General features: G+C 40.7%; 1 non-coding gene across 1 annotated transcript; it reads right to left on the bottom strand.

The window, feature by feature from the left end:
• Window positions 1-27829: 27829 nt before the first annotated feature.
• LOC148547759 (small nucleolar RNA R71) lies at window positions 27830-27936 on the bottom strand. Its single transcript, XR_015897679.1, has one exon. It is a non-coding gene; the product is annotated as a small nucleolar RNA R71 (small nucleolar RNA).
• Between the last annotated feature and the right edge of the window lie 44153 nt (window positions 27937-72089).

Genomic DNA, 72089 nt, shown 5'->3' with positions numbered 1-72089 from the left:
CTCATTAAAAAACCTTTTCAGGAAAAAGAGTGCATCCGAGATCTGTTACCTTCTCTAGCTATAATACCTTCTTAGGTTGCAGGCGTGCCATGATCTGGGAAGCTCTTGTCTATCGAGTTCGGAGAGTCTGTAATAGGCTTTTCCAAGTACTTCTATGACTCGGTAGGGTCCTTTCCAGTTTACTGCCAGCTTTCCTTCTCCGGGTCGAGTTGTCCCAATATCATTTCGGATTAAGATGAGATCATTCTCAACGAAACCTCTTGGTACTACCTTTTGATTATATCTTGAAGCCATTCGTAGCTTTAGCGCTTCTTCCCTGATCCCGGCACTTTCTTGGATTTTCGGAAGTAGGTCGAGCTCTTCTCTTTGAAGTTGAGAGTTGGCTTCTTCATTGTAGTGGACTACTCTAGGCGACCCTTCCTCGATCTCTACTGGGATCATTGCCTCCACTCCATATGCTAGTCGAAATGGTGATTCGTTTGTGGTGGAATGTGGCGTTGTTCGATATGCCCATAGGACTTGTGAAAGTTCTTCGGCCCAAGCTCCCTTTGCATCTTGCAGTCTCCGTTTCAACCCAGCCAATATAACTTTGTTGGCAGCTTCGGCCTATCCATTGGCTTGAGGATGTTCGACGGAGGTGAACTGGTGCTTTATGCTCAAGTCGGCTACTAATCTCCTGAAGCCTGCATCTGTGAATTGAGTGCCATTGTCTGTGGTGATGGAGTATGGAACCCCGAACCTCGTGACAATGTTCCTATATAGGAATTTCCGGCTTCTTTGAGCAGTGACGTTGCCTAGGGGCTCTGCCTCAATCCACTTTGTAAAATATTCTACTCCAACTATGAGGAATTTGACTTGTCCTGATCACTGGGGAAAGGGTCCGAGAAGATCAAGTCCCCATTTTGCAAATGGCCAAGGTGAGATTACGCTGATGAGCTCTTCTGGCAGGGCGATGTGAAAGTTTGCATGTTTCTGGCATGGTGGGCATGTCCTTACAAACTCTGTAGCTTCTTTTTGTAGAGTTGGCCAGTAGAATCCCGCTCGAAGTACCTTTTTGGTGAGAGCTTGTGCTCCGAGATGATTGCCACAAATGTCACTGTGTACTTCCTCTAAAACTTCCCTTGTGTTGGAGGTCGGCACACATTTTAGTAGTGGTATTGAGATCCCTCTTTTATATAGGGTGTTGTTTATGATGGTGTAGTACTGAGCCTCCCGTTTTAACCTCTTTGCCTCCTTCTCATTTGTGGGGAGTGTTTCTGTTTTGAGGTAATTAATTTTGGGGGTCATCCATCCTTGATCCTGACTTGTTATGGCTAGGACTTTTTCCTCTTCCGAGATTGATGGATTCTGCAGTATTTCCTGGATGAGGCTTCTATTGTTGCCCCCTGGTTTGGTGCTGGCTAGTTTTGAGAGTGCGTCAGCTCGGGCATTTTGTTCGCGGGGTATGTGGCAGATCCTATATTCCCTGAATTGTCCGAGCTGTTCCTTGGTTTTATCCAAATACTTTTTCATGGTGGGATCTTTGGCTTGATAGTTCCCTGTTATTTGTGAGGTGACTACTTGTGAATCACTGAAGATGTTGAGTTTTTGAGCTCCAACCTCCTTAGCCAGCTTCAAACCAGCTAGTAACGCTTCATATTCCGCCTGGTTACTTGAGGCTGGGAACCCAAATTTGAGGGAAAGCTCAACTTGGGTTCCTTGGTTGCTTTCTATTATCACATATGCGCCGCTTCCAGTTTTATTTGAAGACCCGTCTACGTAGAGATTCCATTCTGTGGGGGTTTCCATGGTATCTGTGAATTCTGCGATGAAGTCGGCCAAGTAACGTGATGTAATGGCTATCCGAGCTTCATATTAGAGGTCGAACTCAGATAACTCGACTGCCCATTGTAAAATTCTGCCTGCTAGATCTGTTTTCTACAGTATCCCCTTTATGAGCTGGTCGGTCCGAACCCTAATGGTGTGGGCCTGGAAGTACGGGCGAAGTCGTCGAGATGTCAGTATGAGAGTGTAGGCGAACTTTTCTATTTTTTGGTAATTCAGCTCGGATCCCTGCAGCGCTTTACTGATGAAATATACAGGCTGTTGCCCTTTGTCGTCCTCTCGAACCAGTGCTGAGGCTACTGCCTGACTTCCTACTGCAAGGTATAATATGAGTGGTTCTTCCTCTCGTGGTCGAGTTAGGATAGGTGGTCGTCCCAGAAAATTTTTGAAATCCTGGAAGGCTCGCTCGCATTCTATTATCCATTTGAACTTCTTTCCTTTCCTTAAAGTGGCATAGAAGGGGAGAGATCTTATAGCTGATCCTATTAAGAATCTGGATAAGGCTGCTAATCTCCCGTTGAGTTGTTGTACCTCTCTGACATAAGTTGGGCTCTTCATGTTGAGTATAGCTTGGCATTTGTCTGGATTTGCTTCAATTCCTCTTTGTGTGAGCATGAAACCTAAGAATTTGCCTGCTTCTACTGCAAATGTGCATTTTGTGGGATTGAGTCGCATGTTATGCTTCCTTATAGTGTCAAACAATTGGGCCAGGTCGGACAATAATGTCTCTTCGCTTTGTGTCTTTATTAACATGTCATCCACGTAGACTTCCATGATTTTTCCGATATGATCTGAAAAGACTTTATTCATTAGCCTTTGATAAGTAGCTCCCGCATTTTTGAGACCGAAAAGCATCACAATGTAGCAGTAATTTTCTTTTGGCGTTGAAAACGAGGTCTTTTCTTGATCTGGTGGATACATGAGGATTTGATTGTATCCGGAATATGCATCCATAAAGGAGAGGTATCTATATCCGGAGGAAGCATCTACCAGAGTGTCGATACTTGGGAGTGGGTAAGGATCTTTTGGGCAGGCTTTGTTGAGGTCGGTGTAGTCGGTGCACATTCGCCACTTCCCATTTGATTTTTTCACCAAGATGACGTTAGCTAGCCATAGTGGGTACTTGATTTTTCTTATGAATCCTGCCTCCAGTAGTGCTTGTACCTGTTCTTCCACAGCTTGGGATCGTTCTGGCCCAAGTTTTCTTCGTCTCTGCTATACCGGCCGAGATCCTGGATAAACCGCCAACTTGTGACACATTAGCTTGGGGTCTATGCCTGGCATGTCTGCGACTTTCCATGCGAAGAGATCGACATTATCTCGTAAGAACTGTACTAGTAATTCTTTTGTGTTTCCTTTCAGGATCGTGCCAATATTAGTTGTTTTGTCTGAGGTATCTCCGATCTGAACTTTCTCTACTTCACCTTCAGACTGTGGACGGAGTTCTTCTCGCCTCTGAACTCCGCCAAGCTCAATTGTATGGAACTCTTCTCCTCTGCCTCTGAGGTTTAGACTTTTGTTATAATAGCGGCGTGCCATCCTTTGATCTGCTTTTATCGTAGCTATCCCTTCTGTAGTTGGGAATTTCATGCATAGATGTGGAGTTGAGACTATTGCGCCGAGTTGATTTAGTGTTGTCCGACCTATTAAGGCATTGTAGGCTGAACTCACGTCGACCACGATGTAGTCTATCTTGAGTGTTCTGGATTGGTTCCCTTTTTCGAAGGTTGTATGTAGTGATACGTATCCCAGTGGTTGTACTGGTGTATCGCCCAGTCCGAACAGGTTGTTCGGGTATGCTCTAAGCTTCTTTTCTTCTAAGCCGAGCTTGTCGAAGGCAGTTTTGAATAAGATGTCGGCGGAGCTCCCTTGGTCTATTAATGTGCGGTGGAGATTGGCGTTCGCCAGTATGATGGTGATGACCATGGGATCGTTGTGTCCTGTGATGACACCTGATGCGTCTTCTTTGGTGAATGTGATTGCAGGGATGTCGGGTGCTTCCTCCTTCCCTTCGACATGATAAACTTCTTTGAGATATCTTTTGTGGGATGACTTGGAGATTCCTCCTCCTGCAAATCCTCCGTGTATCATATGGACATGTCTTTCTGGCGTACGAGGTGATCGCTCAGCTCGTCCGACATCTTCATCTCTTCGTCTTTTTCTTTGCTCATCATCTCGAGTGGCCAAGTACCGATTTAGTTTTCCTTCTCTTACTAATTTTTCTATAATTTTTTTAAATCGAAACATTCGTTGGTGGAATGTCCTCGGACCCGATGATATTCACAGTATTCGTTCCGATTTCCTCCTCCTCTTTTGCCTTTGAGTGGTCGAGCTGGGGGTATCTTTTCTGTGTTACAGACTTCTTTGTAAATATCCACCAGGGACACCCGAAGAGGGCTGTAATTATGATAATTTTTTTTATTTTTTCCCCCGTTCGATCTTCCTTCTTCTTGGATTCTTTATCTTTATCTCGGTAGGTGAAACCGGATTTCGAGGCCTCCCCAAGTCGGGAATTTTCTTCCATGTTGATGTACTTCTCTGCCCGCTCTTGCACCTCATCCAGAGATGTAGGGTATTTCTTTGATATAGATTGGCTGAAAGGTCCCTCTCGTAAGCCGTTGATGAGGCCCATGACGGCGGCCTCTGTTGGCAAGCTTTGTATATCCAGGCATGTTTTGTTGAATCTTTCCATGTAGTTGCGAAGACTTTTCCGATCTCCTTGCCTGATTCCTAGTAGACTGGGGGCATGCTTGGCTTTGTCTTTTTGGATGGAGAATCTGGCCAAGAACTTTTTGGCTAGGTCTTCAAAGCTTGAGATGGACTTAGGAGGCAAGTTTTCGAACCATCTAATTGCTGTCTTCGTGAGAGTCGTTGGAAAAGCTTTGCAGCGAACGGCGTCTGAGGCGTCAGTGGGGTACATTCTGCTTCTGAAGTTGCTGAGATGATGGTTGGGATCTGTAGTGCCATCATACAAAGTCATATCCGGAAGTTTGAAGTCTTTAGAGATTTTGATCTTCATGATTTCCCTAGTGAATGGATCTTGATCCTTGCGAGAGTTGTCCTCAGGGGTGGTCCAGGTAGCCTTTGCTTTGAGATCGGCTTCAAGTTGTAGGAGTTTATCTTCTAATTCTCGACGTCGCCTTACCTCTCTTTGTAGATCCTTGCCAACTTCTTGCTGATACTGGCTTTCTTTTTCGAGTTGCTTTAGGCGATCTTGAAGTGCTTCTATTACTCCTGGATGTGAGGAGTTTTTGTCTCCGTTAAATTCTGGAGTATCCTTTGGTGTGGCATCCGTATTTTTGTACGGCGTTCTTTCCTCTAGATCTGAGTTGTGGTCGTTATCCTGTTCATCCGCCATGGTAATGGGATGACTTCCAGGTCCCCGGCAACGGCCCCAATGTTCCGAGAGTTACCTGAAACTGTAGGCCGATCTCGGATGAGATCTTCTGTACTGGTCGGAGAAGACGTGTCCGGCTGGCTGGTTGCGGCCGGAACCGTTGTGTCCGACTTGTTGGAATGGCTGCACCTCTAATCCTTGGTCACCGGAGGGTGGGGGGTACCTGCAAGAGACTCCGATGCTTAAGTTAGCATGGGTATTAAATAGGTTTTTAGTAGAATCAGAGTATAAGTTATACCTGGGGGCTCCAGTGTATTTATAATGGTGTGGAGTGACCTTTTTAGATAAGATAAGTTAGTTATCTTATCTTATCTTATCTTACCTTTGGGTGAGCTTATCTTCAACGGAACCGCCCTTCTCTCTGTAGGCCTGGGAGGCCTTTGGATTTGGGTCGTATTCCTTGAGTTGGGCCCTTTTTGGGCTTTTCTGTCGATTTGGCCGACCTCCTTTGTAAAGAGGTCGGATAGTCTGACCTGAAGAGGTCGGTCGCTTTGTCTCCAATCATCCCAGGTCGGATAGCTCGACCCAGTGTATGAACTAAAACAGAATAATGCAAGAAGTTATCGAAAGTGATCCGGAGAAAGGACCTGACGAAGTCCTGATGGATTACTAAATAATAACTTAAAAGACTGGCCGACGTTAAGAAGTCGGACCAAGTCAAACCAAGTTATAAATAAACCCTGGAAAAAGGTCTGGCCAACCCTATAAAAGAGGATTACTTTAACTTAGAAGGGCTCGACATGACGAAGTCGGCCCAAAACATAAAGTTATAGAAGTAATCCCTGAAAGAGACCTGAACAAGGTCCAAGAAAGAGGATTACAAAAATAACTTAGAAGGGCCCGACATGACGAAGTCGGCCCAAAACATAAAAGTTATAAACGTAATCCCTGAAAGAGACCTGAACAAGGTCCAAGAAAGAGGATTACAAAAATAACTTAGAAGGGCCCGACATGACGAAGTCGGCCCAAAACATAAAGTTATAGAAGTAATCCCTGAAAGAGACCTGAACAAGGTCAAAGAAAGAGGATTACAAAAATAACTTAGAAGGGCCCGACATGACGAAGTCGGCCCAAAACATAAAAGTTATAAACGTAATCCCTGAAAGAGACCTGAACAAGGTCCAAGAAAGAGGATTACAAAAGTAACTTAGAAGGGCCCGACATGACGAAGTCGGCCCAAAACATAAAGTTATAGAAGTAATCCCTGAAAGAGACCTGAACAAGGTCCAAGAAAGAGGATTACAAAAGTAACTTAGAAGGGCCCAACATGACGAAGTCGGCCCAAAACATAAAGTTATAGAAGTAATCCCTGAAAGAGACTTGAACAAAGTCCAAGAAAGAGGATTACAAAATAACTTGATCCGACATGACGAAGTCGGCCCACATAAGGAAGGACCCGACATGACGAAGTCGACCCACATAAAATGCGAAAGCTACAAAAAGTAATACTTGGCAGAGACCTCACAAAAGGTCCAAACAAAATAGGATTTTTGTTTGTTGCCTCAAAGGAATCAAAGTCACAAGCACAAAAGCAATCCAAAGAGGTCGAACAGCAAGGCTCCAACATTCTCAAAACCCAGAAAGATGCCGAGTCAAGTGCAAATAGGCATGATATAAAAATACAAAGTTATAACAAGCTTGAGAGGCCACCAAAATCTGCCCCAAAAGCTTGTGTTCATATCCTAGGTCGAGTTATCCGACCCGGGATGATTAGCGACAAAGCGACCGACCTCCTCAGGCCAGACTATCAAACCTCTTTTTAAAGAGAGCTCGGCCAAACCGACAGGAAAGCCCAGTAAGGGGCCCAAATAGAGGAACACGACCCAAATCCAAAGGCAATCCAAGCCTATAGAGATAAGGGCGGTTCCCTTGAAGATAAGCTGACCTCAACTCAAAGATAAGATAAGATAAGATAACTAACTTATCTTATCTAAAAAGGTCACTCTACACCATTATAAATACACTGGAACACCCAGGTATAACTCATACTCTGATTCTACAAAAAACCTGTTTAATACCCATGCTAACTTAAGCATCGGAGTCTCTTGCAGGTACCCCCCACCCTCCGGTGACCACGGATCAGCAGTGCAGCAAGTCCAACAAGTCAGACGCGATAGTTCTGGCCGCCATCCTCCGGCCGGACACGTCATCTCCGATCAGTACAGAAGATCTCGCCCGAGATCAACCTACAGTTTCAGATAACCCTCGGAACAGCTTGGAAGCTACTTTTGTTTTTCAAAAAAGGTTGCTAAACAAGCAACTAAGAAGTGTCAACAGTTAGCAAACCATCAATAAAGAGTTTAAAAGCCCACAAGATGCGCAATATACACAAACAGATAGAAAATTCAGCTAAGATCCGAAGCCTTCTCGGCAGCATCAGCACGGGGTGAAGGAGGGCGAGCCTAGAGAGGCACTGCATCCACTGTGCCATCATCCCTATTCAAAATTTGGTAATCAGGATCTAATTCTTGATGAATGACCCCAGCTGGAGGAACTGTAGAAGTCGACACTTTGGCAGCAGGCGCAGGGAGAGGTTCGACATCATCATCATCCAGGTCATCAGGAACAATCTTACCATCCCTCACAACATTATCCAGGCTAAAGAGAGTAAGGTCGACCTCAGGAGCCAGAACTCGAACCTGCTTCTTCAGGTTCTCATAAGCAGCATTTACGCTGCCGACAAGATGACCCTGGAGCTCGGAGTAATCAGCTCGGGCAGACTCCAGCTCCTCTCTTAGATGCATTACCTCCCAATAGGATATGACGTAGCTGTCTTTATGCCTCAATGCCGTGTCCTCGGCCAATCTCACAGAAGCCGCCAAGGCAAGGGAGCTAGCCTTCTCACTCTCCAGCTCCTTCTCCAGTTTAGTCACTTTCACTTCGAGTTCCTCCTTCAAGCCCTTCATCCGATCAAACTCCTGTTTAGCCTCCTCCATGAAGGCTTTGGTGGCATGAAGAGGAAGATTTTGGGCAGTTCGGTACAAGGCAGCTCCCATGTGCGCCAACTTAATGCTACTCCGAGTTATAAAATCTAAATGGCGAAGGAGTGATACATCATCCATAGGGAGGGCACCATAAGGACCGATCTGCTGGTCGACAAACTCCACCGCATCAAAGTCAGGAGCATCAAGGTTGAAAGGCTCAATTGTTTTTTGTTTTTTGTTGAGAGGAGCACCAGAAGTAGCAACGGAAGCTTGAGGAGGATCAACCAAATGAACCCGGGGAGTAGAGATTACCTTCCTCGCCCCCGGTGAGCTCGGTACGGCCGGCTTCGACTGAGCCTGGGATGATCCCTCCCCGGCCGCCTTGGCCAAGATGTTTTGGGCTGCGGTAGCTTTCCTCACCCTTTTGAAGGCCTTCATAGATTCATTATTCTTAATCATCTCTGCAAGCAAAACACAACAGTAAGGAACCAATTCACAAATCAGAAAAGAGCTTGCAAACAATATGGGAGCAGACAATAGAGGAAAATCAAAAAATTTACTACCCAGCTCAGTTCAGAGGAGAGAGGGATCGGTTAAAAATTTCTTTGTGTCGAGATGGGGAGGCTGACCCCAGTTCTCTTCCAGAATAGTCACGAAAGCTTGCTCAGCCACATCCAACATTTCCCATGTATATCTAGATACCCTCACATCCTTTTTCCATTCCAAGGGAAAGGCGGGCTCGTCATTTTCATCTAGAAAAAAGGGCCGAGCTCTTTCAACAGCCCGGACCTCAAAAAAGTAATTTTTAAAATATGGAAAGATTCATCAAACATAGAGAAGACCTTTTTTCCTTGGGAAGCTCGGAAAGAAACCCAAGCGGCTTTCTTCTTAACTACTCCAGGCTTCGTCAAAACAAAGAGATAGAAGAAAAGGGATTGTGAAGCAGGAATACCGAATCCATGACACAACAATTGAAAGATTTTTATGAAACCCCAAGAATTAGGGTGAAGTTGGGAAGGAGCAACATTACAGGACCATAACAGGTTGGTCTCAAAATCAGTAAAAGGAATAGTGATATTCATCTGGCCAAAAAAGAAATTGTATGCATAGAAAAAAGGACGGTCTCCAGCAACTCGAGTAGAGAAACAAACTCTCTCTTCATGAGTGGGGGGTACAAGCTCATAATTCTTTTCATCACCACCACTACCACAGATCTTATGAAATTGCCTAAGCTGTTGACAGAACTCAGAGTTAACCAAAGAAACACACAACAGAACCATAGAATCCACCTAATCAGCCATGCCCTCAGGGACCTAGGAAGACGTCTCAACAACATTTTTGCGAGAAGACATGAGGCCAACTAATCCTAAAACAAGAAAAGAAGATTGGATTACTAAAAAACATCTCGGACGAAACTAGAATAACTCAGCCAACATAATCCAGTACAGTACAAGCAACAAAAAGAAACCCCAGGACTCATACCAAAAAGGTCCAGGGGCATCCTTTGGAGGCAGTTAATAGGACAAGGATTCAGGAAAACCCACAAGCCTACGACTCGCTACAAAAAAAAATAATAAACCCTCTCTGTTCCGAAACAAAAATGACACCTCGAAGGCCACAAGCCACAAATCAAACACAGACATCCAAATGAGCTACCTCCCAGACTCACCGTCCCAGTTCAAAGTAAAAAACGAAGCTATCAAGCAACAAAACGTATCAAAGAAGTAGTCATCGAAAATGCACCCTAAACAAAAGGCAAAAATCAAATTATGGGTATCGTTATCTCCTACAAAGGTACAGCAACAAGGAAATCCACCAAACAGGGCAGAAATCAAGGAGCAATCTTTTGAAATTGTGAGCAAGATACAGTTTTTTCAAAAAACAGCCAGAAGCGACAGTAGAACATGCAAAGCCCTAGGAAGCCTCAATAGAAATACCAGGAGTATGCGTAAAAACGAAAAAGAATGTCAGAAAAAACACATTATAGCGACAAGTAAGCACAAGATCATAGAAAGGTTCAAGCTTTTTCGACATGCAGTCAAATATCAAAGATTTACCAAAAAACCAAAGACAAAGCAACGGAAAAAGTGAAGAAACTGTAAATGGAACCAACCTGAAAAAAATGGAAAGCTTCAGAAGAGTCGAGGATTGAAGATGAAATCCTGAATCGCCCCCGCACAGGCAAAAGCACCAGGCAATGTCGCAGGAAGAAACGCGAAACTGCAAACTCCGAGCGAAAACAGAAAATGAGAAAGAAAAGGGAAGTTACGGTAACAAGAGAAGAGAAACCATTTTTTTGTATGTAAAGATTCAAATTAGAAAGCCAAGGGAAATAGGGCATTAAAAACTAATTAATAAGGGTATTAAAAACCCTCGCCTGTTCCCAAGAACAGAGCGCTAATACAAAAGCGCGCGCTTTTAGAAGAAAACGTTCCTACTTCAAAAACGAAGACTCTACAAGGAAGAAGTCGACGGGTGCCCACTTTTGGCTTCATCAGAGCCGGATCGAAGTCCTAAATATAAGACTCGACCTCCCAAAAAAGACCGAGCTCGAGCAGGGGCACTGTTCATATCCTGGGTCGAGTTGTTCGACACGGGATGATTAGCGACAAAGCGACCGACCTCCTCAGGTCAGACTATCCGACCTCTTTTTAAAGAGAGCTCGGCCAAACCGACAGGAAAGCCCAGTAAGGGGCCCAAATAGAGGAACACGACCCAAATCCAAAGGCAATCCAAGCCTATAGAGATAAGGGCGGTTCCCTTGAAGATAAGCTGACCTCAACTCAAAGATAAGCTAAGATAAGATAACTAACTTATCTTATCTAAAAAGGTCACTCTACACCATTATAAATATACTGGAACACTCAGGTATAACTCATACTCTGATTCTACAAAAAATCTGTTTAATACCCATGCTAACTTAAGCATCGGAGTCTCTTGCAGGTACCACCCACCCTCCGGTGACCAAGGATCAGCAGTGCTGCAAGTCCAACAAGTCAGACGCGACAGTTCTGGCCGCCATCCACCAGCCGGACATGTCATCTCCGATCAGTACAGAAGATCTCGCCCGAGATCAACCTCAGGTAACCCTCGGAACAGGCTTCTTGTTCAACTTTGCGGGTGGAGCTGTGTCTTGGCAATCTAGATTGCAAAAATGTGTTGCTTTGTCTACTACCGAGGCCGAGTTTATTGCCATTACCGAAGCGTGCAAGGAGATGCTTTGGATGAAAAAATTCTTGAAGGAACTCGGGTCTACTCAAGAGAGGTATGTGTTGTTTTGTGATAGTCAAAGTGCTATACATCTTACTAAAAACTCTTCTTTTCATTCTCGATCCAAACATTTTGATGTGAGGTATCATTGGATACGTGATGTTTTGGATGCTGAGTTGTTGAAACTTGAAAAGGTTCATACTGATGAGAATGGTTCTGATATGATGACCAAGGCATTACCAAGATGAAAGTTTGAAGTTTGTTGCTTAATTGCCGGATTGGCGGTTACCTCCACATAGTCGTGAGGGGGAGATTTGTTGGGTTTTTGGGCTCCCTTCCTATGTGGAGAAAAATCCCAAATGCTAGTATCCAAGCCCATGAATAGTTGAAGTGGCTGAGGTGAGTTAGGGTTGAGTGAGAGAGGTCATTTTGAAAGAGAACACCAATCACTAGAGAGAAGAGAAGAGAGAAAGTTATTTTCGCATATACACAAAGTTGTCTTTGTAAATTGGTTGCTGCAGATTCGTTAACCGTTGGATCAAGCTCAAATTTGGACAGTGTATTCTACACATCTGGTTCTTTGATTCACCATTCGGATCTTCGATTCAATGTCTGTAGTTGGAGATATTGGCCACGCACATCAGCTCTATTTTTGTAGTATTTTTATCTTCTTGTTCTTGTTTTGTAAGCTTTGAAGCTTGGGTTGTTTGGCTTGTTGTATGCACATTTTGTGCAGTAATTTGTGACTCTCTTGTACTCCATTTTTCATCATAGTGAAGCTATATCCTGGTCTTGGTGACTCGTGGTTTTTACTTCTCTCATTGAGGAGGTTTTCCACGTTAAAAATCTTGGTGTGTTAGCTTGTTTCTGATTGCTGGTTTATTATGTGATTTTTCCGATGCTATTGGGTATTATTGTGCTGGTGTTAATACTTGTTGTGAGTGAATATTGTGCTGGTCTTAATGATAATGGCAGGTATTCAGATCACATGTTACTTGAAGTCGAGATAAAGGACTTCAGAAAGGGTGCACACTGCACAGGTATAGCTTGCTAAGAATATGATGGTGTTTTGGTGCAAAATTTAAAGTTTACAAACTAACTGGCAAGTACACCGGGTTGTACAAGTAATACTTCAGGTGAGTGAGGATCGATCCCACAAAGATTGTTGGACCAAGCAACAATAGTTAAATGATTCACTTAGTCAGACAAATAGAAAATGATGTTTTGAGAGTTTAGTTGCATTAAACAGTAAATTCAGAGAATTAGAAGGCAAACAGTAAACTTGGTGTGAAAACTATGAGAGAGACAGTTAAGGTTTCAGAGTTATTTATCTTCCGGATCTCTATTTCTTACCAACTATTTTAATCATGCAAGATTCAATTCATGACAAACTATATTTGACTAAACCCTAATTTCTTAGTAATTTAGTCTCCTCTAACCTAGTTAACCGCTAATTTCTTGGTCATTTAATTTCAATTAAAGGTTTAAGTGAAATTCTAGTTTATCAACCACAAAAACCCTAATTACCCAAATATAAGAGGATTATATGTCACGTATCTCGTTAAGTCCAGATAATTAGTGGTTTAGGAGAAATTATTTTCAAGCTGTTGTTCAAGTAAATTATTTTTCCAAGATTTAGCAAGAACACAATTAGAATAAGGGTTATTCTTCCGATCTACCCAAATTCTTGAGATGAAGAATGAAAATAAATCCTTGAAATTGAAATCAATACATTAATTAAAATAGAAGAGTAATAGTATTAATCCATTGAATAAACAGAGTTCCTAACCTTAACAGTGGAGGTTTAGTTGCTCATAGCTCAAATGAAAAACTAGGGTCCAAAGTGTAAACTGTAGAATGAGGTCCGTAAGATAGAAGAGAGCGCAAATGGTTGAATCTTTTTCCTTTTATATCTAACTTAATTAATATAAAATATATTTTCTAAAACTCAATAACACCTTTTCTTATTGTGAATAAAATAAAGTTCTAATCAAAATTATTGGAGGATCTCGTTGCTGGCTCCTGGAAGCGTGGGGACCACTACTAAATCCTGAAGCTGGGGCCAAGTTTGGCACCACTATGCTAGCATGTGATGGTGGCTCTCTCTTCATCCGAGTTTGGTGCCACCAAGGCAGCACAAATGGGAAGCTTGTAATGATCATGGCGCCAAACTTGGAGAGTGCCAAGTTTGGTGCCACCTCCTGGGGTTGCTACGACTCCATTTCTTCTTTCTAAACTCTGTCAACTCTACCCGAATGCTACCTGAAATAAACCAAATTTCACACAACTCAAAGTAGTATTCATAGTGGCTTAAAAATACTTAAATCTTAATTAAACTCAAAGTAGTATTCAATAGGAAAAGATAAAAAAGATGCTCACACATCATATTTAAATTTTAACATTTTGAACTATTTATTTATTAACTCGAATAAGGTATATAGACTACTACATTTTGTAATAGTCCCTTTTATTGGATGCTTGATGACAAGTCATCTTAGCCTATTTTAACTAGTCTTTTTCTTTTGTTTTCATTAGAATTATGCACTTTCTTGAGCTACAAGCAAGCCAATTAGGTAGATTTTCATGTTTCCTTTGATTTAATCAACCATGTATGAATTCATGCTATTTCATGAGGTTTTATACTATAATTGTCACATATTATGAAAGAATGAATATCTCATGATTTTAAGCATAGCTTTGATGTGTTTGGTTGATTAATGATAGGTGAAGAAAGCTTGGAGAAAGGTTGAAGCAAGAAGGAATAGCTAGGAGTAAAGAGAAGACAATGGAATAAGTGAAATTGAACCAGGAAGCAAAAAGCTGGACCTAAAGTTAGCCTCAAACTTTTGCACAAACTTTTGGGTGAAAAGTTAGCCCCAACGTTAGCCCCTAACTTTTGGGCTAACGTTGGAACTTGAAAATCACTCCCTGGGTACCAAAAGTTTGCGCCAACGTTAGCCCCTAACTTTGAGGCTAACGTTGGCACATGAAAATCACCCCTGGGCACCAAAAGTTTGCGCCAACGTTAGCCCCTAACTTTGAGGCTAACGTTGGCATGATGAAAATCACCCCTGGGCACCAAAAGTTTGCGCCAACGTTAGCCCCTAACTTGGAGGCTAACGTTGGCACATGAAAACTACAAGGGGAGGAGCAAAAGTTTGCGCCAACGTTAGCCCCTAACTTTGAGGCTAACGTTGGCGCCACAAGTGCACCAAGGAAGGCCAACGTTGGTGCAAAAGTTAGACCCCTAACTTTTGCACCAACATGAGTATCAGCAAGATGTGGGAGCTGATATCAAAAGTTGGACCAAAAGTTAGACCCTAACTTTTGCTCCAACTTTTGGTCCAACTTTTGCAAAATTCCAACCCGGTTCAATTGGTTCACTTTGATTCTTCTCCAAACTTCAAGAGCAATCAACCAAGGCCTCTTTCATTTGAAGAAAGTGTATAAATAGGATAGAATTCAAGTTCTTCAGGGAGCTTTTCCTTTTTGAATTTTCATAATAATTTCCGGAGAGCTTTGGATATTGAGTGATCTTTAATTTCTTTGTCTTGGGGAAGGAGAATTCACTTCTCTTCCTCTCAGTTTTATTGCTTTCAATTTCAATTACAATTGTCTTGGATCTTGGGTTGAAGAATTGAAGAAATTCTGTTTCAATCTCATCCTTGGATCTCTCTGCTTTATTTACTGCTTGATTGAATTTCAATTTCTGTTAATTGCTCTTCATCCACTTTCTTTGCAATTTACAATTCCCTTGCAATTGTTCTTGTTGGATCTAGGAAGGCATTGAGATCTAGACTTGGTTTTCTAGTCTCTGGGCCCTGAGATCTGAATTCCTAATTTACATTTTGTTTCTTGCTTTTAATGTTCATTTACTTTACTGCTTCAAGATCCGATTCAATCCAAACCTTCTTTTACTCTTTTGTTTGATGCAAGTTACTTTCCTTTGTTTAATTTCTGCAAATCCAACTCCTAATCCCCTTTACATTTCGAGCCATTTACATTTCTTGCACTTTAAGTTTCCGCAATTTACATTTCTTGCATTCTAAGTTTCTGCCATTTAATTTCTTGTTCTTTAATATTCAGCAATTTAATTTCCTGCTCTCTTTAATTCCATGCAATTTAATTTCTGCAAATCACAAAACACTCAACTAAATCTTGATTCGCTTGACTAAATTAACCACTAAGCTAAAATTGCTCAATCCTTCAATCTCTGTGGGATCGACCTCACTCCCGTGAGTTTTTATTACTTGATACGACCTGGTACACTTGCCGGTTAGATTTGTGTGTTTTGGGAGAAATTCATTATTCCACCAAAATACTCATCAAGTTTTTGGCGCCGTTGCCGGGGATTGATTAGATTGACAATGATTAAGTGAGGTGGTGATCTAGATCAAGCACTTTGTCTTTATTTTTCTCTAATTTCGACTAACCCACTAACTGTTTGAATTTTTGCCTGAGATGACTGAAACTTCGCTTTAGCAACAAAGTGAAGTTTTCCGGGAAATTTCTGGCTCTATGCAATGCTCTTGCTTACACAAGAGAAGCAATTTCTGCCACTAATCTCCCAAGTCCATCAACTATTTGATACTTTGTGCCAGCTAACCTTCTGAATCACATTCTGAGCTTGAAAATATTCAATCATCACTTGAATTTTTGTGACTGTGCAGATCATGGAGGGGAACTCAACAAATTCTAGCAATCATGAGAGTAATATCCCCACCTTGGATGATAATGTAACCCATAGTTCGAAGCAACTATCTATAGCCATGAATGATGTTGCCCAATGGTTTGAAGCTTTTCCACAAGGAAGCATTATCGGATGGGAAGAACTGATGAATGGGCTCCTAGTCAAATTGAACCCATCACAAAGAATTGTTAAGCCAGAGGCAGAAGTGCATCCATTCACACAAGAGAAAGAAATTGAAGGTGCTAGTGCAGTAATAAGCCAAAACAAGCAGATACATCAGCAGACTCTACAACAACTGGAAATGATGGCTAGGAAAATCACTGAGTTGAGACATGCTGTAATACATACATACAACCTGACTCAAAGCTCATATGGGAGTAATCAAGCTGAACACAGTTTTGGGGTCATTAACCATGAGCAACAGAATTATGAGCAACTACAATCTCCAAGCAATCACTCTAGCATGCTCCAACACAGGCCTCAGAATGATGTGTACAATCCACCTTGGAGAACTCATTCTAATGGGAGGGGGGTTGAGAACCAAAACCAAAAACCAAGGGACTTCAACTGCAACAATCCCAGCTTCAAAAACCAACTTAAAACACACCCCCACAACAACAATCACACACACTTCCAACCCCGTCTTACCTCACCATTCGCTCAAAATGACCTTCATCAACCACCACAATTGACACAGCCACAACCACTTCCAACCTTTCAAAGAATCTATATTCTAGAAATGCTGATGGAGAGGTCCATAAAAATTCAAGAAATGATGGTAATAGAGCGGGAAGAAATAAAGAAACATCAAGAGATGATAAGCAAGAACCAGGAGGCTTCACTCAGAAGACTTGAAAGGCAGATGGAACAACTGGTTCAAAACCTTGCTGAATTGAGTGAGAAGGAGGGGACTCTGAACCCAAAGAGCCATGAAAAGGATGCTGTGTTGAAAGAGAAAGGAGTCATGGAGGAAAGTAAGAGGGCTATGGAAAGAGAAACAGAGAGAAGGAAGCCCATAGCAAGAGGAGGAAACCTAAGGCAAAAGAAGCCTCAACTTCCATGAGCACAGAGTGAAGGATGTCAAGCTAGTGACAATAAAAGAGCGCTTGTTGGGAGGCAACCCAACCGGAGGTAACTATCTTTTCATATCTATTTCAATAAAAGGTTAATTAGTTCTATCTATAATGCAAGAAGCTAAGTTTGGTGTTGCACACCAAAACAATCTAAAGGAGAATGCAGGATTCTAAGTTTGGTGTTTCACCAAAATCCCATTATAAAATACATTTTCACTCTCTGCATAATACTGGCTTCAAGCATGTTGGATGAACTAGTTAACTATTCTGCTGTTTCCTAGTTTTCAGTTTTATTACTTTTGAAAAAGAAGAAGAAAAGAAAAAAAGTTATTACACATGGTTAATTTGATGCATGAAACCCATTGGCAAGGTACTAAGTTTGGTGTTCTCACACCAAAGTAAGTTCAAAAGCCCATAAATAAATCAGCCAGACTAACCATTGTTTCCAAGTGCTTGGGGAACAAGCAACTTTCAATATCATTGCAGAGGTCCATACAAGCTTTTGGAAGGATTAAGAATCATCAATCAAAGAAACAAAAGATGAACCTAAAGGCCAGCAATGATGATGATGAGAAGAAGGAAAGCAAGCGAACTCCAAAAGGTTGTATTGTTCAGTGATTATCTTACATCAAACACTTCTATGATTGAGAGTGGTTTAGTTTCCCTGATTATCTGTCTGCATAGCATAGTTTTTTTTGTAATTCAATAAGCAAGATGCTTGATCATTCACAACATTCTTATCTTCAAAACTTGTTTGCACTCAATTTTCAAGAAATGCATCAAATGAAAGTTCTTTAAAAAGAAGGATTGAGGAATCAAACAATTTTGAGGGAAGCAAAAGATTAGGAGAAGTGGTGGTTCTAGTTGTATGATTTTGTATTGAGGTTGCATGCTTGTGAAAACTTGCATGGGAGCTCATAGGCGGGACATGAAGTTCAAAGAAGTATTGTGGAGATTCTCAAAAATTTATTGATCCAAGAAGCAGCAAACATAACAAAAGAAAGAAAAGAAAATACAAAAACAAAAAGAACATGGCCCAAGGCTCTGAGCATCAATTACTAGGCAGAAAAAGAAAGAAAAAAAGAAACAAAACTCAAAGAGTTGTTAGCCTAGTAAATGCTTGTGGTTGAGCTGTGTCAAAGAAAGAGGCTTGAGCAAGTAAATCCTTAGGGGTGCCTTAACACCTAATACCTTAAAACCAACTGGTTTAGGAGTATTGATTGAAAGCTTATCTAAAGAGCCGCTTTGAGACATGACACTTAGAGTCAAGGCCAAAGTACAAAAACTATAAAGCTGCTTCAAGGTGATTACATATAAAGAGATCTCCATGATACCATTTGGATGAAAATCCTAAGACCTAAGACTCCCAATATGTGAGGACTAGTAAGTACTGAAGCCCTTGCAAGAGCACATGATTTAGAGTTCACCCCACTATACCTGATCACTTCACTCACTAGACTTTACAAGTTATCCTTCAATCCATCTTAATTGAAAGAACCTTGGAGCATAAATTTATTTCTTGCTTGAGGACAAGCAAGCTTTAAGTTTGGTGTTGTGATGACAAGTCATCTTAGCCTATTTTAACTAGTCTTTTTCTTTTGTTTTCATTAGAATTATGCACTTTCTTGAGCTACAAGCAAGCCAATTAGGTAGATTTTCATGTTTCCTTTGATTTAATCAACCATGTATGAATTCATGCTATTTCATGAGGTTTTATACTATAATTGTCACATATTATGAAAGAATGAATATCTCATGATTTTAAGCATAGCTTTGATGTGTTTGGTTGATTAATGATAGGTGAAGAAAGCTTGGAGAAAGGTTGAAGCAAGAAAGAATAGCTAGGAGTAAAGAGAAGACAATGGAATAAGTGAAATTGAACCAGGAAGCAAAAAGTTGGACCTAAAGTTAGCCTCAAACTTTTGCACAAACTTTTGGGTGAAAAGTTAGCCCCAACGTTAGCCCCTAACTTTTGGGCTAACATTGGAACTTGAAAATCACTCCCTGGGTACCAAAAGTTTGCGCCAACGTTAGCCCCTAACTTTGAGGCTAACGTTGGCACATGAAAATCACCCCTGGGCACCAAAAGTTTGCGCCAACGTTAGCCCCTAACTTTGAGGCTAACGTTGGCATGATGAAAATCACCCCTGGGCACCAAAAGTTTGCGCCAACGTTAGCCCCTAACTTGGAGGCTAACGTTGGCACATGAAAACTACAAGGGGAGGAGCAAAAGTTTGCGCCAACGTTAGCCCCTAACTTTAAGGCTAACGTTGGCGCCACAAGTGCACCAAGGAAGGCCAACGTTAGTGCAAAAGTTAGACCCCTAACTTTTGTACCAACGTGAGTATCAGCAAGATGTGGGAGCTGATATGAAAAGTTGGACCAAAAGTTAGACCCTAACTTTTGCTCCAACTTTTGGTCCAACTTTTGCAAAACTCCAACCCGGTTCAATTGGTTCACTTTGATTCTTCTCCAAACTTCAAGAGCAATCAACCAAGGCCTCTTTCAACCCAATTCCACCAAGAGCAAAGGCCCAACTCAAGGCTTGAAGATCATTTGAAGAAAGTGTATAAATAGGATAGAATTCAAGTTCTTCAGGGAGCTTTTCCTTTTTGAATTTTCATAATAGTTTCCGGAGAGCTTTGGATATTGAGTGATCTTTAATTTCTTTGTCTTGGGGAAGGAGAATTCACTTCTCTTCCTCTCAGTTTTATTGCTTTCAATTTCAATTACAATTGTCTTGGATCTTGGGTTGAATAATTCAAGAAATTCTGTTTCAATCTCATCCTTGGATCTCTCTGCTTTATTTACTGCTTGATTGAATTTCAATTTCTGTTAATTGCTCTTCATCCACTTTCTTTGCAATTTACAATTCCCTTGCAATTGTTCTTGTTGGATCTAGGAAGGCATTGAGATCTAGACTTGGTTTTCTAGTCTCTGGGCCCTGAGATCTGAATTCCTAATTTACATTTTGTTTCTTGCTTTTAATGTTCATTTACTTTACTGCTTCAAGATCCGATTCAATCCAAACCTTCTTTTACTCTTTTGTTTGATGCAAGTTACTTTCCTTTGTTTAATTTCTGCAAATCCAACTCCTAATCCCCTTTACATTTCGAGCCATTTACATTTTGTTGCACTTTAAGTTTCCGCAATTTACATTTCTTGCATTCTAAGTTTCTGCCATTTAATTTCTTGTTCTTTAAGATTCAGCAATTTAATTTCCTGCTCTCTTTAATTCCATGCAATTTAATTTCTGCAAATCACAAAACACTCAACTAAATCTTGATTCGCTTGACTAAATTAACCACTAAGCTAAAATTGCTCAATCCTTCAATCTCTGTGGGATCGACCTCACTCCCGTGAGTTTTTATTACTTGATACGACCCGGTACACTTGCTGGTTAGATTTGTGTGTTTTGGGAGAAATTCATTATTCCACCAAAATACTCATCAATGCTAACTGGGTAAAACAAAAGCAACCATTATTTTTTTTGTTTATTTATTTTGTTACACTTGAAAACCTTTCATTCTTTTGTCATAAAAACACGTTGATGAATAAATTTTAATAATACTAATTTATTTTTTTATCTTGTGTGAATTCCTTCACTTCTATTTATTTATTTTGATATCTAAATCAGTATTGGATTGCAATTTGATATTGCTTGTGTTGTTGTATACTATAATCTAGGACATGGTGTCTCAAAAATGTTAGATATGTTATTATGTGTAGGTCATGAACATATATTACATACTTAGATGTGTTTTCACCTTATTGTTTAACTTTTCTTGCAATGGTTTTCCATAAAGAGGCATCATGCTATCATAGTAATTTCTTTGAAGGGTGAATTTAGAGACATGAAGGCTAAATAGCAACACCAAGAGGAAGAGATTTATGAATTGACAATGACTTTAATTAGAAGATACTTAGGTAGGATATACAATATTTTAGTTTATTTTTATAGTTTATTAGTAGTAAATTCTAAGTGGTCTCATGCATATTTTAATATGGGTATATTTATTTTAGTGAGATATATGAATATTTAAAATTATGATTATCCCAATACTTTTGGTTTATAAATATATTTTGTTTAAGGATAACTTTTATTATTTAAAGAATATTATATAGTATTATTATGTATTTATTTTTATTTTATAATATTTGACTAATTTAATTAAAAATACAGGATTATATATATAATCATATTATTAAATATTAAGTTTTAGAAAAAAATTATATATATATATATATATATATATATATATATATATATATATATATATATATATTAAAAAAAGTGAAAGACATAAGGCTACGCTTATATAGAGTAGCTATAGGTATACAATGTTGTTATGTTTCTAAAGTGATGCAGTAGCAAACATAAGTGTGACATATTCTTTTGAATTCTCATAAACATGAATGATGAAAAGTGTAGTCTTTAGTTCTCAAGCACTTCACTTGAAAAACATATTCTATTCTAAATGCCAAAAGTGTAGTTTTTCATACAGAAAAGCGTAGCCTTTCAGAATAGAAAATGCCTAAATAGGCATCCCCCACTAAAGCGTCCCCTTATGTCTTTTTCCAGCTTTCTCACTTAACTAAACATTTTAGTGCCAGTAGCTAGAAGTAGTGGGCCTCTTTTCAAGCTCGCCAAATCCGAAAAGTTTTGAACATTTTTTAAGATTCATTTTATGACTTCAAAAATTTTAATTTCAAAACCTCCCTTTGTGAGGGAGTCGTTCCTTTCTTTGATTTTGAGAAGTCAAAATTTATGTATAATATCTACTTGCACAAAGATATTGAAAGTTCTAGATACGACTTTGATGTTATTGATATCACAAACTGACTCATGGTTGAGGTGTTGAAGGAGTGCTTGTAGCAAATATGACTAGCAACTTAGGTGTCTTCCAGCACTTGTAACAGATCAAGAAGAACGTTGCAGCTTGAGTCTCTGGTGCTACAAACTTGGGCACAACTTCCTCTTCTCAACAATGTGATCCGACCCTAGTAGAAAAAGTTTTAAACATCTCCCCTCCTTTTCTTCCTAGAAGAATTCAGAAAGGGTGGTTTGTCCTAGTCTAAAAAAGCAAAAATAATCCAAGCTCCATCCTTGGTATGGTGATATTGCCACTCCTGGAATTCCTATTAAGGAGGTTGTTGATGACTAACTTTGTCTTCTTGGTGGCAACATTACCATGGAGGGAGAAGCCATACTGAAGAATCTTCAGACTGCCTACTATATGGTGCCTATAATTCAGGCTGCTGATAGGAGATTTTACCGGTTTGGCCACCAAGATCCCTATATCGGATCCTAAATAATTCGGAAAAAATGAGTTATACCTCGGCGAAACGAAAATAAACAGCTTACCATAACAAACTCTCCCCATATCTCCAACATCCCTAAGATCTTGGCTCCAAAGAACTTGAAAATAACCAACGGCTAATTCTCCTATGACGACTATAAATAAAAGTTGTCGGCTGAGGATATGGGGCAAAAGAACAAAAGAACAAAACATCCATTCTACTCTTTTTACTTCAAAGATATTAAACTAACTTGAGCGTCGGAGTCCTTTTTGCAGGTTTCACGCTCGAGCTCGAATTAAGAGGATTACTTCCCTGCCGATCAAAAGGTTCTCAAAGACTTGTGAAAAAGTTCGTACCCGACTTATAGCCCGGATGAGTATCCTTGCCAGAACATTTGGTGCCCACCGTAGGGCGGAACTTAACTAAGCCCACGACAAGTTTATCTTGGTTTTTTGCAGCATCATGGCCGACGATGCAAGAAACCCAAAAATTTCTCGATGCAAGTTTCATCCGAGAACTCAGATTCTCATCATGGTTAGAAAATGTTGTTATGGTAAAAAAGATCTCGGAAAAATGGCGTATGTGCATAGATTTTATAGATCTGAAGAAAGCATGCCAAAACGATTCCTATCCACTGCTGAACATTGACAGACTGGTAGATAATACCTTGGGATTTGAAGTACCAGTTTCATGGATGCTTATTCTAGCTATAATCAGATACTAATGCACGCAGATGACAAGGACAAAACAACATTTATAACTGATCACGGTAATTTTTGTTATAAAGTTATGCCTTTCGGATTAAAAAATATAGGGCCTACATATTAGCGATTGATGGACGACGTCTTCAAAGACCAAATTGGACGAAACACTGAAATATATGTCGATGACATGGTAGTCAAATCAAGTTCAGAGGAGAAACATCAAGCCGACTTTATCGAAAATTTCCAACAACTTTGAAAATATAATATGAGACTAAACCCTGAAAAATGCGCATTTGGAGTACATGGAGGCAAGTTCCTCGGATTCTTGCTGATAAATGACAGGCTGTAATAAAATGCAGTCACCTCGGTCAATCAAGGAAGTACAACAACTCACTGGTCACTTAGCAGTCCTGTCACGCTTCTTGCCTGCGGCAGTCGCAAAATCATATCATTTCTTCAATACATTGAGGAAAGCCAAGAAATTCATCTGGACAGATGAATGCGAAAAAGCTTTCACCGAATTCAAAGATCTCCTCAGCTCACCACCTATACTTCAGAAACCTCAACAAGATAAGCCCCTCTACTTATACCTTTCAATTTCAGCTAACATGGTTAGTTCTGTACTTGTGACAGAAATAGGTAAAGAACAACATCCAGTATATTTTGTGAGTAAAGTCTTACAGAATGTAGAAACAAGATACCTGGCAATAGAAAAGCTTGCATTCAGCTTAATAATTACATCTCGACATCTGCGACATTATTTCCAAACTCACCAAAAAATAGTTCAGATCGGCCAACCATTATGCCAGATATTGGCAAGACCGGATCTAGCTGAACGACTCGCAAAGTGGTCTATGATTCCGATTGAGATCGCTTACATGATGCGTGAGCATCTTTCCCTTATTTTTGGTTTATTTTATACATGAATTTATTGAGTTTTATCTAGATTTTAGTGTTTTAAACCTCTTTGGATGCTACTTTGAGTTGTTTTGGTGTTTTAATTATTTCAGGTGAAATTCGGATCAGTTTGTCAGAGTTTATGTGCGAGAAATGAGAAGAATTGAAAACTGCCAAGCTGGCGCTACACGCGGACCTGGGCGTTTAGCGCCAGCAATCCAAAAACACAAAGGAGCTCTTGCCAACTGGGGTGCTAAATGCCAAGCCTGGCATTTAGCGCCAGCAAGCCAACATTGGAAGGAAGCGTTCTGTCCCCTTTGGGTGATAGACGCCAAAGCTGACGTTTAGCGCCAGGCAATGCGGATCCACCTTTACTCATGGAGCATCTTTAGTTGGAATTAGTTTTTAATTGTTATCTTTTATCTTATTTTAGTTATTTTTGTTTACAAACAAAATATTTTAGCTTTAGAATTTATTATTTTATTTTTTTAGTTTCAAATCAAATTAAGTTAGATATAAAAGGGAAAAGATTCACCTTTAAGAGAATCTTCTCACTTCTGGACTTTGACATTTTCTGTACCCTAGTTTTCTCTCTGAAACAAGAGCCACTAAACCTCCTTGGTTAAGGTTAGCAGCTCTGTTTATTTCTATGGATTAAGACTATTACTGTTCTATTTTAATTAATGTATTGATTCCGTTTTAAGGATTACTTTCGTTCTTTGATGACTTGCATCATCTACCCTTTTTCTTGCATAAAAAGGACCATAAAAGAGTATAATCTTAATTAATCATTGCATTTCATGCATTATTTGATGAACATTATAGTACATTACTTTGAAATGAGTTTGTGCTGAATTTCAGGTGAAAAAGACACCAAAAAGGGGAAGAAAACAACAAAACAAGCTGGGTGTGTAAAACTGACGTGCCACTTGGAGCAAATGCCACAAAAATGCATTGGCATAGCATGCCAAAAGCTGGGCGTGGCACGCTAGTACAAATTTTCAGAGAGCAACAATGAAGGCCACTAAAGGGGTGTGGCACACCAGGTTGGGCGTGGCACGCCTAACTCACCACTTGAGCCATAGGCGTGCCACTTGATATCGAAGGCATGGCATGCCAGCTTCAAAAGTCACTTGGGCGTGCCACTTGAGGAGCCAGGTGTGGCACGCCAAGCTTACGAAGGCCACAAATGATGGGCGTGCCACTTGAGCAGCATGGCGTGGCACGCTAGTACAAGATTCCAGAGAAGAGGATGAAGGCTAAAAAGGCCTGGGCGTGCCACTTGAGATCAAAGGCGTGGCATGCCAAGCTTCCACCCTTACTTGGGCGTGCTACTTGAGCATCTGGGCGTGGCACGCCACTGTACAAAAAGGCTAAGACAAAGGCTGGGCGTGCCATTTGAATGTTGGGCGTGGCACGCTAGTACAGTTTTTCAGAGAGAGAGATAGGAGGCCAACCATATGGGTGTGCCACTTGGTATCGAAGGTGTGGCACGCCAGCTACCATTCTCCACCCAGGCGTGGCACGCCTTCATCACTAATCAACCCAGAGAAGACCTGGGCGTGCCACTTGAATGCTAGGCGTGGTACGCCAGTGAAGAAGCCAAGCACACAAATGGGCGTGGCACGCCAGACCTTGGGCGTGCCACGCTAGTTCAATTTTCCAGAAGCAAGAAGAAGAGGGAGAAGGCCTGGGCGTGCCACTTGGGCTCGAAGGCGTGGCATGCCAGGCTACACAAGTGATTAAAAGACCCTGGGCATGCCACTTGGGCTCGAAGGCGTGGCACGCCAGGGATGCTAATGAAGGAGGGCATGCCACTTGAAGAGTTGGACATGGCATGCCAAGCCAGAATCAGAGTGAGGCGTGGCACGCCAAGCCAGAATCAGAGTGAGGCGTGGCACACCACTGAAGCGCCAGCCACACGCCAGCTGGGAGATCACGTTTATTGAGCTTCTTTTCCCTCCAAATTGTAATTTTTTTTCACTTTTGTATTTTCTTTATTTCTAGTGCTAAGAGTAGTATAAATAACCCCTTTAAGTACTGAGAAAGGGGTTAAGCTATTGAGCTATTAGTTGAAGCATAGTTAGATTCACTTTTCCATCTCTTACTTTTCTTTGAGCTATGAGTAGCTAAATTCCCTCTCATTGAGAGAGGGAGCTCTGTTGTACTTGATGGATTAATGATAGTGAATTTCTTCTTCTCTTCATCTTCTCTTTGATTTGCTAGAAGGAATTTCATTTTAATGTTAGTATTCAATCACCTTGGAAAAGGGGTTGAATGCAAAATCAGTTTCATGGGAACCTTGGAAAAGAAAACATGAAACCAAGCTAGAAATCCCTTCTCACACTTGAGTAGGATCTGGGTTTTGGTGTTTGGATATGGTGACATATAATCCTCCCTCTACTTGGACCTATGATGATGTGTGGTATAATCAGGGACCAAGCATATCTCTCTTCATGAGTAATTAGACCAAGGAATTGGCTATTGATCAAGATCTGAGAGATTGAGTCGCCAAGGGATTGGGGCTCAATCAATCATGATTGCCAAGAAGTCAATGAGTTGCATGATTGAAGAGGATATAACTGGATTTAATCCAAAGAGATAATATCTCCTGATCTCAATGAATCCCCCTATTCTTATCTTCCACTTTCTTTATAACTTTCTTTATATTCTGCAAATCCGCATTCCCAATTACTTTGAGCTATTTATGTTTATGCACTTTACTTATTTGCCATTTACTGCTTTCGTTTACTTTTGATGTCATTTATATTTCTGCATATTTACAATTCTGCAATCACAATCTATTCTGTTTAGCTTGACTAATTCACCAATTGATTAAAATTGCTCAAATCTACCAATCTCTATGGATACAATCCCACTCCACTGTGGGTTATTACTTGACGATAATTTTGGTGCGCTTGCCAAAAGAACGGATTCATCATTTTCATATGGGGAGTGAATTCCGGTCATCAAATTTTATGGCGCCGTTGCCAGGGATTGGTTTGAATTTGACAATGATTAAATTGATTGGAGAGCTAGATTAAGCATTTTAATTACATTGTTATTTTTCCTTTAGTTCTTTAATTTTACTGTCCATTCTGTTTCTCTTTTTTTTACTCTGAGTATCTTAGTTATTCATTGTTCATATTTTCATTCTTCTAACTGTTTGATTAATTGCATCAACCAAGCTAACCACTAATCTTAACAAGAGTGATTCCTTCACTTACCCTCTGCTTGCTGCTTGTTGAATGTATGACAGGTAGAAGGGGAGAAACTTCATCTTCCTTCGATAGTGAACCTGAGAGGACCTTCGTTAGAGTAAGGAAGGAAGCAAGAGGCAAAGGCATAGTTGGAGAGGAACTAGTGGAGGAGGATCTGAGAACCACCATGGATGACGAAGTGCAAAACAATATTGGAAAGGATGTTGGCAATCATGTTGGGCAAGAGAGGAAAGTCTTAGGCTCCTACATCAACCCAAATCCAGGAAACTGTGGCAGCAGCATTCTGAAGCCAATGCTAACAACTTTGAGTTGTAACCTCAACTCATCAGACTTGTCCAAAACAACTGGTCATATGGAAGAGGTGCCCAGGAGGACACAAACCAACATCTCACTACATTCTTGAGGATTTGTGACACTGTAAAGTCCAATGGTATACACCCTGACACCTACAAGCTACTTTTGTTCCCTTTCTCACTCAGAGATAAGGCAGCAAAGTAGTTGGAAGCATTTCCCAAGGAGAGCTTAACCACATGGGATGATGTGGTAAACAAGTTTCTAGCAAGATTCTACCCTCCACATAGAGTCAACAGGCTAAGAGCTGAGGTGCATACTTTTAGACAGCAAGATGGTGAAACACTCTATAAGGCCTGGGAGAGGTTCAAAGATTTGACAAGGAAATGCCCACCGGATATGTTCAATGAGTAGGTGCAACTACACATCTGTTCACACCCTGGTTCAAGCTATCCGATCCGGGATGTTCAGTAATAAAGCGACCGACCTCTTCAGGTCAGGCTGTCCGACCTCTTCTCAAAAGAGGTCGGTCAAATCGACAGAAAAGCCCAGTAAAGGGCCCAAATAGAGGAACACGACCCAAATCCAAAGGCAGTCCAAGCCTATAGAGATAAGGGCGGTTCCCTTGAAGATAAGCTGACCTCAACTCAAAGATAAAGATAAGATAAGATAACTAACTTATCTTATCTAAAAAGGTCACTCTACAACCATTATAAATACGCTGGAGCACCCAGGTATAACCCATACTCTGATTCTACTAAAAACCTGTTTAATACCCATGCTAACTTAAGCATCAGACTCTCTTGCAGGTACCCCCCACCCTCCGGTGACCAAGGATCAGCAGTGCAGCCAGTCCAACAAGTCAGACACGACAGCTCCGGCCGCCACCCACCAGCCGGACACGTCATCTCCGACCAGTACAGAAGATCTCGTCCGAGATCGACCTACAGTTTCAGGTAACCCTCGGAACATTGGCACCGTTGCCGGGGACCTGGAAGTCATCCCATCACCATGGCGGACGGCCATGACAATGACCACGATTCAGATCTAGAAGATAGAACACCGCACAAAAACGAGGATACCACACCGAAGGATACTCCGGAATCTAACGGAGATAAAAATTCATCAAATCCGGGAGTGATAGAAGCACTCCAAGATCGTTTAAAGAAACTTGAAAAGGAAAGCCAGCATCAACGAGAAGTTGGCAAGGATCTACAAAGAGAGGTAAGGCGACGTCGAGAATTAGAAGATAAACTCCTACAACTCGAAGCCGATCTCAAAGCAAAAGCTACCCGGACCACCCCTGAGGACAATTCACGCAAAGATTAAGATCCATTCACTAGGGAAATCATGAAAACTAAAATTTCTAAGGACTTCAAACTCCCGGATATGACTCTGTATGATGGCACTGCAGATCCCAATCATCACCTCAGCAACTTCAGAAGCAGAATGTACCTCACCGACGCCTCAGACGCCGTTCGCTGCAAAGCTTTTCCAGCGACTCTCACGAAGACAGCAATCAGATGGTTCGACAACCTACCTCCAAAGTCCATCTCAAGCTTTGACGACCTAGCCAAAAAATTCCTAGCGAGATTCTCCATCCAAAAAGACAAGGCTTAGCACGCCCCCAGTCTACTAGGGATCAAGCAAGGAGATCGGAAAAGTCTTCGCAACTACATGGAAAGATTCAACAAAACATTTCTAGATATACAAAGCTTGCCAACAGAGGCCGCCATCATGGGCCTCATCAATGGCCTACGAGAGGGACCTTTTAGCCAATCTATATCAAAAAAATACCCCACATCTCTAGATGAAGTGCAAGAGCGAGCGGAGAAATACATCAACATGGAAGAAAACTCTCGGTTAGGAGAAACCTCAAAGTCCGGATTCCCCTACCGAGACAAAGATAAAGAGTCCAAAAAGAAGGAAGATCGACAAGGGAAAAAAATTAAAAAATATCATAATTACACCCCCCATTCGGGTGTCTCTTGTGGATGTGTACAAGGAAGTCTGCCACACAGAAAAAATACCCCCAGCTCGACCACTCAAAGGCAAAAGAGGAGGAGGAAACCGAAACGAGTATTGTGAATACCATCGTGTCCGTGGACATTCCACCAACGAATGCTTCGATCTAAAAAATGTCATAGAAAAGTTAGGGAGAGAAGGAAAACTAGATCGGTATTTGGCCACCCGAGACGATGAGCAAAGAAAAAGGAGAAGGGACGAGGAGGTCGGACGAATCGAGCGATCACCTTGTACGCCAGAAAGACATGTTCATATGATACATGGAGGATTTGCAGGAGGAGGAATCTCCAAATCATCCCGCAAAAGATATCTTAAAGAAGTATATCATGTCGAAGGAAAGGAGGAAGCGCCCGACATCCCTACAATTACGTTCACCAAAGAAGACGCATCCGGTATCATCCCAGGACACGACGAACCCATGGTCATCACCATCATACTAGCAAACGCCAATCTCCACCGCACACTAATAGACCAAGGGAGCTCTGCCGACATCTTATTTAAAACTGTCTTCGATAAGCTCGGCTTAGAAGAAAAAGAGCTTAGAGCATACCCGAACAGCCTGTTCGGACTGGGAGATACCCTAGTACAACCACTGGGATACGTGTCACTACATACAACCTTCGAAAAAGGGAATCAATCTAGAATACTCAAGATAGACTACATCATGGTCGACGGGAGTTCAGCCTACAATGCCTTAATCGGTTGGACAACACTAAATCAACTCAGCGTAATAGTCTCAACTCCATATCTATGCATGAAATTCCTAACTACATATGGGATCGCTACGATAAAAGCAGATCAAAAGATGGCACGCCGCTGTTATAACGAAATTCTAAACCTCAGAGGCAGAGGAGAAGAGTTCCATACAATTGAGCTTGGTGGAGTTCAGAGATGAGAAGAACTCCGCCCACAACCCGAAGGTGAAGTAGAGAAAGTTCAGATCGGAGACACCTCGGACAAAACAACCAATATTGGCACGATCCTAAAAGGAAACACAAAAGAATTACTAGTACAGTTCTTACGAGATAATGTCGATCTCTTCGCATGGAAAGCTGCAGACATGCCAGGCATAGACCCCAAGCTAATGTGTCACAAGTTGGCGGTCTATCCAGGATCTCAGCCGGTACAGCAGAGACAAAGAAAACTTAGACCAGAACGATCCCAAGCTGTGGAAGAACAGGTACAAGCACTACTAGAGGCAGGATTCATAAGAGAAGTCAAGTACCCACTATGGCTGGCTAACGTCATCTTGGTGAAAAAATCAAATGAAAAGTGGCGAATGTGCACCGACTACACCGATCTCAACAAAGCCTGCCCAAAAGATCCTTATCCATTCCCAAGTATCGACGCTCTGGTGGATGCCTCATCCAGATATAAATACCTCTCATTTATGGATGCATATTCCGAATACAATCAAATCCCCATGTATCCACTAGATAAAAAAAAGACCTCATTTTTAACACCAAAAGCAAATTACTGCTACATTGTGATGCCTTTTGGTCTCAAGAATGCGGGAGCTACTTATCAAAGGCTAATGAATAAAGTCTTTTCAGATCATATCGGAAAAATCATGGAAGTCTATGTGGACGATATGTTAATAAAGACACAAAGTGAAGAGACATTATTGTCTGACCTGGCCCAAGTGTTCGACACTATAAGGAAGCATGACATGCGACTCAATCCTGCAAAATGCACCTTTGCAGTAGAAGCAGGCAAATTCTTAGGTTTTATGCTCACACAAAGAGGAATTGAGGCAAATCCGGATAAATGCCAGGCCATACTCAACATAAAGAGCCCAACTTGTGTCAGAGAAGTACAACAACTCAACGGGAGATTGGCAGCCTTATCCAGATTCTTAGCAGGATCAGCGATAAGATCTCTCCCCTTCTATGCTACTTTAAGGAAAGGAAAGAAGTTCGAATGGACAATGGAGTGCGAGAAAGCCTTCCAGGATTTCAAAAGTTTCCTGGGATGACCATTTATCCTAACTCGACCACGAGAGGAAGAGCCACTCGTATTATACCTCGCGGTAGGAAGTCAGGCAGTAGCCTCAGCATTGGTTCGAGAGGACGACAAAGGGCACCTGTATACTTCATTAGTAAAGCGCTGCAGGGATCCGAGCTGAATTACCAAAAAATAGAAAAGTTTGCCTATGCTCTCATACTGACATCTCGACGACTTCGCCCTTACTTCTAGGCTCACACCATTAAGGTTCGGACCGACCAACCCATAAAAGGGATATTGCAGAAAACAGATCTAGCAGGCAGAATTTTAAAATGGGCAGTCAAGTTATCCGAGTTCGACCTCCAATGTGAAGCTCGGACAGCCATCAAATCACAGTACTTAGCCAACTTCATTGTAGAATTCACAGATACCCTGGAAACCCCCACAGAATGGAATCTCTATCTGGACGGTTCCTCGAATAAGACTGGAAGCGGCACAGGTGTGATAATAGAAAGCAACCAAGGAACCCAAGTTGAGCTTTCCCTCAAATTTGGGTTCCCGGCCTCAAACAACCAGGCGGAATATGAAGCGTTACTAGCTGGTTTGAAGCTGGCTAAGGAGGTTGGAGCTCAAAAACTCAACATCTTCAGCGATTCACAAGTAGTCACCTCACAAATAACAGGGAGCTACCAAGCCAAAGATCTCACCATGAAAAAGTATTTGGATAAGACCAGGGAACAGCTCGGACAACTCGGGGAATATAAGATCCACCACATACCCCACGAACAAAATGCCCAAGCTGATGCACTCTCAAAGCTAGCCAGCACCAAACCAGGGGGCAACAATAGAAGCCTCATCCAGGAAATGCTACAGAACCCGTCAATCTCGGAAAAGGAAAAAATCCTAGCCATAACAGGTCAAGATCAAGGATGGATGACCCCCATAATTAACTACCTCAAAACAGAAACACTCTCCACAGATGAAAAGGAGGCAAAGAGATTAAAACGGGAGGCACAATACTACACTATCATAAACAACACCCTATACAAAAGAGGGATTTCAATACCATTAATAAAATGTGCGCCGACCTCCAACACAAGGGAAGTTTTAGAGGAAGTACACAGTGGCATTTGTGGCAATCATCTCGGAGAACAAGCTCTCACCAAAAAAGTACTCCGGGCGGGGTTTTATTGGCCAACTCTACAAAAGGAAGCTACAGAGTTTGTAAAGACATGTCCACCATGCCAGAAACATGCCAACTTCCACATCGCCCCGCCAGAAGAGCTCATCAGCGTAACCTCACATTAGCCATTTGCAAAATGGGGACTCGATCTTCTCGGACCCTTTCCCCTGGGATCGGGACAAGTTAAATTCCTCATAGTAGGGTAGACTATTTCACAAAGTGGATCGAGGCAGAGCCCCTAGCCAACGCCACTGCTCAAAGAAGCCGGAAATTCCTATATAGAAACATTGTCACAAGATTCGGGGTTCCATACTCCATCACCACAGACAATGGCACCCAATTCACAGATGCAGGCTTCAGAAAATTAGTTGCCGACTTGAACATAAAACACCAGTTCACCTCCGTCGAACATCCTCAAGCTAATGGACAAGCCAAAGCTGCCAACAAAGTCATATTGGCTGGGCTAAAACGGAGATTACAAGACGCAAAGGGAGCTTGGGCCGAAGAACTTCCACAAGTCCTATGGGCATATCGAACAACGCCATATTCCACCACAAAGGAGTCACCCTTTCGATTAGCATACGGAACGGAGGCAATGATCCCGGTAGAGATCGAGGAAGGGTCGCTTAGAGTAGTCCATTACAATGAAGAAGCCAACTCCCAACTTCGAACAGAAGAGCTCGGCTTACTTCTTGAAATCCAAGAAAGAGCTCGGATCAGGGAAGAAGCACTAAAACGTTGAATGGCTTCCAGATATAATCAAAAGGTAGTGCCAAGAGGTTTCGCTGAGAATGATCTCATTCTAATCCGAAATGATATTGGAACAACTCGACCCGGAGAAGGAAAGCTGGCAGCAAACTGGAAAGGACCCTATCAAGTCATAGAAGTACTTGGGAAGGGCTACTACAGACTATCCGAACTCGACGGGTGAGAGCTTCCCAGATCGTGGCACACCTGCAACCTAAGAAGGTACTATAGGTAGAGAAGGTAAAAGATCTCATTATAGGATGCACTCTTTTTCCTGAAAAGGTTTTTTAATGAGGCATCAAGTTGAGATCCAGAAATTATCCGACTCAAAAAGAGAAAAACTCTATATGTACATATTTTCATTTTCATTTTAAATAAAATATATTAGACGTTCTACAAGTTTTCAAGACGCATTAATCTAAAACATTCATCGTCCGATTATAAAGCGACAGATTGGCGGAAAGTGAAATAAATTCACTGCACAATCACGATAAAGACCAACAGAGATGAAAACCAAATTCATCTAAAGGTCGACTAAACAAGGATATAATCCACCTTCTACAAATCGGCAAAGATGAAAACAGAATAATGCAAGAAGTTATCGAAAGTGATCCGGAGAAAGGACCTGATGAGGTCCTAATGGATTGCTAAATAATAACTTAAAAGACTGGCTGACATTAACAAGTCGGACCAAGTCAAACCAAGTTACAAGTAAACCCTGGAAAGAGGTCTAGCCAACCCTATAAAAGAGGATTACTTTAACTTAGAAGGGCCCGACATGACAAAGTTGGCCCAAAACATAAAGTTATAGAAGTAATCCCTGAAAGAGACCTGAACAAGGTCCAAGAAAGAGAATTACAAAAATAACTTAGAAGGGCCCGACATGACAAAGTCGGCCCAAAACACAAAGTTATAGAAGTAATCCCTGAAAGAGACCTGAACAAGGTCCAAGAAAGAGGATTACAAAAATAACTTAGAAGGGCCCGACATGACAAAGTCGGCCCAAAACGTAAAGTTATAGAAGTAATCCCTAAAAGAGACCTGAACAAGGTCCAAGAAAGAGGATTACAAAAATAACTTAGAAGGGGCCGACATGACAAAGTCGGCCCAAAACATAAATTTATAGAAGTAATCCCTGAAAGAGACCTAAACAAGGTCCAAGAAAGAGGATTACAAAAATAACTTAGAGGGGCCCGACATGACGAAGTCGGCCCGCAAATTATAAGTAATCCCTGAAAGAGACTTGAACAAAGTCCAAGAAAGAGGATTACAAAATAATTTGACCCAACATGGCGAAGTCAGTTAACACGAGGAAGGGCCCGACATGACAAAGACGGCCCAAAACATCAAGTTATAAAGTAATCCTTAAAAGAGACCTGCACAAGGTCCAAAAAAAAGAAGATTACAAAAATAACTTAGAAGACGCCAACATTCTCAAAAACCTAGAAAAGTGCCAAGTCAAGCGCAAACAAGCATAATATTATAACCAGCTTCAGAGGCCATCAAAGTCAGCCCCAAAAGCTTGAAAGCTACTTGTTGTTTTTCAAAATAAAAGTTGCTAAACAAGCAACTAAGAAAAGTATCAACAGTCACCAAAACATCATTTACAAAATAAAGAGTTTAAAAGCCCACAAGCCGGGCTATCTGCACAATCAAAATAAAGAGTTCAGTTAAACATCAGAAGCCTTCTCAGTAGCATTAATACGGGGTGAAGGAGGGTGAGTCTGAATGGGCACAGCATCCACGGTCCCGTCATCTCGATTCAGGATTTGACAATCCGGATCGGATACGGGATGACCGACCTCAACCGAAGGAACTGTAGAAGTTGACACTTTGACAGCAGGCGTAGGGGGAGGTTCGATATCATCATCATCTGGGTCGTCAGGGACAATCTTACCATCTCTCACAATATTGTCCAGGCTAAAGAGAGAAAGGTCGACCTCGGGAGCCAGAATTCGAACCTGCTCCTTCAGGTTCTCATAAGCAGCATTCATGCTGCCGACAAGATGACCTTGGAGTTCGGAGTAATCAGCTCGAGCAGACTCCAATTCCTCCCTCAGACGCATCACCTCCCGATATGATGTAACATAGCTATCTTTGTGCCTCAATGCCGTGTCCTCGGCCAACCTCACAGAAGCCGCTAAAGCAAGGGAGCTAGCTTTCTCATTCTTCAGCTCCTTCTCTAGTTTGGACACTTTCACCTCAAGCTCCTCCTTCAAGCCTTTCATCCGATCAAACTCCTGTTTAGCCTCCTCCATGAAGGCTTTGGTGGCATGAAGAGGAAGATTTTAAGTAGTTCGGTACAGGGCAGCCCCCATATGTGCCATTTTAACACTACTTCGAGTTATAAAGTCCAAATGGCGAAGGAGCGATACATCATCCATAGGGAGGGCACCATAAGGACCAATTTGTTGATCAACAAATTCCACCGCATCAAAGTCAGGAGCATCAAGGTTAAAAGGCTCAATTGTTTTTTGTTTCTTGTTGGGAGGAGCACCAGAAGTAGCAGCAGAAGTCTGTGGAGGGTCGGCCAGACGAACCCGAGGAGTGGGGATCACCTTCCTCGGCCCAGGAGAACTCGGCACGGGCGGCTTCACCAGAACCTGAGAAGATCCCTCTCTTGTCACCTTGGCCGAGATATTTTGAGCAGCAGCAACCTTCCTTGCTTTTTTGAAGGCCTTCATGGAATCATTGTTCTTAGACATCTCTGAAAATACAGAATCAACCACAATAAGGGGTTACAATCACAGAAAGAGGAAGCAAAGCAAAGAAACAAGTATAGAAACAAGTCAGACAGTACCCAAAGCAGTTCGAACCAGGGACGGGTCACTCAAAAACTTTTTTGTATCAAGATGGGGTGGTTCCCCCCATAAATCTTCAAGAACAATTACAAAAGCCCGCTCAACCTCGTCAAGCATCTCCCATGTATAACGAGACACTCTCACATCCTTTTGTCATTCTAGAGGGAAAGCAGGCTCGTCATTCTCATCAAGAAAAAAGGGGTGGACCCCCTCAACAGCACGGACCCTAAAGAAATAATTCTTAAAGTCCTTAAAAGATTCATCGTACATGGCGAAAACTTTATGCCCCTGGACAGACCTAAAAGAAACCCAGGAAGCCTTCTTTTTAGAAGAAGCTCCAGGCTTGGCAGAAACAAAAAGATAGAGAAAAAGAGTCTGAGAATGTGTTACGCCTAACTCTCGGCAAAGCAGCTGAAAGATCTTGATAAAATCCCAGGAATTCGGATGAAGCTGGGATGGGGCAATGTTACACGACCACAACAAGTCGGTCTCGAAAGCAGTAAAAGGAAAAGTAATGTCCAACTGGTTGAAGAAATATTCATAGGCATAAAAGAAGGGATGCTCCCCCTCGACCAAAGTAGGAAAACAAACTCTCTCGTCAGAGTCGGGCGCTACAAGCTCATAGTCCCTCTCCCGGGCACCGCCACCACAAACTCTATGACGTTTTCTCAGCTCTACACAAAACCCAGTATCCACCACAGAGACACACATCAAGACAAGGGACTCCGGCCAATCGAACATCCCTTTGGGAACTTTAGAAGACATCTCTACAATATTATTGCGAGAAGACATGGCCAAACTAGTCCTACAAACAAGAAAAGAAGATTGGATTACTAAAAAAGATCCTGGACAAAATCAGAATAACTCGGCCAACATAACCCAGTACAGAACAAGCAACAAAAGGAAACCCCAGGACCCATACCAAAAAGATCCAGGGGCATCCTTTGGAGGCAGTTAACAGGACAAGGATTCAGGAAAACAGGCATACGTCTCGACACAAGAAAGCAACAAAACCTCTCTGTTCTACAACCAAAACGACACCTCGAAGGCGACGAGCCACAAATCAAACACGGCCATTCAAACGAGCTACCTCCCAGACTCACCGCCTTAGTTCAAAATAAAAAACGAAGGCAGATAGCAGCAAAATGTTCAAGAGAAGTAGTCATCAAAGATGCACCCCAAACAAACAAAGAAAATCTTAACAAGTGACGAGGAAAACTATCAACAGGGCAAAAGTCAAGCTATTATTTTGAAAACTACCATTATTGCAAGATACAGTCTTTTCAAAAGAACAAGCCAGAAGTAATAGTAGAGCATGCAAAACCCTAGGAGGCATCAACAGAAACACTAGGGGTATGCGCAAAAACAAAAAGGCAAAACCAGAAAAAATACGCCACAGTAACAAGCAAGCACAAGGTTACAAAAAGGATCAAGCTTTTCCAAACGTACATTCAAAATCAAAGCATTATCAGAAAAAAGAATGAGAACAAGAACCAACTTGAACAAAGGAATAAGTTTTCGAAGAAGATCGAAGACGTAGGACAGAATCGCCTTTCGAGCGAGAAGAAACACCAAGAAATCACCAAATGACGTCGTAGGGAAGAAAGGTAAAAACTGCAAACTCCAGGAAACAGAAAGGGAGAAAGAAAGGGGAAGTTACAAGTAAAAACGGAGAAGAGAAACCGTTTCTGTGTGTAAAGGTTCAAACTAAAAGGGAAACGGAAAATTAAAAGCTAATTAATGAGGCTATTAAACCCTTGTGCCTTCCCAAGAACAGAGCGCTAATGCGAAGCACGCGCTTTTAGAGGAAAACGTTCCACATTCAAAAAGGTTCTACAAAAGGAATCGACAAACTGCTCGAGTTCGCCTTCACTATAGAAAGTTTGAAGTCAAAGACTCGACCTCAAAGCAAAAGACCGAGCTCAAGTAGGGGCACTGTTCACACCCTGGTTCGAGCTATCCGATCAGGGATGTTCAGTAATAAAGCAACCGACCTCTTCAGGTCAGGCTATTCGACCTCTTCTCAAAAGAGGTCGGTCAAATCGACAGAAAAGCCCAGTAAAGGGCCCAAATAGAGGAACACGACCCAAATCCAAAGGCAGTCCAAGCCTATAGAGATAAGGGCGGTTTCCTTGAAGATAAGCTGACCTCAACTCAAAGATAAAGATAAGATAAGATAACTAACTTATCTTATATAAAAAGGTCACTCTACAACCATTATAAATACGCTGGAGCACCCAGGTATAACTCATACTCTGATTCTACTAAAATCCTGTTTAATACCCATGCTAACTTAAGCATCGGAGTCTCTTGCAGGTACCCCCACCCTCCGGTGACCAAGGATCAGCAGTGCAGCCAGTCCAACAAGTCAGACACGACAGCTCCGGCCGCCACCCACCAGCCGGACATGTCATCTCCGACCAGTACAGAAGATCTCGTCCGAGATCGACCTACAGTTTCAGGTAACCCTCGGAACAACATCTTCTATGAAGGGCTATCATATGAGTCAAAGCAAGCAGTAGATCATTCTTCAAAAGGCTCACTCAACAAAAAGAAAACCATTGAAGAAGCCATATATGTCATTGAGACTATGGCTGAGAATGAGTATTTCTATGCCTCAGATAGAACTCAAAAGGGAGGAGTAATGGAGCTCAATTCAATGGATGCCCTGCTGGCCCAAAATAAACTGATCACTACATAACTAGCAGCTTTGACTAAGAAGATGGAGAGTAATCAAGTCTCAGCCATTCAAGCCCAAGCCCCTCAACAAGAAGGAGATGCACCAGAAGTTGAAGGTGAATGGGAGCAAGCTAACTATGTGAACAATTCTAGACCACCATATGATCCAAACTCTAAGACATACAACCCAGGTTGGAAGAACCACCCAAATTTTGGGTGGAGGAACCAACAAAGCCACAACTAAGACCATAACAAACCATACCAATCCAATCAATACCACAATCACAACCCCAACCATCAATCAAGCAACAACAGACCCTACCACAATTCACAAAACACATCATATCATTCCACCCAACAAACAAACAACAACCCCATCAAGATGCATCAACCTCAACCATGCAACCATGTGAAATCAAGAGTAACTTCGAGAGAGTAGAGGCTGCAATAGCACAACAGTCATCATTCTTCATTTTATGAATTTGGGTAGATCAAAAGAATAACCCTTTTTCCTTGTGATTTTTGGAAGAGTTATCTCACTTGAAGAACATCTTGAAAGTAAATTCCTCCTAAATTGCTAATTACTTGGACTTAACGGGATACGTGACATATAATCCTTTTATATCTGGGTAATTAGGATTTTTGTGGCCATAAACTAGAATTGAACTTAACTCTCTAATCGAAATTAAGTGACCAAGACATTGGCAGTTAACTAGGTTAGGGGAGACTAAATCACTAAGACATTAGGGTTTAGTCACTGACAGTTTTCCATGAAATCGATCTTGCTTGATTAAAATAGTTGGTAAGAAAACTTAATCCTAAAAAGTGAACATTTCCAATACCTTAACTGCTTTCTCTCATATATTCTACACCAATCTCACTGTTTGCTTTCTCACTCTCTGAACTATTGTTTAATGCTTTTGAACCCCAAAACATCACTTTTTGCTTGCCTGACTAAGGAATCATTTGACCATTATTGCTCAGTCCATCAATCCTCGTGGGATCGACTCTCACTCACCTGAAGTATTACTTGGTACAACCTGGTGCACTTGCTCGTTAATTTATGGTTTTGAAATACCGCACCACCAAAATATTAGTTTGGGCTGAGCTCTTTAATGAAGTTGCCAACATGAACTCAAGATCAGTCGAGCTCAACATGATAAGTGATGACCAAACTTCAACATAGTCCAGGAATCTAGCCATGCAGCGAAAGTATAACAAAAAAGTATAGCCAAAGATACTACATCAAGGTGATTTAGTGCTGCAAAGACTAGAAGAAGTCCAAAAACCTACAGGACGTGGCAAGCTGGCGGCGACATGGGAATGACTCTTCAGAGTCCCCAAAGTCATCGAAAAGGGAGCTTACTATCTAAAAACATTGGACGGGACTACCATACCTAACACTTGGAACATCTCATCATTGAAGTTCTATTATAGCTAACTTTTATTGTAAAAAGGTTAGGGTGGACAGGTACTCTTTTTCCTGATCACAAGATTTTTTCCCTAAGGAGGTTTTTACTCGGACAGGTTTTAACAAGGCCGACCACCCCACAGCTTCCAGACCGGAAGGTCTTCTCCATATGACAAATAAACCTATCTTCTTTCTTTCAATTACATTTTTCTACTACGTCTTTTATCCAAACCAACAGAAATCAAAGTTAGATACAGTATCACCATATCATCTGAAAATAACATCTAAACATCAGTATCAAATAAAGCCGACATTATTGATGACATGTCATCTTGTGCATGTTTTCTATGCTTTTTCATACAAGAAATTAATGATTAATGCTTAATTATTGAGTATTTTAGTGCTTAAATAGTATATTGCTTTGATCTTTTGATTTGATAAACTTTGTAGGAAATAAGTGAAAAAAGAAGAAAAAAAGCACAAAATAAGCTCAAAAGGAGAAAAAAGGAATTCTGGGGCACACTTTGAAGTTTGAGCACGCTTTGGAGCCTTAGGCCACGTTTTTAAAAGCGTTGCCCATGATTAAATCAAGGAAGCGTGCTCTATTTTTCACAATGAACGCTCTTTGGGCTCAAACGCTACGTTCATTTCGGAAGAGCACCTGTGATATTGAGGCGAGAAAATTTGCCAGCGACGCGTACGCATAGGTGACGCGTACGCGTAGGTGACGCGTACGCGTAGGTGACGCATACGCATCGAAATAATAATTCTGGAAGACCATGCGCACGCATGCATGACACGTATGCATCGGTGTGGCATTCATGAAGATCCACACGAACGCGTGGGCTGAGCGCAGCGTGGAAGTGAAGTTTTTGAAGACCATGCGTACGCGTACGCGTGGGGAGCGCTCTTATTTCAAGCGCTACGCTCTGCTACGCTCTTTTGGTGAACGCCGCTATGGACGCGCACGCGTACAGCATGTGTATGCGTCACAAGTCCAATTTCTGAAGGTCACGCGTACGCGTAGGTGACGCGTATGCGTGGATGGGCCAAAATGCCGACGCGCGAGCGTATGGGACGCGTACGCGTGGGTATAAAAAGAGCTTCGTTCTCCAAATGAATGCTACACTCTCCTGGAAGCCTCATTTCTGCTCAATTTATTTCATTCTGAGCCCATTTGAACTTCAAAGCAAGCAGAGCCCATTGACATCACTCAAAGGCACAAGAAGCAGTTAGGATAGGAATTTCATTTATTTGTAATTTGTTTTCAATTTGAATTTTATTTGTAATTCAGGCAACCCTATATAAAGGCATCAGATTCATTTCATCTGAGGGAGTTAGTTAGTTAGGGAGTAGAAGGTTGCATTAGGAGTAGTAGTAGTAAGAGTAGGAGTAGGAGTAGAATAGAAGGCTCTTGTAAACACTTTTACCTTTCTACACTTTTACATTTCAGTATTGATTTCAATTCAGCTTATGCAATTTCAATTTCTGCAATTCTCTTCTGCAACTTTCCTTTCTGCAATATTCTGTTCTTTTGAGCTTGATTTACTTTTCTGCAATTTATATTTCATGCAAGTGTCTCTAGAGCAATGATCCATTGAACCCCAATTCATTAGGGGGAGGAGCTCTATTTTAATTCACACGATTGAGTGAACTTCTTCTTCTTCTCTATCATTTATGTAGCTATTGGATATCCTATGTTTTGATTGATGATTTATTCACTCTGGAAGGGGGTTTGAATCTGTGAATGCTTGTGTAAGCCTCGGAAGGGGAATCATGAGCATTAGAACTGAGGCTCTATCCTTCACTACTCTCTTGATCAACACCATTCGGGAGGAATTGAGATCCTGAGAGTTAGTGTGGCTTATGGATGAGAAAAATGCACTTCACCTCTTCTCATGACAATTAGATGAAGGAATTGGCAAGATTGATTGTGATTAGAGAGATTGGATTACCAAGGAATTGGGATCCAATCAATTTCAATCCGCCATAGGTCTACTCATATGATTGAGAAAGAAGTTGAGACCCATTTGATTCATTGTGGATTATGATATCTCCAATCCCTAATGAATCTTTGTTTCTGTTATTTCTGTTCCATTTAATTTCCCAGCACCCAGTCCCTTTACATTTGATGTCATTTAAGTTTCTTGCCATTTAAGTTTCTGTCAATTTACTTTCTGTAATTTTGATTTTCTGCAATTTACCTTCTGTTGATCAAATTTCACTCAATCCATCACTGTTAGCTTAACTAGACTAATCACCTCACTAAAGTTGCTTGATCCATCAATCCTTGTGGGATCGATGTCACTCACCTGAGTTTTACTACTTTATGCGACGCGGTATACTTGTCGGTTAGTTTTGTGCGGAAATTCAATTTTCCCTCATCATGTTTTTAGCGCCGTTGCCAGGGATTGATTTAGATCAACAATGATTAAGTGGTTGATAAGTCTAGATTAAGCATTTTCTTTGTTTTTGTCATTTAAGTTCTTTTAATTTTCCGTTTTCTCTTGATACTTAGGTGTTTGTGTTATTGCCTCACTAAGAAATTCTCATCTGTGACATGATGAATTTCAATTTTCTTTGGTGATTGTGTTTTGCAAAATTCAAACGGAGTTTACCTCATCTTTTGATCAATCATATCATATGGGATATTTCCCACCATCGCAAAATGATTCAAGTCATTATCCTAATGGTGGCTGGGAATATCACCAAGAGATGACAGATTATGAGCAATCCACCCAGTGGGGATATGCTCCAGGGACACAACATAATCAAGATAATTTCATGAGATACTGTCCAACACCACAACATGATTCATGTCATTATGCCAATGGTGGATGGGAGTATCAACAAGGAATGATAGAGTATGGATATCTCCAAGAGCCACAAAATGACCCATATTGCTATGACAACTATTCATGCTATGGCTGGGAGGGTCAAAACTAAAGAGATCTTAATGATCCATATTCTGTTCATCAAGAAACATCATCGTTTGATTGTGCTATCAATACATTCATACAATATTGCTCCCCAAGGCCACAAAATGATCTGTACTGTAATGAATTTAACAACTACACACATTGTGGATGGGAGGAGCAAAACTAGAGAGCATTTGACAGTTCATACTCCACTTATCAAGAGCCATCACCACTTGAGTGTACCTTTAATTCATTTATGCAAAATTGTCCAACCTCACCTCCCAGTTTTTCATTTGAAGATTCTTCATCACTTGACTATGCCTCAACATAAAGTTTTCTTCAAAATCCATACAACTCATTTCACCAACCACAAAATTCATTACCTTACACAGAAGACTCATTTCAACATTCATAAAATTCATTTCACAACTCACAAGACTCATTCCATACCCCTCAAAACAACTTCACCACAACACATCCACATTCACAAAATTTGTCTCAACCTTCATCTTTGGAGCTAGTAGCTGAGGATCTCCTTCAAAAGTCCAGAGAATTATTGGAAAGACAAGAACAATCCTAGAGAGAACAAGAAATCCTCTTCCAAAAGATGGATGGAAACTTAGAGAAAATAAGAAAACACTCAGGATTGCCAAGCATTGAAGATGAAAACCAATATGTGAGTGAGGAAGTGGAAGAGCAAGATGAAGAGGCTACTGTATCAAGTGAAACTTCAATGGAGAAGGAGGTGGTGGAGGTATATGAGCCAAGGATTTCATATCCACAGAAGCTACTTGAGGTTACAAAGGAATATGAAAACTCACAACCCACACAAAAGCTTGAGTCTGTAATTGAAAGATACGAAGAGGAGATGAAGAAATTTTGGAAAGAACAACAAACCTCTTCCATAGAAGTGCTGTTTAAACAAATGTTGAGTGCAAAGGAGGAAGTGGAAGAACAAGATGAAGAGGTCCCTGTACCAAATGGAATTTCAATAGAGGAGGAGGTTGTGGAGGTATTTCAATCTGTTACTCCAAATCCACAGAGGCTACTCGAGGTGACAGAGGAACATGAAGATTCCCTACCAAAAGACTCAATGGAAAATCATGAAGAAGAAAGGGAGGAAGACAATCAAGGAAGTTCACACTCAAGTGAAGCAGAAAGTTGCATAGAGGAAGAGCTCATTGAACTATCAATGCAAGAAGCTTATGATGAAGAGAACACTCTAACCATCACACAACACCCAAGTCTTGATATCTAAGAAGTGAAGGCAACTAACAAGAACACCAAGAAGAGGATTGTGACCAAGATACCAAAGACAACATTCATGAAGAAGAAAAGGTCAACTACAAACAATCCAACCCCTGCCTCAACAAGCAAAGCAAATCAAGCAGATGACAAAAGAAAACTTGTTGGGAAGAGACCAAGAAGGGGGACATTGACTGGCTCTTCTCTCCCCTTGAGGTCATTCCTCTTAATAAACTGGAAAAAGAGGAAGAAAGTTGAGAACAACATATCAAGCTAATGACACTAATAGAGCGTGTGTTGGGAGGCAACCCAACCTTAGGTAACATTTCATTTCTTTGCTTTGTTTATTTTCTCTGTCTGCTTTGTTTATTTTCAAATAAAATTGGCATATGATTACATTCTAAGTGTGGTGTTGCCTTGCAACAATCTGTTTTTAATCTTATTGGGTACTTGCATCATTCAAACATGGAAGTGTCACACTAAGCTTCTAAGTTTGGTATGCCACTTAATTTTTTATGCATTGAATCCAGCAACACCACTTGTTTGCATAATCATAATGCCTTTGCAGTGTTATCTTTCTTTTGGTTTAACACTTTTTTTTTTCTTTGTTCTAGTCATTCCTTTGTTTTAAATACTTTCTTTTATTTTGCTCCTTAACTGTTGTTGTTAATACCTCACCAAAAAATCCTTATTCGTGACAAATCTTTCTCTTGGTGATTGTGTTATTAGCATAGAACAGTTTCCTTTGTTTAGTTTTAGTTCAAATAAATTGACATGTGATTGCATTCTAAGTTTGGTGTTGCTATGTAACAAAAATTATTCCCAATCCCTACTGGATACTTGCATCAATTCCAAGTGAAAGTGTCACACTAAGTTTGGTATGTCACTTATCTTTTATGCAACGTATCATGCACACCCTCTTATCTTTGCAATCACAATGTCTCTGTTTCCTGTGCCTTCATTGTTATTTCTAATTTTTCTTGCTTAAACACATCTACTACTGACATTTCATTGTGTAAGACTGGTGCACAAAATTTTGATTCACACTTTTATTCACAAATCCACACAACTAACCAGCAAGTGCACTGGGTCGTCCAAGTAATACCTTACGTGAGTAAGGGTCGATCCCATGGAGATTGTCGGCTTCAAGCAAGCTATGGTTATTTTGTAACTCTTAGTCAGGATGTTGATGATAAAAGGGTTTTGTTTATGAAAGGCAATTAACATAAAATAAAAGGGTACTTATGATTCAGTAATGAGAAACAGGCTGAGGTTCCGGAGATGCTCTGTCATCCAAATCTCTGCTTTCCTACTATCTTCTTCTCCAAACACGCATAGCTTCCTTCAATGGTAGGCTGTATGGTCCTCTCGGATGAAAACAAATCCATATGCGCTATCACTGCACGGCTAATCATCTGTCGGTTCTCGCTAACGTCAGAATAGGACCATTGTCCTTTTGCACACTGTCACTGCGCCCAACATTCGCAAGTTTGAAGCTCGTCATAGTCATTCCTTCCCAGATCCTACTCAGAATACCACAGACAAGGTTTAGACTTTCCAAATCCCAGGAATGCTGACAATGGTTCTAGCCTATACCATGAAGGTTTTAATCTTCGGACTCAGTCCGTGGATCAGAAACCCAAGAGATACACACTCAAGCTGTCGCCCAATGACTACGTTGAGCTCAAATAGAACGGAGTGGTTGTCAGACACGCTTTCATCGATGTGAGAATAATGATGAGTGTCTCGGATCATCATCTTCTCCGATTGAAGTACGAGTGAACATCTTAGAATAGAATCAAGCGTGATTGAATAGAAAATAGTAGTAATTGCATTAATCCATTGAAAAATAGCAGAGCTCCTCACCCCCACCTATGGGGTTTAGAGACTCATGCCGTCAAAAATACAATATAAAGTGTAAAAATGTCATGAGGTATTCAAGAAAAATCTCTGAAGGTAGTTTTTATACTAAACTAGTAACTTAGGTTTACAGAAAATGAGTAACTAAGTGCAAATAGTGCAAAATTCCACTTCTGGGACCCATTTGGTGTGTGCCTGGGCTGAGCTTTCAAGCTTTCACGTACATATGCCCAAAATTGGCGTTAAACGCCACCCTAGGTGCCAAAATGGACGTTTAACACCGAAACAGGTACCAATTCTGGCGTTTTACGCGAGAATTCCTTGGGCTAACATTGAGCGCCAGTTTGGGCCATCTAATCTCAGGCAAAATATAGACTATTATATATTTTTGGAAAGCCCAGGATGTATACTTTCCAATGAAATTGAGAGCGCGCCAATTGAGCTTCTGTAGCTCTAGAAAATCCATTTCGAGTGCAGGAGGGTTAGAATCCAACAGCATCTGCAGTCCTTTCTCAGCCTCTGAATCAGATTTTTGCTCAGGTCCCTCAATTTCAGTCAGAAAATACCTGAAATTACAGAAAAATACACAAACTCATATTAAAGTCCAGAAGTGTGATTTTTGAATAAAAACTTATAAAAATATAATAAAAAGTAATTAAAACATACTAAAAACTATGTAAAAATGGTGCCAAAAAGGGTATAAATTATCCGCTCATCACAACACCAAACTTAAATTGTTGCTTGTCCCCAAGAAACTAAAAATAAAGTAGGATAAAAAGAAGAGAATATACAATGAATTCCAAAAATATCTATGAAGATCAGTTTTAATTAGATGAGCGGGGCTGGTAGTGATAAACCCATATTTTATGATGTATTTTGTGCCTAATTTGAAAGATTTATTCAATCCTTCACCCACTTATTCATATTAATTGCATGGCTTTACTTCTCCTTCCTTATTATGTGATGTATGTGGAAAACATATTTCCTATGCTTTTAAATTAATTATTTTAATCACCTTTAATTCCATTCGATGCCGTGATCAGTGTGTTGAGTAGTTTCAGATCTTCTAAGGCATGGATGACTCAAAGGATGGAAAGGAAACATACAAAAATGGAAGGAAAGCACAAAACGGAGTCTTTGAAGAAACTGGCATCCATGCGATCGCATGGACGTCGCGATCGCGTTCCAACCGCAAAGAAGCAGCGACGCGGCCGCATGACTGACACGACCGCGCGCCTTAAGCAGAACGCACATGATGCGGTCGCATGACTGACGCGACTGCGTGGCAAGAAAAGCTCCGAATGACGCGACCGCGTGACCCACGTGGACGCGTGACAGAGGCCACGCACCAGAAATTGCAGAAAACGCTCCCAGCGATTTTTGAAGCCCTTTTTGGCCCAAATCCAAGTTCAGAAGGCATAGACCAGAGGTTATGAAGTGAGGGAATGCATCCATTCAGGGGGAGCTCGCCAATTTTTACTTTCCATGAATTAGATTTAGTTTAGAGAGAGATTCTCTCTCTCTTTAGGATTAGGATTTAGATTTAGGATTTTTATTCACTTTCAGGATTATCTGTTTTGATCAGGTTCAATATTCCTTTTATTTACTTTTGCAAGCTACTTTATGAATCCTTTCATGTTACATATTATTTGAATTAATGTTATTTGAGGTATTTCAGTTTAATATTGATTTCTCTTATTCATGCTATTGTTACTTTTACTCTGAAGATATTTTTATTCCAAGTAGATTTATTTTTCTCCTTTTGGTCTTGGTTAAGAAATCAGTAACTCAGGAGTTATCCAATTCAACAACATAATTGATAATTGTTATCTTTGTTAATTGAATTGAACTTCCATAATCCCAATCTTTTCTTAGGAAATAAATAGGATTCGAAGATCAAACCAATTAATCCCTTGACCTTCCTTTATCTTAGTAAAGGTTAACAAAGTGGAATTAAGATTCAACCATCATCATCATTGATAAGGATAGCTAGGATAAGACCTCCAATTTCTCATACCTTGCCAAAAGTGTGTTTTTACAGTTATTTATATATTTTACAGTCATTTACTTATTTTTAATTGCAATTCAAATTACTTGTTCCTCATCTTCAAAACCCCAATTCTACAATCTTCATAACCAATAATAAGAACATACTTCCCTGCAGTCCCTTGAGAAGACGACCCGAGGTTTAAATACTTCGGTTAACAATTTATTTAGGGGTTTGTTACTTGTGACAACCAAAACGGTTGCACGAAAGGGATTTTTGTTGGTTTAGAAACTATATCTACAACGCGACTATATTTATGACATTCTTTACTGGCAAGAATCTCGTTCGTCAAAATGGCGCCGTTGCCGGGGAACTGCTAACGTGTGCCTTATTATTGGTTATTGTAAATATTTTTCTTTTGCTTGTTTATTTATTTTTGTTTTTCCTTTTTAATTTTATTTGCTACTATGGACTCTCACCCCTCTCGCTTTGAGTTTGGTTCTAACTTTGTTGAAGGAAATAAAAGTTGCAGCAGGAATATGCATCAAGGTCAAACCAATCAAGGATGGATGGAGCCAAGAGGATCTAATCAACCCTTCAGGCAACAACACCCTCCAAGATATCATGGACAACGACCATTCTACAATGCATACCCAGCTGAAAGATATGGTGGACAACCTTGTGACTACCAACAAGCCCCACCCCGTGCCTATAGACCATCCTCTCAACATAACCTCGAACCACCACACTCACAAGCTTCTTTTCACCATTCGCCACCGTATGATCCTTTTCCACCCCAGTTCCAATCCAATCACTCCCAAGCACCACCACTTCCCTATGTTTCATATCCAAATCCATCACCCCGAGAATCAGAGGTTCGCCTCAAGGCAACAGTAAATAAACTTCAAACAACCATTTGACAACTGGAGCAAGCAGTGATTCAATTAGCTTCTAGACGCACGAACATTCAAAGACCAACCACAGCCCCATGTGGACAATCTAATGACGAGCGTAGCATGAAGGAAATACTAGAAACTCCAGTGGACAAGACAGAGAATGAATTCATATTAGAACAAGTAGAAGAAGCTGTCATTGTACAAGAAGAAGAGTTGGTTGAAGATCTAGGAGACGCAGAACCTCCATGGAAATCCAGAACTGAAGAGAAATCCATCAAGGACATTATAGTTAATGCTAAAGAGGATAGCGCACAATCCCCAAGGCAATTCGTTTATGAAGAATCAGACGAAATAATCCAAGAAGCAAATTCTCTTGATGATGATAGTCATAAGTCAAGTTCTCTTAGTAATGAACTTGCATCTGCAAGTGAGTTCTCTGAGATCGACGAATCTTCCCCAAATGAATACGAGGATGATACAGAGGTAGATTTCTCTCAACCTCCAATCTATGACTCAAGTGATGAGGAAGACATAGAAGACTTTGACCAGGGTGATGATGCGTTTGAAGACCCTTGCAAAGAAGTGGAGGAATTCACAGAAGATTACCAGGGAGCAGAACTTACAGAACCACCAGAAACACCTTCCCCAAGGCCATTACCACCCAATACAAGCTTCAAGTGGGTACAATCCTTAACTTTTAACTTTACTTATTCACTTGAATATGGTTTACTTGAAACAGATGGCCAGCTTAGAGCTCTCTGCGGCTTTAAGAGTAAGAGGGAAATGGCTAGTGCTTAGAGCTGGTGCACAAGGTTCAATAAGGTTCCACGCTTCAACTCGAAGTGCACGGATTGGCATCAAAATCAATCGAATGGATCTCGGAAAACGTTTGGTTACCATGGTGAGAATTTACTTTTTAAACCGCCCGGATGGAAACATGGAGATCAAGACGGAGGCGGATTTAAAAACAAGGCTTGGGATCCTGGAATCTATTATGACATTCGTCACCCCGGGAGCCTGAAAATCTGTTTGAAGCTGCTCAGAAGCTTTACATGCCTAGTTTGGGACCCCGGAGGCTATTGGCATTCCAAGCACTGGTGGAGATTTCCGGATGAATTTAAACACAAGCCACCATAATAGGAAGCTCTTCAAATGTCCAACTTAAGGACTTTAACTAAAAGTGCTAGGTGGGAGACAACCCACCGTGGTATGATCGTTTCTTTTGCAATTTTAATTTTATTTAGTTTTGTTTGTTTTTGAATTTTATTTTATTTTATTGAACCTGGAATCATGCATAGTATTCACATTAAGCACTGCATTCTACATATTGCATTCCGCATTCTGCATATAAAAAAAAGAGGGTGCGCAACGCGACTGCATGCCCCATGCGATCGCGTCAAATGGCGAACTACACTTCCCACGCGACCGCATCATCCACGCGGCCGCGTGATTTGGAAATCGGCGTAAGGATCCAACGTCCAGAGAGTTGGGCTGGAATCGTGCGGCCATTGTGCGTCTAGCACAAAATGGCCCACGCGATCGCATGCTCCATGCGATCGCGTCACTTGCACACAATTAATCCCACGCGACCGCGTGAGCGATGCGACCGCGTCGCATGGATTGCACGAACACCCCCAAGGAAACAGAGAGTTGCGCTGAAACGACGCTGGATTCGTGCGTTTAGCACAAATTCCAGCGACGCGATCGCCTGCCCCATGCGATCGCGTCATTTACTCTTTTTGCCCTCCACGCAATCGCGTCATCCACGCGATCGCGTCAACCACCTTTTTCGCTCCAGCCATGCGACCGCATGCCCCACGCGGCCGCGTGGATTCAAAAATATAACCCCCCCAGTCACGCGAAACCCCATCAGTCGCGACACTCCCCCCCCAACTCTTCTTCTCCCTCTCTTCTCCCCCAACCCTCAACCACCACCACCCAGCCACCACCACACCACCACCCAGACGCCGCCGACCACCCAGACGCCGCCGTCACCCACCCCCTCCCTCCTTCCCCCTTCTTTCTTCCTCCTTCTTCTTTCCCCCTCCTCCCCCGCCACTGCTCCCCTCCGCGCCACCACCCACCGCCGCTAACTGTCCCAACCGCGCAGCCTCCCACCACCACCCGCAACCCACCCCAACCCTCTCCCCTATTTCTCCCATTACCCTTCCCAAAGCCCCTACCCCCTAACAGCAGCAACCGCCGTGCCCACCGCCGCCAGCCGCCGCGCCGGACGTCACCGCCACCACCCCCAGCCACCTCTGTACCCCAACCTTCTTCTTTCGCCTTCTAGGTTCCGCAATACGTCACCCTTCTATCCATTCGTAGTTTATTCTTATTTTTCCGTTTATGTTCATGTTAGGATAGTTAGATATGCATGTTGTAGTGGATTTTAGGTTGTTAGGTAGCCTAGGATGTGATTAGTGGATTTAGATCTGTTTATTTGCATTGTTCTTGTTTCTGTTTTATCAAATCTGCAATTCTGCTGTTGCTGTGTTCATGTTCATATGCTGTACTTTCCTGCATTTGCTGCTCTTTACATTGAACTTTCATGTTTTTATTCCGTATATGTAATTGCAAGCCTTAATTTGGATTCATATGAACTGCTTGATTGCTGTTTATTTTCCGGAAAAGTCCTATTTTAGCCGAAATGCTGCCCAAATTTCTGTAAAATATCTCTGTTCATGTCTTGGTTTTGGCATTTTCACCTGTGCTTTCCATAATTTCACCAAACCAATTCATGAATGCTTAGGCACGCATTCTTATTTTCTTTGATCTCCTGGTTCATAAATCGCAATTTTGATGTTTGATTCCTATTTTTGCTTTCTTTATCTCTCTTTGAATCATCATCAAACTGTTTTACTTGTTTGAATATGAGTTACCTATAGTTTCTACCTGTGATTACTTGTTAGTTGGACTATTTTCATTATGCCTCTTACTTTAACCCATTTTTTACTAATCCACTAATTTTAACTCTAACCAACCTAACCTTTTCAAAACTTCTTTTTTTGCTTTTCTTTCACTTTTTTTTAACATTATAACCAAGGCATGATGTTAATTTTTCTATTTAACTTGCATTCAATTACATTTTGGATTGTGATTTCTTCTTTTCAGACTTTTCACTCATATACAATCCTAAATGCACATTTTACTTAACTCAAATTCATTATCCTATTGCTCCTTTGCCACTTTGTATTTTCTTTGATTATTTGCCCTTTTACTTTCCTATTTTTATTATATCCTGGTTTTCTGTTTTTCAGGATGTCAGATTCCCAGAGAAGGGGAAAAGGCAAGGCCACTTCCGGTAAAAGGAAACGAGGCGAAGCCTCCGTGTCTATCATCGATCTCATGCATGATGCCTCCTTGCGGGAGAAAGCCTTTACTCCAGCTACTTCCCGCCACTGATCCAGTAAAGTTTGCAAACCGATACTGTGAGCTGAAGTATCCGGTGTTTGCAAACTCCAGGAACCTATACCTGGAGCGGACTTTGAAGATCCCAGAAGAACTCCAGCTATATACCTCTGATCAGATCAAACAAAGAGGCTGGTTCTTTCTGGAGAGACCTCTGACTGAGGTTAATGCATCTTGGGTTAGGGAATTCTACTGCAACTACTTCAAAACTTCCCTAGATGCAGTGAACCTCAGAGGGAAGCAAATTCTGGTTACTGAAGAGGCAATAGAGGAGGTTCTGAAGCTTCTGCCTAAGACTGATCAGACAGATGGCTATCAAAAAGCTGAGGAGGATATGCGCTATATGCGATTTGACTGGGATGCAGTTAAGGCCCGGATTGCCCTTGACCCGTCAGTTCCTTGGATCATGGGTCAGAACACCACCATGCCCAAAGGGATCAACCGGATTTACCTGAACGATGAGGCTCGGCTATGGCAACAGATATTCAGCAACTACATTATGTCGAGTACTCACGAGACTAAGATACCAGCCGCTATGATCACCCTCCTATGGTGTGTGATGGAGGGTAAGGACCTATACCTGCCACACTTTATCCGGCACTACATGGCTAAGGTCCATGTCTGCGGCACTCTTCCCTTTCCCTATCTGGTTACACAGCTGGGCCGTCGAGCTGACGTGCCATGGGAGGATGCTGATGAGAGGCCACCTGCTGCAGAGTGCAAGAAGCTTATCTCGCACAGTAGGAACTTCCTGGCCTTGGGCTACAGACCTCCATTCCTGACTGCCACTGCTGCTGATACAGCTACACCATCTGCCGGTCCCTCTTCCTCCACTCCTGCACCATCCACCCCTGTCACCACCACTGCACCTCCACCTGCCACAGAGCCTGTCTATCATCTGGTGCACCACTTGTTTCGACGACTTGACCAGATGGAGCGTGGCAACAAGCGACACTTTGAGCACCTGAAGCTGATGATACGATCCGGCGACATCCCCTCCGAGCCTGACACACCATCCGAGGCATCTGAGGAGGAGGTGGATGTGCCCGAGACAGAGACCCATCCCCAGGCAGACACCGAGCAGGCGGCACCACAGGCAGAGGTCCCACATCAGATCCAGGCTGTAGATCCTGAGATCCCTATTCAGACAGCCCCTCCTCTACAGTAGCCAGACCCCCAGCCAGCCACCACAGAGACACCAGCTACCATCCCTTCCAGTGATGACACCCCTTCACACCCTGCTTGAGTGAGCATCAGGGACGATGCTTCATTTTAAGTGTGGGGAGGTCGCCATCTCTGGCGTATTATTTTGGTGAACCACTAAAGACTCTTTTTCTTTTATTTTGTATTTTTTTGTATTTTTCTCTTTATTTTTATTTTTATTTTCTGAGTATTTATACATTGCTACTATTTATGTATTTTTACTCTATTTCTGCATTTTGCATTTTTAGTTCATATTTTAGCCACTTAGTTGCAATTCTAACTTATTAGTTATAGAAATTGTGGATTGATTAGTATAGTTTACCCTTTTTAGCATAAGATAGCTTAGTTAAAATTGAAAAGAAAAAGGAAATAAACTAGAGACTTTAACAGAATCAAAACAACCCACACCTTGTATATATAGCATTACATGTTAGTTAACAACACTTCATCAAGGAGAAGCACTAGAATTTTAAAGCCATTCAATATAAGTTTTACATTGAGAATAATGAGAATTTTTAACTAAACCTGCATGACATACATAAGTGATAAATGATTTTTGAGCTAGAGAACACATAGCCTGTGAGTTTTTGAGCTTAATTGTATGGTTACATTTAAACCATAATTTTTATTCCTGTGTGTTCCGCCCTTCTTTTATATTCTGATGTTCTACTTTGTTTTAATCTATATGTCCAATTATAGAATATAGAATATAGATACATACCAAAAGAATGATTGAGGCCATCATTTGATTTTAGCTCACTTATCCCAAAATAGCCTACCTTTTACATCACCCTTGTTAACCCCCTTGAGCCTTTAAATGCCCTTTTTATTCTATTAGCCACATTACTAGCCTTAAGCAGAAAAATAAAATAAAATCCCAAGTTGAATCCTTGGTTAGCTTAAGATAGAAAATTATGAATAGTTTAAAATGTGGAAAACCTATTGGGAACATGGATGATAAAAACAAGAGGTAGAAAAATTGAAAAGAATAAAAATAACTCAAAATAAGAAATTTTGGGAAGCATGCTCATGAGAAATCAAAGTGATTAAATTACCATGTGCATTAAAAAAAATTTATTTTTCAGTATTTAATAAAGGGGATACAAAAGAATTCCCTAAATGCAAAAATAAAAGCAATGCACATGGAATAAGAATAAAAGTTGAAACATGAGCATGTAACATCCAAAAGTGGAAAAAAATGGGAAAATAGGTAAAGAAGTTTTGTTTTACTAAGTATGTATGTTACGTGAGATCTTAGTCTAATTAAGGATTCATTTATTAGCTCACTTAGCCTTATACATATATCCTTACCTTTACCTTGGCCCCATTACAACATTAATTAAAGACCTCATGATTTTTGGTATGACTGTATTCTATAATTGTTGATTGGTTAGATGAAGAACAAATTTATAGAAAGGAAGAATAAAAAGAGGAATAGAGTGATTAACCCAATAAACACTGAGTGACTAGAGAGTAAACACAAATCCAGTGAGGGTTCAATAGCTCATTAACATTTATCTCTGTTTGAATTATCTAATTGTCTTGCAAGTTCATAAAATGCTTTTTCTCCCATCTCAATTGTAAAAGTGCTTATTGAATATCTAAGGCTTGGCTATATATATATATATATAGTAAACACAAATCCAGTGAGGGTTCAATAGCTCATTAACATTTATCTCTGTTTGAATTATCTAATTGTCTTGCAAGTTCATAAAATGCTTTTTCTCCCATCTCAATTGTAAAAGTGCTTATTGAATATCTAAGGCTTGGCTATATATATATATATGTATGTATATCTCCACGACTGATTGAATCAGCATGTATCTCAGGTACTAGAAAGGCTGTGGTTCTCTTTATATATATATATATATATATATATCCTTGAGGATGTGAATTAATTTAACTACCTGTAAGCTTTCTATAAGAGTGAATAAATTAGAATTGCATGATGCATTTAGGTAGTTGCATTAATTAATTACCTGTAGGCTTTCTATAAGAGTGAATAAATTAGAATTGCATGATGCATTTAGGTAGTTGCATTTAGATTAGGTTGCATTGCATGACATTCCATCACTTTAACCTTACTTATTACCTTGGATTTAGCATGAGGACATGCTATTGTTTAAGTGTGGGGAGGTTGATAAATCCATATTTTATGATGTATTTTGTGCCTAATTTGAGAGATTTATTCAATCCTTCACCCACTTATTCATATTAATTGCATGGTTTTATTTCTCCTTCCTTATTATGTGATGTATGTGGAAAACATGTTTCCTATGCTTTTAAATTAATTATTTTAATCACCTTTAATTCCATTCGATGTCGTGATCAGTGTGTTGAGTAGTTTCAGATCTTCTAAGGCAGGGATGACTCAAAGGATGGAAAGGAAACATACAAAAATGGAAGGAAAGCACAAAACGGAGTCTTTGAAGAAACTGGCATCCACGCGATCGCATGGACGACGCGATCGCGTACCAAACGCGAAGAAGCAGCGACGCGGCAGCATGACTGACGCGACCGCGCGCCTTAAGCAGAACGCACATGACGCGGTCGCATGACTGACGCGACCGCGTGGCAAGAAAAGCTCCAAATGACGCGACCGCGACGCGTGACAGAGGTCATGCACCAGAAATTGCAGAAAACACTCCCAGCGATTTCTGAAGCCCTTTTTGGCCCAAATCTAAGTCCAGAAGGCATAGACCAGAGGTTATGAAGTAAGGGAATGCATCCATTCAGGGGGAGCTCACCAATTTTTACTTTCCATGAATTAGATTTAGTTTAGAGAGAGATTTTCTCTCTCTTTAGGATTAGGATTTAGATTTAGGATTTTTATTCACTTTCAGGATTATCTCTTTTGATCAGGTTCAATATTCCTTTTATTTACTTTTGCAAGCTACTTTATGAATCCTTTCATGTTACAGATTATTTGAATTAATGTTATTTGAGGTATTTCAGTTTAATATTGATTTCTCTTATTCATGCTATTGTTACTTTTACTCTGAAGACATTTTTATTCCAAGTAGATTTATTTTTCTCCTTTTGGTCTTGGTTAAGAAATCAGTAACTCAGGAGTTATCAAATTCAACAGCATAATTGATAATTGTTATCTTTGTTAATTGAATTGAACTTCCATAATCCCAATCTTTTCTTAGGAAATAAATAGGATTCGAAGATCAAACCAATTAATCCCTTGACCTTCCTTTATCTTAGTAAAGGTTAACAAAGTGGAATTAAGATTCAACCATCATCGTCATTGATAAGGATAGCTAGGATAGGACCTCCAATTTTTCATACCTTGCCAAAAGTGTGTTTTTACTGTTATTTATTTATTTTACAGTCATTTACTTATTTTTAATTGCAATTCAAATTACTTGTTCCTCATCTTCAAAACCCCGATTTACAATCTTCATAACCAGTAATAAGAACATACTTCCCTGCAGTTCCTTGAGAAGACGACCCGAGGTTTAAATACTCGGTTATCAATTTTTAAGGGGTTTGTTACCTGTGACAACCAGAACATTTGTATGAAAGGACTTTTGAAGGTTTAGAAACTATACTTGCAACGAGGATTTATCCGCAAATTTCTAGACCATGCAAAAGTTCTCTCATCAAGTAGCTTTTTGCTTCTGAACAGTTTTGGCATCTCACTTTATCCTTTGAAGTTCAGAATGATTGGCATCTATAGTTACTCAGAATTCAGATAGTGTTATTGATTCTCCTAGTTCAGTATGTTGATTCTTGAACATAGCTACTTTATGAGTCTTGGTCGTGACCCTAAGCATTTTGTTTTCCAGTATTACCACTGGATACATAAATGCCACAGACACATAACTGGGTCGACCTTTTCAGATTATGACCCAGCTTTGCTAGAGTCCCCAGTTAGAGGTGTCCAGAGCTCTTAAGCACACTGTTTTTGCATTGGACCATGACTTTAACCGCTTAGTCTCAAGCTTTTCACTTAACACCTTCACGCCACAAGCACATGGTTAGGGACAGCTTGATTTAGCCGCTTAGGCCAGAATTTTATTCCCTTGGGCCCTCCTATCCATTAATGCTCAAAGCCTTGGATCCTTTTTACCCTTGCCTTTTAGTTTAAAGGGTTATTGGCTTTTTTTTTTTTTTTGCTCTTGCCCTTTCACTGCTTTTTCTTGCATCAAGAATCAGTTTTATGATTTTTCAGATCATCAATAGCATGTATCCTTTTTCATTATTCTTTCAAGAGCCAACAATTTTAACATTCATAAACAACAAATTCAAAAATATGCACTGTTCAAGCATACATTCAGAGAACAAAAAGTATTGCCACCACATCAAAATAATTAAACTATTTTAAAATTCGAAATTCATGTACTTCTTGTTCTTTTGTAATTAAAAACATTTTTTTATTTAAGAAGTGTGAAGGATTCATGGAATCATTCATAACTTTAAGACATAGACTCTAAATTTTTAATTATTATTTAATGGAAATAAAATATAAAATAGACATAAAAGCAGACAAATAATAATAAGATAAAGGAAATTAAAGACAGAAAAATAAGTGACTCGACTATTAATGCTCATGTAATTCTTAAAATAAATCTCTAATAATAAAAGTTATCACAGAGTTAGGACTCAACAACCTTGATTTTGAGGGGTAGGTGCTCCTTCAATTTGTGGGACGCCCAACTCTTCAAGGGACAGCTTCTGGCGCTTTAGCTCCTGTATCTCACGCCATTGCTTCTCTTGTTCTATGAGCAGTTTGCAGAGCATGCTGTTCTGATTCTGCTGCTCTTCTTTGAGTTGATTCACAGTCTCTTGCAGCTTGGTGACAGATGCTTCTAGGAGAGCCCAATAGTCAAACTGAGGAATTTCTGGAAGGAGTTCAAGCGCCCCCCTCTTGATGGGGTTATCTTGAATTTGAGATCCATCCATTACTTTTTTGGTGATTGGACGTTCAACTGGGATAAATTCATCCACACCCATCTTTACCTCCGCATCCTTGCATAGCAAGCTAATCAAGCTTGGGTAGGCCAATCTAGCCTCAGTGGATTCCTTGTTTGAAATCGTGTAAATTTCAATAGGGATCAACTGATGAATCTCCACTTCCTTTCCTAGCATAATACAGTGAATCATCACTGCCCTCTTGACAGTAACTTTTGATCGGTTGCTGGTTGGGAGTATAGAACGCCCAGTGAAATCCAGCCAGCCTCTGGCAACTGGTTTAAGATCTCCTCTCTTTAACTGGTTAGGGACACCTTTTGAATTGGTCATCCATTTGGTTCCATAGAAGCATATGTCCTCTAGAACTTGATCCAGCCTTTTATCCTTGGCCATTCTCCTATTAAAGGACTCTGGGTCATCTTGCAGTTGAGGAAGTTTAAGAACTTCTCTCACTTTGTCAAGGTGGAAGTAAATAATCTTCCCTCTGACCATAGTCCTAAAGGTGTAGAAAGTAGTTCCCTCTAATCTTTACTTCTCTGTCATCCACAGATTTGCATAGAATTCTTGGACCATGTTTCTTCGAACATATATCTTAGGATTAGCCAGGACTTCCCAGCCCCTATTTTGAATCTGCTCTTGGATCTCTGGGTATTCATCTTCTTTCAGATTGAATCTAACTTCCAGGATCACTGCTCTTCTGCACACTATTTTGAAGTAATGGTCTGCATGTTCTTTGGTGCAGAATTTCTCATGCATCCAAAGTGGCTTTGAGTTGCTTTCTTTCTTGCCTCTTGAAGTGGTTTGTTTTCCTTTAGGAGCCATGAGCTTTGTTTATTTTGGCTTAAGGATCACAGAAATCACACCAAACTTAGTGCTTTGCTTGCCCTCAAGAAAAATGGAAAGAAAGGAGATGAATAGATGGAGAGAAGGATTCCAATAATGAACCAAAGGTAGCGGCCGAATTTATAAATAAAGGGTAGGGAGGGAATGGGTTCGAAAATTAAAAAAGAAAAAGATATGATTGAAATATATGATTGACAAAAGATAAACATGATATGAAAAAGATGAGATTCTTTTCAAAAATTTAAAAGATAACAGAAAGATATGATGGAGTTAAATCTAAATTTTTGTTTATGCTTCTAAAAAAAGTAAAAGAGAATATGAATTAGTAAAAAGGTTTGAAAAGGATTTGGAAAAATGAATGAATTTTTGAAAAAGAATTTGAAAAGAATTGGAGAGGAATTAAAAAGATTTTATGAAATTATTAATTTTTGGAAATTGAACTTGAAAATTGAATATTTGTGCTAATTTGATGCAGAAAATTTTGAATTAAAACATGAAAATTTGAAAAAAATTTGAATTGAAAACGAAATTACCTCTCCCTTAGCTATTCTGGCATTAAATGCCCAGAATTATATCTATTCTGGCGTTTAACGCCCATCTGGTGGCCATTTTGGGCGTTAAATGCCCAGTCAGGTACCCTGGCTGGCGTTAAACGCCGGAAATCCTTCTTCACTGGGCGTTTTTCTGAACGCCCAGAACGTTGCCTATTCTGGCGTTAAACGCCCAGAATGCTGCCTATTCTGGCGTTTAACGCCCAGACTGCCTCTTTACTGGCGTTTTGACGCCAGTGAGCTCCTTTTCTCTGTGATTTCTCTGCTTTATATCTTGAACCTCCATTTTCCTGACTTTTTCACTGAAAATACATTAATTAATAAGAAAAACAAAATTAAAAAGACTTATCTAACTGTTACAAACGTCTAATTATTGATAATGGCTAGGTTGCCTCCTAGCAAGCGCTTCTTTACTTTCTTTAGCTAGACTTTACTGAGCTTTTAACTTAGTCTCAGCTTTGAGCATTCTTGCTCAATATTGCCTTCAAGATAATGTTTGATTCTCTATCCATTAACAATGAACCTTTTGTCAGAATCAATATCTTGAAGCTCTACATAACCATATGGTGACACACTTATAATCACATATGGTCTTCTCTACCGGGATTTTAATTTCCCAGGGAACAATCTGAGCCTGGAGTTAAACAGCAGGACCTTCTGTCATACCTCAAAGACTCTAGATGACAGCCTTTTGTCATGCCATCTTTTTACTTTCTCTTTATAAATTTTAGCATTGTCGAAAGTATTGAGTCTGAATTCCTCCAGCTCATTTAACTGGAGTAATCTTTTCTCTCCAGCCACCTTAGCATCAAGGTTTAGGAACCTGGTTTCCCAGTAGGCTTTGTGTTCTAGCTCCACTGGCAGATGACAAGCTTTTCCATACACAAGCTGGTATGGAGAGGTCCCTATAGGAGTCTTGAATGCTGTTCTGTATGCCCACAGAGCATCATCCAGACCTCTTGCTCAATCCTTTCTACGGGTACTTACAGTCCGTTTCAGGATTTGTTTTAGTTCTCTATTCGAGACTTCAGCCTGCCCATTTGTCTGTGGATGGTATGGAGTTGCCACTTTATGGTTAATTCCATATCTGACCAGAGCAGAGTCAAGCTGTTTATTGCAGAAATGAGTGCCTCCATCACTGATCAGTATCCTAGGGACACCAAACCTGCTGAAAATATGCTTCTAGAGGAACTTCATCACTGTCTTAGTATCATTAGTAGGTGTTGCAATTGCCTCTACCCATTTAGATACATAGTCTATTGCCACTAGAACATAAGTGTTTGAGTATGATGGTGGAAAAGGCTCCATGAAGTCAATACCCGATACATCAAACAACTCAATCTCTAAGATCCCTTACTGAGGCATGGCATAACCGTGAGGCAGATTACCATCTCTTTGGCAACTGTCATAGTTACGTACAAACTCTCGGGAGTCTCTGTAGAGAGTAGGCCAGTAGAAACCACATTGGAGAACTTCGGTGGCTGTCCGCTCACCTCCAAAATGTCCTCCATACTGTGATCCATAGCAATGCCATAGGATCTTTTGTGCCTCTTCTCTAGGCACACATCTACAGATCATTCCATCTGCACACCTCTTAAAGAGATATGGTTCATCCCACAAGTTGTACTTTGCATTAGTAATCAAATTTTTTGTTTGCTGCTTACTGTACTCTTTGAGTATGAATATCACAGCTTTATAGTTTGTAATGTCTGCAAACCATGGTACTTCCTCAATGACAAAGAGTTGCTCATCCGGGAAGATTTCAGAGATCTCAGTAGGAGGGAGGGACGTTCCTGCTACTGGTTCTATCCGGGACAGGTGATCAGCTACCTGGTTCTCTGTCCCCTTTCTGTCTCTTATTTCTATATCAAACTCTTGCAGAAGCAACACCCATCTTATGAGCCTGGGTTTTGAATCCTGCTTTGTGAGGAGATATTTTAGAGCAGCATGGTCAGTGTACACAATCATTTTTAATCCCACTAAATAAGATCTGAATTTTTCAATGGCATAAACCACTGCAAGCAACTCTTTTTCTGTGGTTGTGTAATTCTTCTGCGCGTCATTTAAAACACGGCTAGCATAATAAATGACATACAGAAACTTGTTATGCCTCTGTCCCAATACTACACCAATGGCATGGTCACTGGCATCACACATTAGTTCGAATGATAATGTCCAGTCTGGTGCAGAAATGACTGGTGCTGTGACTAGCTTAGCTTTCAGAGTCTCAAAGGACTGCAGACACTCTGTGTCAAAGACAAATGGTGTGTCAACAGCTACCAAATTGCTCAGAGGTTTTGTGATTTTTGAAAAATCCTTTATAAACCTCATATCGAATCCTGCATGCCCCAAAAAGTTTCTGATTGCCTTAACATTGGCAGGTGGTGGTAATTTTTCAATTACCTCTACCTTAGCTTGATCCACCTCTTTTTCCTTATTCGAAATTTTGTGCCCAAGGACAATTCCTTCAGTCACCATGAAGTGACAATTCTCCCAGTTTAAAACCAGGTTAGTCTCTTGGCACCTTTTCAGAACAAGTGCTAGATGGTCAAGACAGGAGCTGAATGAGTCTCCAAATACTAAAAATTCATCCATGAAGACTTCCAGAAATTTCTCTACCATATCAGAGAAGATAGAGAGCATGCACCTCTGAAAGGTTGCAGGTGCATTGCACAGACCAAATGGCATCCATCTGTAGGCAAATACTCCAAAAGGACATGTGAACGCTGTTTTCTCTTGGTCCTGAGGATCTACTACAATTTGGTTGTAACCTGAATAGCCATCCAAAAAGCAGTAGTATTCATGACCTGCTAGTCTCTCTAGCATCTGGTCTATGAATGGTAAAGGAAAATGATCTTTTCTGGTGGCTGTATTGAGTCTTCTGTAGTCAATACACATACGTCACCCTGTAACTGTTCTCGTAGGAACCAGTTCATTCTTTTCATTCTGAACCACTGTCATGCCTCCTTTCTTGGGGACAACTTGGACAGGGCTCACCCAGGGGCTATCAGAAATAGGATAAATAATCCCAGCCTCTAGTAGCTTAGTGACCTCTTTCTGCACCACCTCCTTCATGGCCGGATTCAACCGCCCTTGTGGTTGAACCACTGGCTTAGCATCATCCTCCAATAGGATCTTGTTCATGCATCTTACTGGGCTAATGCCCTTAAGATCACTTATGGACCACCCAAGAGCTGTCTTGCGTGTTCTTAGCACCTGAATTAGTACTTTTTCTTCCTGTGGCTCTAAGGCAGAGCTTATGATCACCGAAAAAGTGTCATCTTCGCCCAGAAATGCATATTTCAGGGATGGTGGTAGTGGTTTGAGCTCGGGTTTAGGAGGCTTCTCATCTTCCAGAGGAGTTTTCAGAGGTTCTGATGTTCTCTCTGGTTCCTCCAGATCAGGCTGAACATCTTTAAAAATGTCCTCTAGCTCTGATTCGAGACTCTCAGTCATATTGACCTCTTCCACCAGGGAGTCAATAATATCAGCGCTCAGGCTGTCTTTTGGTGTGTCTGGATGCTGCATAGCTTTGACTGCATTCAACTTAAACTCATCCTCATTGACTCTCAGGGTTATCTCCCCTTTTTCAACGTCAATGAGGGTTCGTCCAGTTGCTAGGAAAGGTCTTCCTAGAATGAGAGTTGCACTCTTGTGCTCCTCCATTTCCAGCACTACAAAGTCAGTAGGAAAGGCAAATGGCCCAACCTTGACAATCATGTCCTCAATTATGCCTGATGGGATATTGATGGAGCCATCAGCAAGTTGGAGGTATATCTGGGTTGGTTTAACTTCATCAGTCAAACCAAGCTTTTTGATAGTAGATGCAGGTATTAGGTTGATACTTGCCCCAAGATCACATAAAGCTATCTTGGTACAAGCATCCTCTAATGTGCATGGTATCATAAAGCTTCCGGGATCTCTAAGCTTCTCTAGTAAGCTTTTCAGAATGACTGCACTGCATTCTTCAGTGAGAAAAACTTTTTCAGTTTCTCTCCAATCCTTCTTATGACTTAAGATCTCTTTCATGAACTTAGCATAAGAGGTATTTGCTCAAGTGCCTCTGCAAACGAAATCTTTATTTCAAGAGTCTTGAGATAGTCTGAAAAGCGGGCAAATTGTTTACCTTATTTCGCTTGGCGGAGTTTCTGAGGATAAGGCATCTTGGCTTTATATTCCTCAACCTTAGTTGCTGCAGGTTTATTTCCTACAGAAGTGGTTGGAGAAGCCTACCTAAGGGGGTTGTTATCAGCACTTGCAGGTGTCTAACCCCTTATTGGCGTTTGAACGCCAGAATTGGGTGCTGCATGGGCATTTAACGCCAGATTGCCACCCTTTTCTGGCGTTTGGACACCAGATTTGGCTATCAATGGGCGTTTAACGCCACTTTTTCACCCTTTTCTGGCGTTTGAATGCTAGAATCATTCCTCTCTGGGCTCTTGCTATCCTCAGAGGGATTTTGGGCAGTGGTTTGGTTATCCTCTGTCAGTTGTTCCTTTCTTGGTTTTCTGTTGCCTTGAGTTGATACATTCAATGTCTTTCCACTCCTTAATTGAACAGCTTGGCATTCTTCTGCTATCTGTTTAGATAGTTGTTGTCTTGTTTGATTCAATTGTGCTTCCATATTCTTGTTAGCATTTTTAGTGTCTTGGAGCATCTCCTTGAATTCTTCAAATTGTTTTGTTATGATAAGCTATTGCTGATTGAGTTCAACAACTTGTTCTTGAGGACTAAGTTCAGTGAATACTGGTTTAGCTTCTTCCTTCATGGAGAACTCACTACTCAAGTATAGATATTGATTTCTAGCAACTGTATCAATGAGTTCTTGAGCCTCTTCAATTGTCTTTCTCATGTGTATAGATCTACCAGCTGAGTGATCTAGAGACATCTGGGCCTTTTCTATAAGTCCATAGTAAAAGATGTCTAATTGCACCCACTCTGAAAATATTTTAGAGGGGAATTTTCTTAGCATCCTTCTGTACCTCTCCCAGGCATTATAAAGAGATTCATTATCCTCTTGTTTAAAGCCTTGGATGTCCAGCCTTAGCTGTGTCATCCTTTTTGGAGGAAAATATTGATTCAGGAATTTGTCTGATAACTGTTTTCATGTTCTTATGCTTGCTGTGGATTGGTTGTTTAACCACCTCTTAGCTTGATCTTTTACAGCAAATAGAAACAGTAATATTATGTAGACATCCTGATCTACTTTCTTATCACGTACTGTGTCAGCAATTTGTAAGAACTGTGCCAAAAACTCAGTAGGTTCTTCCTGTAGAAGACCAGAATACTGGCAATTTTGCTGCACCATGATAATGAATTGAGGGTTTAGCTCAAAATTGCTGGCTCTTATGGGAGGTATACAAATACTACTCCCATATGCAACAGTAGCGGGGTTAGCATATGACCCCAGAGTCCTTCTGGACTGTTCATTTTCACTTAGGTCCATGATGGAAAAAGGGAGATGATGTGGATTGCAACTAAAATATATTTTTGTTTTTATTTTATTTAATTAGAGATAACCGAATTAAAAATAAAATAAGATAAAATAAAATAAAATAAAATAATTATAAAATAGAATATAGATTTTGAAAATTAAAAGAAAGGGAAAATAAATAAATAAAAAAATTTCGAATACTGAAATGACTAATTAATTAAAAAGATTTGAAAAATTTTGGATATGATTTTCGAAAAAAATGGAGAGAGAGAGAAAGTGGTTAGGAATTTTTGAAAAAGATATGTCTTAAAAATTAAAGATACTTATAAAAATAATTAAATAAAAGAGAAGATTTGAAAAAAAATATATGATTTTAAAATTTGAAGATTGAAACTTTCTCAACAAGGAAACACTAAACTTAAAATTTTTCAGTCAAATTAATGAAATAAAATCAATAGTTCGAAAAATATAGAGAAGAAGAAAAAGATTTGAATTTTGAAATTTTTAAAACTAAGATAAGATAAAAATTTTAAAATAAAAATATGAATTTTTAAAGGGAGAATTCGAAAATTCACTTGAAATAAGGAGAAAAGATATTTTTGAATTTAATGAGGAAAGAGAAAAACAATAAAATGACACCAAACTTAGAATTTTTAGATCAAAACAAAGAAAACAAACAGGAAAACTTTGAATATCAAGATGAACACCAAGAACAAATTTTGAAAATTTTTAAGAAAATAAAAACACAAAGACACCAAACTTAAAAAATTTTATACTTTGGACACTAATAATTCGAAAATGCACAAGAAAAACATGGAAAGACACAAAACAAGAAAAACTAAGGATCAAACAAGGAAAATAAACAAGAACAACTTTGAAGATTAAGAAAGAACTAAGAACATATAATTCAAAAAATTGAAAGAAAGATAAAATCATGCAATTGACATCAAACTTAAAACATGAAACTAAACTCAAACAGAAGACTAAAATATGAGGTTATTGGTTTAAAAAAAATTTTGAAAATAAATTAGAAAGAGAAAATAAGGATTTTAAAATTTTAACTAAAAACAATAATAGAAGATGCAATTTTAGTGACTCTAAACCAAAAAGAAAAATTTTTCCTAATCTAAGCAACAAAATAAACCGTCAGTTGTTCAAACTCGAACAATCCCCGGCAACGGTGCCAAAAACTTGGTGCACGAAATTGTGATTCACGCTTTAATTCACAACTCCGCACAACTAACCAGCAAGTGCACTGGGTCGTCCAAGTAATACCTTACGTGAGTAAGGGTCGATCCCACGGAGATTGTCGGCTTGAAGTAAGCTATCGTTATTTTGTAACTCTTAGTCAGGATGTTGATGATAAAAGGGTTTTGTTTATGAAAGGCAATTAACATAAAATAAAAGGGTACTTGTGATTCAGTAATGAGAAACAGGCTGAGGTTCTGGAGATGCTCTGTCATCCAAATCTCTGCCTTCCTACTATCTTCTTCTCCAAACACGCATAGCTTCCTTTAATGGTAGGCTGTATGATCCTCTCGAATGAAAACAAATCCATATGCACTGTCACCGCACGGCTAATCATCTGTCGGTTCCAGGCTAACATCGGAATAGGACCATTGTCCTTTTGCACACTGTCACTGCGCCCAACATTCGCAAGTTTGAAGCTCGTCACAGTCATCCCTTCCCAGATCCTACTCGGAATACCACAGACAAGGTTTAGACTTTCTGGATCCCAGGAATGCTGCCAATGGTTCTTGTAACACCCTACCATACAGAGTCTTATGCTTAAGTCATAATTCAGAGATGGCAAGGTATTACGACCTCTAAAACAAAAATTTAGTACGTATAGTAGTATGAATAATTGATTATAACTAAGAGCCTTTGTAGAAAAAGGGGTAAACAAAAACCGTAACTCGAAAGCGCAACACTCCGATCGATAACGTAACGAGTAAAGGATAAGCGAACGCGAGATCATATATATAAAGGAGTGTCAAAAACAGGAATATCAAGACTCAAAATCCGGCTGCGAAGATAACCGGTCCGAGCATAGCAATATATACATATGATAGAATAAGGAAAACCCCAAAGGAAACCCAAAGGGACACAAATACAGAAAACCTATTCTCCAAAAATCCCCTCTAGAAGGAGTCATCACAGTTTGTATTATTTAATGGAGATAAAAGTATCTAAACAAGATATATAAACCAAAATAGAGTCCCGAGAACAAAGGATCTTCGCTAATCCAGAAGTCTCCAGCATGCCTCAACGAGAAGCCTCGCGTCCTGCATCTGAAAACCACAAAATCTGCATGGGTGAGAACCAGAGGTCCCCAGCACGGTAACAGCTTCCACATATATAATACATAATATTAGAGGAAAGCCGAAGGCAATCCTAGAACTTCCTCCAGATAATATCAAAGCTTATAAACAAGCTAAACCGTAAGTGGCAACTGACTAAAGATTCTTCAGTCTAACTAATACTTCCCTTTCCAATTCCTTCAGACCTCCCAACCACCAGTAGGAGTATAATATAGCAAACACAGTTATATCAGACAGGAGATATACAAATAAGAACAATTAAGGCATTTAGACAAATAGCAAGTAATATGCAGTCAAATAGGCAATCTCAAACAATTCATGTAGTATGCTTATGATGCATGCCTGTCCCTAGTGGCTGATGATATCATCTGTCGGTTATAGAGCCAACCCGACAAGTCCTGGTAGCTAACCATTGGACTGTCCCTCTGTCGCGCATCCCCAACTCGAGTTATACTCATCATAAACTTGATCATAATCATGATCCATATCCATCACCCTCACTGGTGAATATTTACGGGGGCGAGCTCATCCGGGCCTTTCACAGTGCCCGACCACACTTACGACATAGGGTCAAAAGAGCTTCAAGTCTCAACCTGGAGCACGTGGTGGCTAGCCACTGCTTCCTCCCAGGGAAACCCTCATCTCCGATGGTGGAAGTGCAAACATTCACAATTCATTCAACAGCATATATGCATTTATACTTAGCCATAATCATGGCTCCGCCGTAACACGGCAATAATCTAGCCATCCGGCTCACGGTTAAATCCATAACCAGCCAATTCGTTAACAATTATGGCCCTTCGGCCCATGGCATAACAAGCACTTCCACCGCCATTCTCCGCATCTCACATAATCATCTTTGATCATCAATGATCATTCATTTTTTCCCTTGCTTCACTCGTAAGTTACCACATTCAATAGCCATTTTTCTCATGCTAGGCATATCATAATGATTTAAGACATAAGTGGTGAGATCGGAGGCTTAGAAGTATGAAATTTGGCTTTTAAAACTCAAAAATCAACTTTGGGATGAAAACAGGGCCACGCGTACGCGCACTCCACGCGCACGCGTGGATGGCCTTAAAACTCATCGACGCGCAAGCGTCATACGCACGAACACGTGGGTTGAAAATTAGCCAAACGACGCGCACGCGTCAGCCACGCATACGCGCGAATACATTGTGCCCCAGGCACAAAACTGGCACAACTCTGGCACAACTCTCTGGAAAATGGCTGGGCATTCGATGCAGCGCATCAACGCGCCCGCGCACACCACGCGCACGCGTGGATGGTGCTTCCTGGAAGAATGGCGCACACGCGCCAAGTGCGCCTACGCGCGGAGGGTTATTCTGCTAAAAATTTTCTAAGTTAAAAGCTGCAGAATTCACAAATTCAACCCCCAATCTTCCGACGGTCATAACTCTCTTATTTTAAATCATTTTTCACCCGTTCTTCGAACGGCATGGACATCCCGGATCCAATTTCATTTCTAAATAGATTTGGCACAAATCAGAGATCCGTAATCCAAGTTATGTCCCGTCAAAGTATGCCCAAAAACCATGTTTTCATACAAAACCACAAAGTACCATTTTCAAAACAAGCCACTTTCAACTCTTTTCAAAATCAATCAAAACATGCCAATTTCATCCCTTTTCTTTGAAATCAATCAAAATGTACCAAATCAACAACAAGCCATCCTCAACTCACACATTGACCCTTTACCAAAATTCCCAAAATCACATCCAACCATTCTAACACTTCTCAATCAAATGGCTAAAGGACAAACACAATATCATGTCATACATCCTTCTCATCTCAATTTCCAATAATACCATTCCCAATCAACCATCATTATACATAATCATCATCATACTCACCATCAACATGGTACCACCCATCAATTCAACCTCAATCATCCATCAAGCATATATCACAACATGCATTTCTCATATATCACACAATCAAGGCATCAATATTCATAATCACATATATGAACACATCATATATCTCAACCATTCAACAACACCAACAATTCAATGCCTATCTTAGGGCCTCTAGCCTAAGTATTTCCTACCACATTACATATTAGATACGGGAAACCGAAACCATACCTTAGCCGATTTCCCAAGGTCAACCGGAGCACTTCCAAACCACTTGTCCACAAGCTCTCAAGGTATCAACACCTCCAAGAACAGATTTTATCACACAAAACCCTCTTCCAAGCTTTCCAAAATCACCAATCAAGCCCCAATATTCACATATACACAAACTAAGCAACAATCATCATACCCATACACATCTCAATACCCAAACCTCATAGAACAACAAATTACACTAGGGTTGAGAATCTTACCACACCCAAGGTCCAAGGAGACAAGATTAACCTTCTCCTTCAAGAGAGTTGGGTCCTATAACATCAAAGAACCCAAAATCTCAACATTTTTGCTCATGAAACTCGAAATCAAGGGCTGGAATTTCGAACAGTAAAACGTAGCTTACCTCAAAATTAATTGTATGGGTTTTGTAGAGCTCTCCGCGGTGAACGCGTGGCCGCAAACGGAGCGGCAATCGGAGCTCTTGATCAAAAGTTATGGTGGTTTGAAGATCAAGTGAGAGATAGAACTTGAGAGAGTGTTCTTCTCCTCCCTCACTCCATTTCAGCGTGTGTGTGTGTTTAATGAGGAGAGAGAATGCTGAAAACTAGGATTTTGGTTTAGTTATGTTGGGCCAAGGGCCCACTTTGGGTCCGGTCGGTCCGGTTTGGCCCGTTCGGTCCAATCTTGGTCCGATTTCTATAAAATTGGTACCGAAATTCTCGTCTCAATCTCCTCTATCATATTAAGCCATAAAATTAACATTTTTGGCTTTCTAGAATAAATTCTCATTTGTGGGTTAATTAGCCGTTAATTAACCGGGTCTTACATTCTACCCACCTAATTGGGAATTTTGCCCACAAAATTCAAATCAAATTACCTGAGAATAAGTGCGGATAATCCGTACGCATCTCCGACTCAAGTTCCCAAGTGTGTTCCTCAACACCGCCTCGACTCAATGCCACTTTGACTAATGAAACCTCTTTTCCACGCAACCGTTTGATACTAGTATCATCAATTCTGACTGGAGCCACTGGAAGCGTCAAATCTTCTCTTAACTGAACCGATTCAGGTTCTAACACATGGCTAGCATCAGGAGTGTACTTCGGAAGCTGCGACACGTGAAATACGTCGTGCAGGTTCTAAAGATGAGGTGGTAGAGCCACCCGATACGCCACCGGCCCAATCCTCTCCAGGATCTGAAATGGACCAATGTATCGAGGATTCAACTTCTTTGCTTTAATCGCTCTACCTACTCCTGTGGTCGGAGTAACCTTAAGGAAAACATGATCTCCTGCCTCAAATTCCAAGGGCTTCCGCCTCTGATCGGCGTAACTCTTCTGACGACTCTGCGCCGTAAGCATCCTATCTCGGATTTTCTTGACTTGTTCAGTGGTCTCAACTATCATTTCCGGCCCCAACAAGCCTTTCTCTCCAGCTTCATACCAACATAGCGGAGATTGACATTTCCTCCCATACAATGCCTCATACGGAGCCATTCCGATGCTCGCATGGTAACTATTATTGTATGCAAACTCCACTAACGGCATATACCGATCCCAACTTGCCGGTTGGTCCAAAACACAAGCTCTCAACATATCCTCTAGTGTTTGGATCGTCCTCTCGGATTGACCATCTGTTTGAGGATGGTACGCTGTACTCAAGCTTAATCGGGTTCCAAAAGCTTTCTGAAATGCACCCCAGAATCTCGAAGTGAAACGAGGATCTCTATCAGATACTATAGTAGCAGGTACACCATGAAGTCTCACAATTTTGTTTATGTATAACCGTGCTAACTCCTCAAGGATGTAAGTCATCCGAATGGGCAAAAAGTGAGCTGACTTCGTCAGTCGGTCCACAATCACCCAGATAGCATCAAAACCAGTCCTAGTCCTTGGCAATCCCGACACAAAGTCCATTGCAATACTTTCCCATTTCCATTGCGGAACCTCTAAAGGTTGCAACATCCCGGAAGGTCTTTGATGTTCAATCTTTACCTTTTGACAAGTTAAGCACTTTGAAACATATTCCGCCACATCATTCTTCATACCCGGCCACCAAAACATCGCCTTCAAATCATGGTAC

Source organism: Arachis ipaensis, chromosome B8 (assembly GCF_059453495.1).
Source record: "Arachis ipaensis isolate K30076 ecotype BB chromosome B8, ASM5945349v1, whole genome shotgun sequence".
In the NCBI taxonomy this organism is placed as follows: domain Eukaryota; kingdom Viridiplantae; phylum Streptophyta; class Magnoliopsida; order Fabales; family Fabaceae; genus Arachis; species Arachis ipaensis.
The sequence above is the reverse complement of the archived record's forward strand: the minus strand, read 5'-3'. Positions and strand labels throughout refer to the sequence as shown.